Below are 72,089 nucleotides of genomic sequence, written 5' to 3'. Positions count from 1 at the left end.
CATATTTTTTAGATCTGCTAAAGTGAGTCAAATATTTCCACCGTTCATGAAACAGACCTCTACCAAATATCTCAACTCAAATCCCATCCAATAATCAGTACTTTTTAGAAATGCTGTCTATATGAGCCAAACTCAGACATCGTTTGGAGAATATTGGTTATTTCAGTCCATTTAATGTAATGTACCAAGAAATATTATTAAATAACAACATATCTGGTATTCGGATGTTTTAGGAACAAATAGTGTTGTTTCAATTTGTCTCGTTGATAGGCATCTGAATGTTTCAGACAGAATTGCTGCTGTCCTGACTGAAGGTCAATCTCGTTGCCCAAGTTTCTTCCATGATCAGAGTCTTGGCTGCTGGAGGATGAAGTTATGAGCCGATATATCTGGAAGCAGTGGTGCAGACCTCAGAATGGACCAGTGGAACAGTTAAAGGTGAAATGAAAGTGTATTTTTACAGTTCTTTTATGGTTCTCTTGAGTGCATCGTTTGACTGCTGTCTTTTCCATTTTAGAAATCCTCATATACCTACAGTACTGATTTTTGTGTCTCTGAAACTTTGCTGCATTGTTTTTGAGAACATTTCAAACATTTCTAATGACCCAAAAAGCACTCTCTATAAAACCAGGCTATAAAACAACAAATTAATGAAAAGGGGGCAAAAGCATGCAGTTTTTTGCCCCTGGCTTTTCATCCAATTGTGCAAAGGATTTGTTTTACAAATCATAAAATGTTATTCTGTGGTTGGAGAAAGACGCAGACATTTATGAGGGTTCTTTATAGTGTTGCATCAATTGTTGCTCATGCTAGCAAGGCCATGTTGGCATAGATGTTTTGACATGGCCTCAACATTTCTGTGTTTGGCTTTGACTCTAACTGCATTCGTGGTTTGGGGAAGCAAATCCTCTGGGGTTGATTGGGTCAACAGCTCTTTTTTTTGTAGGTAAAGCCCTTGAATGCTTCAGCAGGATGCTGACCATCAAGCTTGATTCCTAGTGAGTGCTAAGACTGTTATCCACCTAATTCAATAGCTATCATTTTCAGAGACCATTTTACTGGGATTTCCTAGCATGGAGATGATTGATAATTGATTGATTTAGTATTTAGGGATTTATGTGTATGTGTTTTCTCTCTGGTAATGTAAGAAGGGTGGTTTGCATATGTACTATATTAATGGTCTATCTTACAGAAAAATAAATAAATAAATAAAAGGCTCACTGGCTGGACATTAATAGTGCAAATATGCCTCAAAGTTTTTGAGTGATGGAGTATAAATGGAAACATCAGAATACTGTCCACAAAATACTCTTTACAGTCAGGATCAGACCCCAAGTATGACAAGACTGTATATCAATATTTCAGGATAATTTTAATTAAAATGCAGATTTTTGGGAATTATTTGTTTTTAATTATTAATGAGTGTCCTGTATGTCTATGCCTAGCATTCTTGCACAATGAGCCCATGTTAAATGTTAACTGAAAATGTGAAAATGAAAGTACATAAATGATACGTTTCCCAAAGCAATGCAAAAAAATGTATAAAAACTGATAGATGCAATTGCATTTTTAACTATATATATATATATACAGTCGTGGCCAAAAGTTTTGAGAATTACATAAATATTGGAAATTGGAAAAGTTGCTCCTTAAGTTTTTATAATAGCAATTTGCATATACTCCAGAATGTTATAAAGAGTGATCAGATGAATTGCATAGTCCTTCTTTGCCATGAAAATTAACTTAATCCCAAAAAAACCTTTCCACTGCATTTCATTGCTGTCATTAAAGGACCTGCTGAAATCATTTCAGTAATCGTCTTGTTAACTCAGGTGAGAATGTTGACGAGCACAAGGCTGGAGATCATTATGTCAGGCTGATTGGGTTAGAATGGCAGACTTGACATGTTAAAAGGAGGGTGATGCTTGAAATCATTGTTCTTCCATTGTTAACCATGGTGACCTGCAAAGAAACGCGTGCAGCCATCATTGCATTGCATAAAAATGGCTTCACAGGCAAGGATATTGTGGCTACTAAGATTGCACCTAAATCAACAATTTATAGGATCATCAAGAACTTCAAGGAAAGAGGTTCAATTCTTGTAAAGAAGGCTTCAGGGCGTCCAAGATAGTCCAGCAAGCGCCAGGATGGTCTCCTAAAGAGGATTCAGCTGCGGGATCGGAGTGCCACCAGTGCAGAGCTTGCTCAGGAATGGCAGCAGGCAGGTGTGAGCGCATCTGCACGCACAGTGAGGCCAAGACTTCTGGAAGATGGCCTGGTGTCAAGAAGGGCAGCAAGGAAGCCACTTCTCTCCAAAAAAAACATCAGGGACAGATTGATCTTCTGCAGAAAGTATAGTGAATGGACTGCTGAGGACTGGGGCAAAGTCATATTCTCCGATGAAGCCCCTTTCCGATTGTTTGGGGCATCTGGAAAAAGGCTTGTCCGGAGAAGAAAAGGTGATCGCTACCATCAGTCCTGTGTCATGCCAACAGTAAAGCATCCTGACACCATTCATGTGTGGGGTTGCTTCTCATCCAAGGGAGTGGGCTCACTCACAATTCTGCCCAAAAACACAGCCATGAATAAAGAATGGTACCAAAACACCCTCCAACAGCAACTTCTTCCAACAATCCAACAACAGTTTGGTGAAGAACAATGCATTTTCCAGCACGATGGAGCACAGTGCCATAAGGCAAAAGTGATAACTAAGTGGCTCGGGGACCAGAATGTTGAAATTTTGGGTCCATGGCCTGGAAACTCCCCAGATCTTAATCCCATTGAGAACTTGTGGTCAATCCTCAAGAGGCGGGTGGACAAACAAAAACCCACTAATTCTGACAAACTCCAAGAAGTGATTATGAAAGAATGGGTTGCTATCAGTCAGGATTTGGCCCAGAAGTTGATTGAGAGCATGCCCAGTCGAATTGCAGAGGTCCTGAAAAAGAAGGGCCAACACTGCAAATACTGACTCTTTGCATAAATGTCATGTAATTGTAAATAAAAGCCTTTGAAACGTATGAGGTGCTTGTAATTATATTTCAGTACATCACAGAAACAACTGAAACAAAGATCCAAAAGCAGTTTAGCAGCAACTTTTTGAAAACTAATATTTATGTAATTCTCAAAACTTTTGGCCACGACTGTATATAGATATATATATAATATATATATATATATATATATATATATATATATATATATATATAGATAGATAGATAGATAGATAGATAGATAGATAGATAGATAGATAGATAGATATATCTTCAGCTTAATCTCATATTCACAATAAAATATTAGTCTGAATGTCCGATTCATCTGTTAATGGTCATATCTGATGACAACCATGCTCAGTGCATTTGTTGGCTGCATAGCGGGTAAAGTAGGTGGTACTGCACATTCAGTTCAATTCAATTCAGTTTGATTCATCTATTGTCATCTGGAGTCACCTGCAAGGACCTCAGATGATGCCAACTTGAATCGATATGCACAACTGTCAAATTTTCTCTGTATTGTTATCATTATGATCACACTTGTAATAATCACTTTAATGAGCTTCTGCCCAAAATTAATTCATGCTAGTTAAGTGTATGATTCTATTATCTTGAACTGTTCATTTGTGAAACGAACATTACTTGGACACATTAATTTCTGATAACAGAGCACTCTAAATTGAAATTTTCGGCAAAGCTGCTTTGAATTGATGTGTATTGTGAAAACCACTATACAAATAAATTTGGCTTTAATTGAATATACATATATACATATACATATATATATATATATATATATATATATATATATATATATATATATATATATATATATATATATATATACATATACATGTATATATACTGTATTTATAGTGACAAACAAAATATACAAGTGACAAACAAAAATATCTGTATTCCGTTTGTTTTCAGGACACTACAAAGTTAAGAGCGAAAGCAACAGTTAGCTCAGCACCTGTTCAGTTCTGTTTCTCCCTTTACTGCTCAATGAGTTTAACACCTTCAGCAATCTTTGATTACTTCTGTCTTTGCTGTCAGCAGTCTCATTATGTGACGTATATATGGCATGCTCTCCATCCTCCACAACAATAGAGCTCTTTCTGTGAGGGATTTTGTGTTTGTGCCTTCTCTTCCACCAAACATTTCACCCCCTGTTTAAATCATCACTGGCCCTGCTCTGAGGATAAGACCAGTATTAGGTTGAATGAGCCAAATAATTACTCTAGTAAGGTGGCAAAGCGTCTCAGTGCTGTCCTTACATGCTTGATCTATGTGCTCGGGCCTCACAGTTCTACAAGCCCTAGATGGAGTCAACAGCCCTCTGAAGCCACATTAAAGCAATAGGATTTAGACCTTGTTGTCGCAGCAGGCAGGCTAAGTATGATTTAGATTTTTTCCAACGAGCCCCAAGTCAATTATAAAGCACAGAACTTCAGTGTTAATGGCCTTGATAAGCCTGGACTTTGCACTCTCACCCTTTTAAAAGAGTCAATTTGGTCATGCCTACTTGACCCAGGCAATAAGGTTCCCTTTAGGCCTTGAGCGAATTATAATGTTGACCTCAGATCTCTCCTTATTGTTTGACAATCCCACACCAGACGTTTATGGAGACTATCTAAGAGCATTATACCAGCTAACACCTTTTAATGGCCAGAATTTTTTTTTTTTTGTTACAAAATGATTCTAAAAAATAACCATAAGAGAATGCTCTATAGGTTCTCTTTAGATTGTCAGCAAAAAAACAAAAAAAAACCTCCCACCATTGATCTTGCATGGTTAGTTTTTGGTTACAAAACCTACAAAGAATGTTTCTAAAATGTTATTAATTGGCTCCAAAAAATAACCAAAAGGGAACCGTATAGCATTAGGTGAACGTTTTGTGTGTGTTGGGATTGCTGATATGAAATATAATATATGTTCAGAGTGTTCTTAAATCAATAACCCTAAAATAAAGCCAGCAATAAAAACAATAAGAGTCACATGGACATGGTCCACAGTACCCATAATTCTCTCTTTCTGAACCATGAGTTTAAAGTCAGCATAGAATTATTCGACAAGATAAACAGCTCAAACGACATGCAAATACAAGAACGTCCAATGACAAATTCACTCTTAACATCCATCTTTCTCTTGATGGTTGCGAGTTGTTCTTTTGGAGCTCATTTTTAAGCACTTGTTTCACTGAGAAATTTTTCCTTGTGTTGCATGTCTTTCTAATGACCCAGCAGTAAATCTTGCTCTGGTTTCTGTGTTTGAATTGGCTCTTTGGGGGTCAAATGTAAGCTAATGATTTATGGCTTTCAATAAAGTGGATGAAAAGAAAAATGTCTGCGTTTCCTCGCCCCTCTTTGGGGGCTTTAAAGTCACAAGTGTTTTAAATGTTTCCCTATATTATTATAGCAGCGAAATCCAAGCCATAGCTCTCAGAACATTCAGTTTACAAATGATAAATTCCGAGGTCTGCAAGCACGCAAGCACGCAAACACTTTGGCGTTGATAGTGTTGCCATAGAAACACATAAATCTGAGTCTGAGTAGATGACATGAACGCAATTTGTAATCCAGCCTAGTCTTCGTCACGTGATGGGAGATTCCACAGTCCACCTGCTTCTTTTTTGTCATCTTATCATAGGCTATTCATTGCTATTTTGATCTTTGAAATGAATGAACAGCCATGAGCACATAAGGTGAAAACACCTGTGATTAAACACACTGCCTGTTCTGGCTAACTTCACTCACACTAGACCGCACATGTGTGTGTCTCCAGGGCTGACTGCAGCCTGCCATCTGTGCACAACCAGAAGCTTGAGCTCTCCAGAGATCAGAGCCAGACGGAGAAACTCGCAGCAGCAGGACGTGTCCAGTGAGTCTGAATACACTGATTCTTGTCATTGAAACTATGATCTGGTCTGCTATGCTGAAGACGCACTAGGAATAAAGCAGAGTCTCCACTCATTGTCCAAATGTAAAATTTATAAATTATAAGAAAACTAATACTTAATGGCCCCAGATATTACTGTATTTGGAGACTTTAATCACACTTTAATAAAATTGAATTTCACTGTTATTAGATGCAAAACATTAAACTAGTTGCCAAGGGAATATTTCTAATTTTTGTTTAGTTTAAGTTAAAGTACAATAGTAACTAAATAAACTAAAAGTAAAACATAATAATAACTATGTATGTACATAAATGGAATATGATAGTATAAAATAGTACAAAATTAAATTCATAATATTAACCAAAATATATAATTTAATGATCAGTTATACTATAATCAGACTGGTTTGAACTATATTTCTATTATAATTAGCAAAAAATATTAGATATTAATTTAAAAAAAAATTGATGAAAAAGGGAATTGATTACACTTGTACAATGCATAATGCAGCAATGCAAATAATGCAATTTATCTGTTGTGGCTTAAATGTTCATAGAGTGTCACTGTAAAATGATAAATATAAAACAATAAGTTATAACAGGACCAGAATTTTATTTGGTGGCTCCTCGGTGCCAACAATATGACTGATTTGTCAATGCTTGATTATTCACACATTATAAATGTGTGGCTCCGTCCATATAAGTTGTGAATGCTCTGCATACCCAAGCCATTTCAGAGACTTGCTAATTAACATAAATAAAAATCAAGCTGTCATTTCATGTACTCTTTGGGGCTCCCTGGTGACCACGGAGGCCCTAAGCAGCCACTTATACCTTGGACTGGCTAAAAAACAAAACAGGTATATATGACAACACTGGTCAGCCACAGTGATTCAGATCAGCAGACCTTTTAGCACTTAGGCTATGTTCACACTGCAGGCTGAAACGACCCAATTCCAATTTTTTTGCCCCTCTGCGACCTGTATCTGATCTTTTCATGACAGTCTGAACGACACAGATCCGATATTTTCAAATGTGACCCAGGCCACTTGGGTATGTGGTCCTGAATCCGATACGTATCCGATCTTTTGAAATGCGACCTCCGTCTGAACGGCCAGGCCACATGACCCGTACGTCATTGATACGCTACAAACATCATAATTCTGCGTTGAAGTAGGCGGGAACAAGAAGATAAACGGATGAATTCTGTATTAGTGAAGCCACTCACATCAGTATCCCACCACTCCTGGGGCCCGTTCTTCGTATGTCGCTTATTACATCCGAGATCAAATGACACATCCAAGATGATATCATCGTGCTAATCATGATCCGGCTAATTGGGTTCTTCGAACACACCTGTTGTGTATGATTAGTATCGCTGGATTGAGTTATCTGAGATAATTGCACGTTCATGTGTTGGCTTAAAAGGGGATATGTATCGATACCATAGGATCGATACTCGAAACCATGATCAGCAGTGCAGCAATTGGCTGGTGGCAAGACGGCAATGTAATGACATCATATAATTTAAAACGACTTTTATAAGGAAACAGCCAAGCAAACAAAACTACATAAATGTTATAATAGATACATGAAACAGATAATAGATGCATGTTTTTATTTTTTTAGAATTTTTTTCATGATTCCCAATTATTTAGATTCGCAATTTATAATAGTTGTGCAGTCTTTACATTTTTATTTCAGTGTAGAAATTATCTATTCATTTCATTTTATATTTGGACAGATTTGTTACGTGACAGCATTAACGAAAGTTTCTTAAGGGTCAATATCATGTTATCTGCATCTCCAGCGCTCCATCAAGCCACTCTTATAATAGTAGTCATCACTCAAAATAATGCACGACTCTATTATCTCTATAGCATGTGTGTAAGACTCTAATACAATTATGAAGTAATACTTTTATGACAAATAAATATTTCAGTGAGTAAAACTGTCTGTCTATAGTAGGCTGTTATGGACTACACAGCAGTTTTATATTATTTTTAAATAATTTTTTTAATGATTATTATTTAAAATTATTGTCCCTGGATCAGTACGATACACTTGTAATAAAGTAGCGGTGGTAGCAGACATATTTTGAGTATCAGTTCTGGTTGAAAAGAAGCGATCTAATCCTGTTTACATGAAATAAGCCTGCTCCCGAGCAGGTTTAAGCTTACGGACCTGTTGCTATGACAGCAGCTCCGGGATGAGCTTCCAAGAACCAAACGATCCAAGATCACGCCAAATCGTCAACAATCAAATCCAGCTAACTGAGTTAGCGACGTATGAAGAATGGGCCCCTGGCTGCGACTCCGCACCCACACGTTTCTCTGTACCGACGTTGCTAACACTGCTCCACAAAACGCCATGGCCAAAAACCTTGCTCTCCTACTTCTTTTTAATTTTCTTCTTAAAACGAGAAGATTGTAATTGTGCTGGCTCCGTTGGGAAAATAACTTTAATATTGCAAAAAGAGCTCCGCTGTTGACTATACTGTTGTTGACATCCATGTTTAACATTAGCTACTTCCGCAAACAACGAGTGACGTCGTTGAGCGTTGAGTACTCTTCTGCGCATGCGGGTCACTTCTGCGTCATTTCACGTTCACACAGGAGATCACAAGGTCGCATTTAATTGGAAATGTGAACGGCCTTGCAAAAAAATCAAATTTTTTAAAAAAATCGGAATTGAGCATTAAGCCTTGCAGTGTGAACGTAGCCCTACATATGGGGTGTCACTGTGCTCCTTTCTGAAGTGCTGAGGATGCTGGTCAATACAGCAGGCAGGTAATGACTTTTCCAGCTGGACCCAGAGATGTGAGGGGAGAGGAGGGCTGGACAGCTGAAGGCACTGAAACCACCACATAGTGAGAAACAATTTATGTTCCTCTGAATTAATATTGGGTGAATATTGTTAATTTCAGTTACCCAGCAGAATGTAAACCATTAAAACCCCAAAATATAATGCTCTCTGCAAACTATCCTGATGCGTTGCACCAGTGCACACATTTCCATTTGAAACTCTTAACAACTGAAACAATTGAAACATTTAACACTTCATTAATGGTATAACATTTCCTAAATATTATGCAATTAGTGACTTGAAATGAAGCAAAAGAATATGGATGAATACGGATTGCAAAAATAAGTATAAAATGCAGAAAAAAAGCGTATTACATTTTAGTTCAAGTTAAGTGCAATGCATTATGGGATCAAGTATTCTGTGCAGTGTGCTCTGTTGTAGACTACAAAATGTGGCTATGTTCAGCTCATTTCATCCTGTGGTGTAATACTAGACTCTCAGATAAAAGTTGCTCAGCCCTCACTTGAGAGAACATTCATCAAGCCAAAACCTCACAGGATAATAAAATCACAGTGATACTAAAAAAAATCACTGATGCAAGAAGTTCAAAAGCTTTGTTTTCTTTTTTTTGTTAAAAACCTTTAATACATTAAACTGACACATCTATAATATTTTTATGATGCATCTATAATTTATATGATTGTTTTTTTCAAATTAATGCTGTTCTTTAGATTTTTTTTTCTTTTCATCAAAATTCAAAACATGTCTTTCAGTTTCCACAAAAATAATAGGCAGCACTACAGTTTTCAGCAATAATGATAATAATAAATGTTTCTTGAGCACTAAATCAGAATATTCAATGCTATCTCACGACCAATTCGTACGTATTTTACAAGGTGGCTAATTCGCATAAATTTGTACGACCTCACTCGTACGATTTTATACGATTTTATTTGCATATTTGAATGATTTCTGAAAGATCATGTGACCCTAAAGACTAGATTAGTGGCTGCTTAAAATTCAGCATTGCATCATAGGAATATTGCATTTAATGTTTTGAATTGAAATCATTTTAAATTGTAATAATATTACACAATATTAATGTTTTTTATATAATATTAAACAACATTACATTATGTATGTAATGTAATATTCAGTGTTCTCATTTGATTTATGTAATCTGTTAAATTGAAACTTTTCTATGTGTAATTATTATCTGAGATTAATTTGATTCATCAGCATAAGGAATTAATATGATTAAAATCAACACCTAGTAAAACAGGTGTGAATAAACGACAAGGTTTTGTGCTGAAATAATTCATACAACCATTCAGGGCCAGGTTTCCTGATAACGATTGATCTTAGAGCTTAAGAGCGTTTTCTACGAATAATTTTGTGATCGTTCGTTATTGTTTCACGTGCGTTTCCCAGCAATGCACTTAACAAAGTTGCACGTAGCTGTGCTTTAAGTGCTACTTGGGAGTCGCTATCCGTATATCAAGTGCTGAAATATCACATTATAAAATGGCTCTTAATTGTTTATTGACGTTAACCTAATGATGCGTTCCAGACAGACAACTTGGATATAATAACAATAACACAATACAATATTATATTATATTATATTATACTTTACATAATAATATATAATATACTTTATATATTTATATATTATATTAGGTAAAAAATGTTAGCCTGAATGCACTGTAAGTCGCTTTGGATAAAAACGTCTGCTAAATGCATAAAATTACTTAAATTTATTTGTTTATACACAGAGAGAGAGAGAGAGAGAGAGAGAGAGTGACGTTATTTCGGATCAAATACATAGCTGGTTTTCGTGCACTTCAGCAAGTCATTGACATGGTTTTTTCCCCCCAGTCTTTGAAACATTTCCTACATTACTTATTTTATTCTTTTTTTTTAATTATTTTATTTTGTTGTTGTTCAGTCATTTAATTTAAATGTGTATTTCTATATGTCTGCCCTTTTTAATTATTTAATTTATAAATTAATAAAACAAAAATAAGAAAACGAGTCATAAAGTGTACAATAAAGCACAATCAAATCCTTATATTATAATCACACTGCGCTTGAATCAAGTTAAAGGTGTAATCTGCTGATTGTCCCGCAGGTGACAGAATAAATCTGTTTTCTTACGATGCACTTAGGTCTTAAGGATTACTCCAGAGCACTCGTAGATCATGATGATTTTCAAGTGCTGCTTAAGTTACAATGCTTTTGGGAAACAGACCGTAATATTAAGATCAGTCGTACGATCATTTTTAGGCTTACGAAGCTTTTGGGAAACCCGGCCCAGAAAATTTGCTGTCCGTCTCCTGAAGTCTACCCTTTTGGTTTAGAATCATATGACACTTCCTCAGATTACCTCCAGCCCTCTGATTCCCCTGTCACTCTTATGCATTGCAAGAAGGATTTACACCATCAGAACTGAAAGCGGTCAATCAACACATTGTCTGAAAGCCTCTCAAGACCCCGAGGTGTGCTGTTACCCACCTCCTTCATGTCAGTATACTGTAATCGGGTGAGGGCTGATATAGCTAGAGGTGACCAGCCTTATGAATGCCATCATGGGCTGTTCTGTTTTTGATGGACTGCAATATGTAGTCATGTAACAATGTTCTGACTTTAAAAACATATAATTGTGTGTATGGGTTTGTTTGCATTTACTGTGCTCAGCTGCTCTCACCAGTTGCAGTGGGAGATTTCAGGGCCATGGAAAAAAAAACGTGCTTGCCTTCAGCTCCCAACCACATTCCAGGAAACACTGAGGTTAAGAACACAGTCCTCTGTGGCCTTTGAACAATCATCGGCACTGCATATCCGCTAAGTGTCTGGGACTTTAGCTTTGGATCTCAACAGCTCAGTGGCAGCACAGGTGTCCATCCAATAACCTTGTGTGAGTGGGAAATACAGACTCTTTCAGAATGCTGGCATGGACTCATCAAAACGGACTTTGTTCTTTGACTTCACAAGTTAGAGTACATTATTTTGCCAATGCTTTTTTGAACACTTACAGGAATAGAGGCTATTTAATTTCAATTGATTTGACACTCGATTTATCCGTGCATTGACAGTGAACATTTCCAGATATTCATTGAAGTAACTTATTGGATTTTCTTAACAAGATGAAAATAAATGCTAAGAGGTATTTGCTTCTACTAGATCCACGAAACCTGTCATTTTTTCCCCTTCAGCTTAAAGTATGACTTTCATCCACAGCTACCTCAAAAAAAAAAAAATTCTCTTCCTCTGTGGACCCTTTCAGACCGATTATTTCTCATTGCGCCTAATATTGAAAAGATTAATCATAGCTGTGAGAAGCACAAAGAGGATTAAAATTCCTATTTCTCTTGCAATAGGCCTCACAGAGTCCTTGTTAAAAGGCTAAAATGGTCTAAAAATGCATCGTGATATAAAGTGTTCACATCATGAGAAATCAAATTTCCCTTAGTCTTTTGCGCTATAAGAGATCAAATATATTGTGTAACTAAAAACTTCCTCCCCAGTCCAAAAAGACTTTTATAAGCTGCAAAAAAATGCTTCGTATGATTCGTATACTATGATATAGTGAGAAAGTGGAGCTCATATTCAAGGAGGAAAAACACCTCAGTTTTATTCGGATTACCAAACTGAGCAGAAATATGCAATTTAAAATAGTTGCTGTTATTTGTATGTCCAAAAAGTAAGATGAAATTCTGAGAGCTGGTAATGGAAATCATGAATATCTTCATAACAGTTTAACAGACTACTTACATAAAGTGGATTTAAATATCAGTTGTCACTCTGAATAGTAAGTATTAAATAATTAACATGCTTAGTTTTATTATCTAAGCTCTGTAATATTTTATTGTGCAGGGCGAATCATATAATGCTATAAAATACAATGATGATTGAGAGATGTACAAATAAATGTTCCTCAAAAGCTGATATATCATATTTAATACAATATTAATGCATGCTCCATTTTTAACATATAACCTATTGTATCATTATTTTCTTGAAAAGCCCTTCTGATCAAGAGGTTAACATGTCAAAGTAAGCCATTCGTTGTGTCTCTTGTGCCCCAAACACTTTCTGATCAATTCCTGCTGTTGATTAACCTCAGGACTGTTCAGAAAAGCTCTGAATCTCTCATAACACACAAAAACATAGTGATGTGTACACTAGTCATGTAGAGATGGTGCTTTCACAGATATCTTATCTGCTGGTTACTTCAGAAAGAGATAAATCCAGCTCAAAGGCTCTGGCCCTTGACAGGAAACCAATAAAGCCATTTATTTAAGTGAATAAGTCGATGATTACTGCAGACCTGGCTCTTCTTGAAGCTCCTTCACAGTGGGAGCTGTTAGGAGCTTTGTTGGCTTTCACAGCAACTGGGTGTTACTCAACAGTCTCTTGATAAAGGAGTCAATGACTGCCCCTCCCTTAACGTGAGCAGTAAAACAATTAGGAACCTGTCGGAAGTGTTTGAAATTGATAAATCAACTAAATCCCCTCGACCGGTTTATGGATACAGGTGGTGTTCTCATTGTTACTCTCTGAGCAAGTTCATCTTCTCTATTAATAATACCACGTACAGACTTAAAACTCTCACATGACTTTAGAGATGGAAAGTTAAGCAGGAAAGACAGGAGAATTTTTTTTTTTGGCATGTAGTAAATTAAAATAAATAAATGAAAAAACAAAACAGCCCACCAAAGTTTATATCCGAGTAATATTGCACAGCTTAAACAAATTGATTAGTCTATTATGTGCTGTATATTTCATAAAGCATTCAGACATCTAGTTGAAATGGCAAACGTTGCAACAACTAATTTTTTTCCCCCTTGAGGTCCACTTATAATGCTAGCGAGTTTGTTTTTGCACCAGAATGTCATAATTTAGACCTTTTTCCACTCTCTCTGACCTTTAGTTATGAAACAGGCAGTTTTTCTGCTGCTGTAGACTTTTATGTAAACACACTCTTTGCATGCAAAATTAGATACAGTGCTTTGCTGGACTAATTCAAGAGGTGCAGGTTTGTCAGTATAATTTTAAAACTGGACAGGATCAAAGATGCATTACATTGTGAATAAAAGTCTTAGTTGAATGTGAGTGGTTATTTGTTGAAATGCATTCATCTGCATGATGTCAGCATATTTCCAAAGTATGAATTTTAGCTTCAATAAATTATCTTTTTGAACTGGATAGGATGTTTTAAGTTCTGAAAGTAAATTTAAATTAAGATTGTACTATTATTTTATTTCAAAATCGATGAAAATGCAATTCCTCATGATATGATCCATTTAATATTTCTTTTCTTGCAGCATGGTGATAAAGCCTGGATTATGAGATGCAGATTTCATAATTTCTAGCTTTTAGCCATCCAGTTGAAATGGTTGATACAGCAAATAAGGTTGTGTAACTTAGTAGGTTTAATCCACTGAAATAAATGTGAAGGAATGGTAAATGCTTTGAAATGTCAGATCCAAATAACTGGTTCCAACGTTGGGGCATTATTTCATAAGAGCAGTTCATAAAGATTAGCCATGCATTAAGTGTTACAAACGACTACAGCAAAACTAATTCTAATTCCTAATTCCTGTTTTAGAGGGGACATTTTCTGGTGACAGACGACAGCATTAAAGGAGAGAGACCAAAGACAGACAGTCACTATTCAGCCGGCAGAAACAAACCCCTTGAGGCAGAACAAAAGTCATCACTGGAATAATTATCTTGATTGAACTGTGCTATGAAAACAAGCCTGGGACATTCTTTGAACACTTAATGTCTGGGCCACAGGCAAGATGTTAAAGACAATCTAATGATGTTAAAAAATGTCATCTGTCCCAATTCTAATTATAACATCTAATTATAAATTTTCTTTACACACACACACACACACACACACACACACACATGAACGTGTGTGTGTGCAAAGAAAACACTTCAAATGAAAATAATTCAAATACATTACTGTAACAGATAAGGGCATTTAATTAACAAAATGTGGCTTAAGTGGATTTAAAAGTCAATGTATTGTCTATTTCCATATCATTAAATATAAGCCTATTATACTTAAAAAGCTTTGGACACTTAAATGTTTTTTTTTTCATGTACTATTAAATTATTTTGTTAGTTTGATAGCCCTAATATTAAGGTAATCCATTCAACACCATAAACTTTTTTTTAGATGAGTTCAGCACTAGCAGAAGTTCAGCATCAGCAGAAAGTCTGTTTGTGTGCCTTTAACAATTCTTGTTTTCATGTTTAAGTTTTCATATTAGCCTTGGCTGACGAGTGTCTGAACACATATTTTTAGCCTCTCCAAAGTCAAACTGGAAGACGCTGCATTAAAATTGGAATGAACCGAAAATGATCTTTGTGTGTGTGTTTGTACTGTGTGTTTGTGTGTGAGAGACTGAGTGTGTGAGGATGAAAGTGTGCAGGCTTGTACGCATATTTTTGGCGGTGTAGTCAGCGTTCACAGGAAGCAGCGGATTTATTTCCATATGCCTCTCCATCAACAGATCTGTTGAGCTTTCACTCTGAGATGATGAACTAGACGATTAAATCGCGGTCAGCTATACGTCCAGGCCAGCCAGCAGTCAGCAGGCACAAGAGAGCCATACACTGATGGAGGTCCAGCTCAAGACTAATGAATTCAAAAGCATCAGTGTGATACATATGACAAAGTTACAAAAAAGAAAGAAATTTTATCACATGGACACATAAGTCTTTGTATAAATAAATACACAGCCCTGCATCTGGTAAAATATTTCTGTTGATTTGCAAAAAAAAGCCCTAATATTACCAAATTTGATTATGGTTAGTTGAAAATAGCAATAAAAACTTTCCATCATATACAGTCTTTTCACAAAATATTAATGAAGATTTAGTTATGTATGTAATATATTATACTTGTATCAGCATAAAAAAAAAATGTTCACCCAAAAATGAAAATTTGCTCATCTTCAGGCCATCCAAGAGTTAGCATTACATCACTTCTGCAGTGAATGGGTGTCGAAAAACATCACAATAATCCACAAGTAATATACATTTTTCCAGTCAATCAATTAACATACTGTAAAGTGAAAAGCTGCATGTTTGTAATAAATCCATCAAGACATTTTTAACTTCAAATCATTGCTTTCAGCTAAAATACGATCCTCTATCTAATATTGCTTTCTACAGTCTTTTCTGAAATAGGAGAGAAATATGCAACGATGAAGTTTTCAAGCAAAAACAGTTGGATTTTGATGTGATGGACAGGACAACAGAGGAAATGGACATTTCTCTGGAGGAGACGTTATTATGATTTTGTATTCTTCCCAAAAGTAAAAATGTGTCGGTGTCGGCATCTCCCAAAATTAGTAAGAAGCAAGTATTTCATTTCAATTAGCAGATATGATTCAGGGCAGTAATATACATTTGACATGTATACAGTAAAGAATTGTTAAAATTGTTTATTATTATTAATACAGTCTAACATTCCAGACATCATATATTCTCTCTCTCTCTCTCTCTCTCTCTCTCTCTCTATATATATATATATATATATATATATATTTAACTGCAATATATAATAAACTAAAACTTTATTAATATAACAATTAATTCATGTAAAATCTACAATTTCTTTCTACCATCATTGTTATTTTGCAGATGTCTCTCTAGTCCCTGCACATTTTACATTTTAGTTTTACAGTTAATAAGGACTGAAAACTTGTATCTGTGCATGTATCAAACAGGAAGTTTAATTCTTAATTTAGTCCTGATGGTGTTCCTGTTTGATTTAGTTCATCCCAGTTCCTGATGGTGTCATCATCTGCTGTCTAACCCAACAGGCACAGAATGCTCCTCTTTCATGATGAATGTTCATGTATTAGTCTGTCAGCCTGATAGCTACACATGGACAGCAGAAGTCTTTAATCTCTCTCTCTCTCTCTCTCTCTCTCTCCCAGCCCAGCTCCCCTCCTGCCACTGGAGTCAATCTCTCTCTCTCTCTCTCTCTCTCTCTCTCTCTCTCTCTCTCTCTCAGCCCAGCTCCCCTCCGTGGAGCCCGACAGTCAGGTCATCAGAGAAACAGTCAGCTCAGACACGGAGCAGAAGATTTATAGCAGTGTGGTGAGAGCAGGTGAGACAAAAGGGAGCATTTTTCAGTTCCCACTGTGCCAGTCATCAGCGGGTCAGATCTCATTAGCAGTCTGATTTATGGAGATTGAGGAAGGGTCACCGAACTGAGGGATTTGTGATTTACAGTTTTTCCCAATTGCTAAAACATTAAACCCTATTGTCTGAACCAAATGCTCAGTTGCCTGAACCCACTGATTGAATCAATCACTCTTTTGGCAAAACCATAAGCACTTTTCACCTGTTTAGACACAACTTGCCAACACATTTTCATTGTGATGCACCCGTGCTGTATAATGGTGAGCACAGGTGACAAAAGTCAAACACAAATAAAGCACAGATGTCACCATTTGAACACAACAACTCAAAATTGATCACACTTGTGGCTAATGATGTGAGGGAACATATACTGTGAACCAGTTCAGAGAGCACTGGTTTGTGAGGCCCTACAATGGATAGAAATCTGAGAGGAAGAGTTCGTGTGAGAGGAGGTCGAGGTGGTCGAGGTGGTCAGCGAAGACAAAGAACAGTAATATCTGATGAATTCAGAGCTACTGTGATTGACCATGTTCTTGTCCATGGTATGAGCATATGGGAGGCTGGACAAAGGGCACAACCAAACATCAGTAGATTCACGGTGTTCACCATAATCCAAAGATTTAGAGAACAGGTAATTACCTTTTTTTGACATTATAGAACAGTATGTAAATGTTGACAGCAATTACTATATGACATACTATATATTGTACCACAGTATACTGTAAGTAAATATGTTTCAGTACATCACTGTACCAATATACTGTAATATTGTAATGGAGGGTTGGTCTAACTGTTTGTATGCCTAGTATTCCATGTACATTTTTTGTAACTCCATGTTCTCTTTTTGTAGAATTGAAAGACTGTCACAGGTGTGTTCTCCCCACACCAAAAGACCCTAATTGTTGATATGGTCCGTGAGAACAATGCCATTAAACTGAGTGAAATTCAGCAGAAGATCATTGAGCACCATGTACATTTTGAGGGTATCAACAGTGTCAGCCTCTCTGCTGTTGATCGTGTCCTCAATCGCAGCAGACTGCGCATGAAACAGCTATACAGAGTACCCTTTGCCAGGGGTTTTTTCCCCCGTTGCCTGGCCAGACAAAATGTGGCCTGTGATGTGGATGAAGTGCTGTGGCCTGACCCAGTAAGGAGACATGATGCTGTGGCTGAGTAATGCACTTGTTTGTATATTTGTGTACTTTATTTTTACATGGGGTTACTGTACACAAGTGGCAAACGCATAAGATTTCTGTTTTGTCTTTTTGTACAAGTGCTAAATGCACAGGTTTTTTTTGTTTTGCAACATGCGTTTAGCCTACAGTAGGCCTACAGCCTACATTCATTTCTCCAGCTTCATGTCCTGAGCATTGTGTTTTCTATTTTTCTAAGTAGTGTTTAGTGACTGTTCAGTAGTGTCTTTCATTTTGATTGACTCGGGGCACGATTTGACAACATAGTTCAGTTTTGAGCACAGATTGAACTGTTTTGAGGTGAAAGTTTGGGTTTACAAGAAGAGTCTGAGGTTTTGTGAATGTAGCTTGAAAATTGGGTTTTGTGTTCACAGTTTAGAGAAAAGAAGAGCAGCTTTCAAGAAATGTGTCTTAACAATCGAGAAAAACTGTAATGGAGATGGTGGAAGCGTCATGAAATGTGTTGGAATGTTGGAGGAACCCATAGCTGTTTTTTTAAAGAAATAGTATTTTATTAAATCAATCCTAAAAATGTAATTTGGTTTTATATATATATATATATATATATATATATATATATATATATATTGCTTATTAAGTTCACAATTATCATACTGTAGGTCTTGAAATTGTATTAAACCAGTAATGCATTGATTTTTCATGACTATGACCTGGAAGTGCCTCCTCGCATCCCTTCAGATCATTCTAAATTAACCCTAAAATATACCCTTGAGGTGAGGACATTCCCAAACATTCCAAGACAGAGAGCCAGGCCTGGCCGTAGATAACACAGTGAAGCTGTCACGCCCTGGCTAAATATACTGTCTCCAGATCTGGACATGTCTCCACTCACTCCTGACCTTTGAATCAAGTCTCATATCTCACAGACTTAGCCCAGGATGTGGAAATGTGGTTATTGTGATGGAATTCATCATGTTCCATGTTTCCAGGAAATGACGGCTACTCTGCTACCCACCTATTCCCCCAGGTGTTATCCAGAAACAAACTGCCAAAAGACACACTGCTGTCACATTCAGCAATCAGCTGATTTCTCCAAGGATTTACATCACCTGGTGGAATCACTTGTCTGTGAACTCCTGGGATGAGCTCAGTTTAAAGCACAATACAAATGCAGGTTGGACGTGTCCTTGGCTGTGATACTGTACCTCACTGTGGACTCATAAATGACTGAGAGTCGAATTTACTTGTTCGTGACATCCATGTGAAGACTGACTGATGAACTGCTTTGAACAAATAAAGAGACCATCAGCTCACCGGCTTCTAGCTGCCAGCAGAATATCACTCTCACTTTATACGGAGGTGTTGAGTGCTGGAGACAAAGCGAAGACCCGGTGATTTAAGATCCAGGGAACAGAGGCAGGGCTATCTATGCAACAGACCTACAAACAGGGTTTTGTCATAAGAAAAAAAAGTAGTTCATGACAGATGCTTTGGTGTAAATGAATCACCTCTGGCTCCAGCATATAGTGGTAAATTTCAGATAACCTTTTTAAAAGGAGTTGGGTGTTCCTGGATCACAGAGAAAATTCCAAGCAGTTCAGATCCACATAGTTTTAAACCACATTTTTTTCAGTGGTAAAATTCTGCCTTCTACTATTTGAGATGCAATTTTGGGGCAGGACTATCTGAGTTGGCTAAACAGTGAAACTTCACTTCATGCTTCGTATTGAGGACATCTGTCTTGCTGATCAAGTAAAATTTTGCATGTTTACAGCTAGCTACCTTGATAATAAAACATTCAGTTTAATGGCAAAAATGTGAAGGTTTGTTACCATCCATCAACACAAAAGTGCATGTTAAAGGTGCTGTATGTAGGATTGACACCAAGTAGTTGAACTAGGTATTGCATTACAAATTAAAAATATTGAGTTTTTTTTTTCTTTTTCACCCAGCCCCTCCTGCTAAGACTTGACGCACATGCAGGTTGCCAGATTGACGACACTAACAGGAACGAACACACTTGACGATGAATGAAATTAAATACGCTGTCTTTTCCGCTAACTGGCAACCCGGGGTGGCGAAATACAATTGGGTAAACTGGCAGTGGTTTGGTTTCGCAAACATCGCAAACACACATTTTCAAAGGGGAATAACTGGCTGTAACATTGTTTTCAGATAGACAAGTACGTTTACTTAGCATGTTTCTTAAATATCTGCAAACATATTATGGTATTTGTTTGCTTCAGTAGAATCAAAAAATTACACACAGCACCTTTATGGTTAACAAATTGCTCAGAAGCTCAATGAAGGTTTTCCCCTCTTTGACTTCATAAAGCCTTTGAAAACTCATCTTTTGTATTCAGATAACATTAGATTAATGATTCCTCTCCCATCTAATTTGATTTACAGAAATTTTCAGATTCTTCAGTTTTTAATTTTCCTCTTTTTCTTGCCAGACTGCATTTATCTGCATCACATTTCCTTCTGACTCATGTTGTTCCCTTTCTGTATCCAATTTCTTTCTTTTGTTTTTTTTTGTTTTCTGTAAATAATAGCTTGTCATGCTATTTTACGAATTTTATTATTACTATTTTCTTGCTACGGACTGCAGGCCACTAATATACACATAAATGAAACAAAACAATATAGAAATGAATGTGTAAAAATATTTAGACCTTTCGTCAAAACTGAATTTGTCACACTAATAAAGTGTCTTAAATGTTTTGAATTTGACGACTTTTATTTGAGAATAATTTAGATAAATTTGATTAATTAGCATATCACGTCATTTATTGGATTACAAAAATAATCAATTGGTAGGGCGTAAGGTGTGTTCTAAACATTTGTTTTTTTCTTATGCTAAATTTTTGTTTTATGATATCATGATGGAATGAGTCACCTGATGTAACACTGCTACATAGAGAGGTTTTCAGACCAAACAATACAGTACATGTGACTTGTTACAGATATGAGTCCTATATCTGTGTTATTTGCTGTTTTCAATTGGATGTCATTTACAGCACATTATGTATGTACAGTAGAGAATGAATGTATGAGGATCCTGTTTGGACCTGCTCCTGAATGCAGCCCTGAATGGTTTTTTTTTTTTTTCTTTTTTTTTTCTTTTTTTCTCAGAGCTGTTTGTTACTCAAAGTGCATGGATCGAACATGCTGTGTCTTTGCTGAGACAGCAGACTTATTAAACATTTTCAATGAACATTGGACTCCCGAATTAATTAAACATGAGAGTACATTAGTCTTATACTGACTTCAGAAAACTTTGAAATCAATAACAAAAACAGTTTTATGTTTCACAAGACATTAATTGATGGACGGGAGTCATGTGGAATACAGTAGGGTACTTGTAGATCATTTTGATGATTTTATCGGCAGTTTAGATTTTTATTTTGACGGCAACCATTCACTGCAAAGGATCCATTGGCAAATAACAAATAACGTAATGTTACATTTCTCCAAATCTGTTTAGATGAAGAAACAAATTCATCTTCATCTTCAACAACAGAACTAACAAATATTGCTACAAGTGTGACTGCATCATATAATAATTATTAATTATTAATAATATTAATAATATTCATCATCTGGCTGACAATGACTTGTATAAATTTTTCTACAAATCCTGTCATACGTGCACAAACTGACAGTCACACTATTACTAAATGTTGTAGAAACATAATTTTCTGTAAAGTTGCTTTGTAACAATTTGTATTGTAAAAAGCGCTACACAAATAAACTTGAATTGAATTGAATTCATCTTTGATGGCCTGAGGGTGAGCAATTTTTCAGCAGTTTAGGTGAACTATTCCTTTAAATGTATAAAATATGTATAATACTGTTTACATGTGCTTTACCAGCTGTATTATGGGGTCCTCTTAAAGAAATGTCCTGAGTTCAAAACAAGTTTAACTCTGTCAGCAGCATTTGTGACAAGTTGTTGATTACCACAGAAGCTAATTCTCTAAATGCACTGCAAAGAAGCAATGAATGAGAGTTTCATTTAGGGCAGTGCATTTAGAGAATTGATATGTCTTTCATGCTGGCAGACTTTTTATTGATTTCCAGATCATGAGGTACTGGAAAAAATGAGCAGAAAGAAAACCAGTAAAGCATTAATTAAAAGTATTGAGAAGCACTCAAAGATATTTAATGAAACAGAAGCATGTGTTTTGATTCCATTTTTTATTTTTATTTGCACTGAAAATCTTTGTACAAAAAAAAAAAAAAGCAATTTCATACTTTGGGACATATGCCAAAGAACATGATCTAGAACTGATTTTATATCTATTTGTGATGTAGGGTGGGCTAGTTTTATGTTGACTACAGGATTCACTCATCAGCATTTGGAAACCATGACTTTTCTGTGACTTGTGTGGTGAGCAAGATATTGCGTGTGTGTGGATTCTTTTTGTGTCACATTGCATGAAAGCATAAATGAACAATAAATGAATTATTTTTTATTTCAGAGCTACACATGCCCGAATGTCCATACACACCACCGCATTTTCTACATTCTCATACGTGAAAGTCAAACATCTTTCCTGTATTGAGAAAGAAAGGCTGTTTGGCTAAATTTGTGCCAACTGCTCATTTGATCGAGAACCAGAAACGTGAGATGTGAGATGTATAACGGTGCTCATTTGCCAAGGATATCAGTTAAACCTCAGATGTCTTAGATCTAGCTTTGGTTGTTGCTGGGAACGGCTCTCCTGGGACTTTAAATTTGTCACATGATTTCTTGCCTGCCTCATAAACAGAGGGGCACACTACTGTGATAAGCCCTTCTGATTCATTTTGAAGTGCATTACTGCTTGTTTAGGAAAGAGATAATGGCATGTATGAACAGAGATCTCAAATTCACAATTGAGAGTTGATTAGGGTATTAGGCTTCCAAACCCTCTGAAAGCTGAGCAGAAAACCACATAGTCGCTCATAAATCGTTTAAATCTGTGACTTGGCTCTGCTGTACAAACACATAAGCTTCAGAGTTTCAAATCCATCTTTTCTCTCCTATGTTTCACAAAAAGTCATTACAATGAATTTAAATAAGGGCATAAACATTCATTTATATAGTTCATCATTTAATCAGGGCTATAGTTTTGTTTTTAAATTAATTAACAATTTTAATCATTCAACTTCACTACGATACAAAAAACAAAAAAAAAACAAAAAAAAAACAACAATAGAATGCATTGAAAAAATGGTTACAAGATTAAAGCTAGTCAATAATATCACACAGAGACATTTTCAATTTGTATAGTTAAAACAACTGTCTGTATGAATTCATTTACTGGAAAGAATCAAACTTTCCAATGCCACATATGAGAGAGAACCACAGACCAATTCATTAGAATGATTCAAACCTTCCAATATTACATTTGGAGAGCCATTTGGATGAACCAATTCACTAATGATTCAAACTGTCACAAATATGATAGTCTAGCATTAACCAGCATAGTTAACTGATGTAAAAATTCAGCAGCACACTATTGCTTTCAAAAGTATTTCATGGATAGTCAGTCATATTTAGGTGATGTTAATGATATTGACACAAAACTTTATATGCCTTAATTTAAATAATAGTAATGATAGATTGCAGTTCTCTGAGAAAATCAGATGTTGATTCAGTAACCATTCTGATCTATTCAGTTCAGTGAATGAGTCATAAGTTCGGGAATCTGACCACATTGATTGTTCTGTATGTTTGAATCACTGAAAAGAACCATCTCATAAGATTAATTTGTTTATGTAGCGGGCTGCACTGCTTTTAATTCACTAAAAAGAATCGACTCATAAGAGTCATTAGTTCTTGAATTAGACACTGATTTTGCTGTGTTTTTGATTCACTTAAAAGAACCATCGACATCTGTCGTGATTTGTATTACACTAGTCACAATAGATAGAACAGATAAGACGTTTTATCTGGCAGTACACAATCTTTTTCCTGCATCACATTTTAAAATTACTCTACAGACTCACATTCACAAGTAAAATGTGACATCTTGTGTCTTGCCTATAAAGTTTTAAAAGCAAGAAACACCAATAATTGCAACATTCCTCCCAGATTGGTCAGTCCAAGAATCTAAAACATTCTCCTTGGAAGTTCCCACCTTTGATTGTGCAAGGGAAGTAATCATGACTTGCTATAGCTTGGCAGCTGATAACCTTGAAGTGACACCACAGAATGGATGGATGTGTTTGGGTAAGGCAGTTGTGTAAATTAAAAAGTGAGAGGGAGATATTGTGACAGTGATTGAGTGTGTAATGAAAGGTGCATATAAACCTGCCCATCCCATCATACTAGATTGTTTGCCAGGAAATTTGGGCAGCAAGATTCCTCCAGGTGGAGCCTCTGATTCAGCACAAAGATATTGCCTCCATATTTGTAATATATCTGGTCTGCATGTCTTGTTTTAGCTTGGGTAATTAATAATGTGGATTGAGTCTGGACTTTGAAAGTCAAGCACGTTTTGTTCTTGTTGGATCATCATTGTATTGATGCATTCTCATTCACTAATATTTGTGTGGATTATTTTGTCATTTTGTAAACTTAATTCGTTAATTTGTGAACTTTAAAAAAAAAACATCTTTTTATATTTTTAAGATAAAATATAGATTTTGCTTAACCTAGTCTGATGTATTTTTGAGGGAAATGGGATATTCAACTAGAAAAAAAGTTGGACTTTGATGCATTGGGAATTGATTGGACTTTGAAATGTGAGCATTATATGCCTGAATGTAAGTAGGCGGTTTGAGGGAATGGGCTGAAAAGGGCATTCATGCAATTATGTCTATAATAAATAAGAAAATATATCCATTTGTGAATGGATGACCAAGATGGGTTTTTCAATTTTTTACATCATTTACAATTGCCAGAACTATACCATAAAAAATACGGTAACACCGTTTTAGGTTTAACGATTTTATACTGTAAAAAATACAGTAACGACGTTTTAGGTTTAACGGGTTTACCTTAAATTTACATTTTAATACCGTAATTTAACTGATATAATATTAATATACCAACTTATTGAAGTACTGAAATCTGTTTTGTACCTTTGTATTAAACTGGTAACAACCAAAAGCAGGTGGTGATGAAAAAATCACGCGATGAAACAAAGCCCAACACAAGTAGTTTTTAAATAATAAGATACATAGAAGGTAAAGAGTGTCATTCATACAAGCACTAAACACCATCATGGTGAGACTCAATAAACTAAAATATGCAATAAACATTAATTTAACAACATTATATGTTACATACAACCCTAAGAAACATAACAGATAAGAAACAAATAATAAGAAACATAGTTATTTCAAAGAAAAAACATCAAATTCAAACTAAATTTGAAATACAATGCAAAGAATTCTGGGAACGTCAGTTTACGTTTTTTTTCCTGTAAATTTTAACCATTTAACAGGTTTGTACTGTAGCATTTTCACAGTTTTTTACCGTTAAACAGTCACAGTCATTTTATTGCAGTGTAGTGTCATTTCAATCCATCTAAAAAAGAACACAATGGTTAAAATGTTGTAATGGTACCACTTCACTATTAAGAAACACAGCTCATCTAATAGCTTTGGTATTTGTAGACACTTCTGCCTAACACTGGCTTCCAGCATAGTGATTTAGTCCAATAGCCCATCGTATACTGTTTGACAGTTGTGAGTGACAGATTGATTGGCAGGTCATCAGTGGCTGAGCTCCCCAGCAGCTTTTCTCAGGCCACTTATGCATATGAATGAGGGACTTCTGGAGGAAGGAGGGTGGGCTTGACTACAGCAATGAGGGAGGTAAAGGTTAGTGTGGGGGTGGCACAACCCTAATGACCCCAATTCTACTACAATGATAAAAAGCTGTATTTCTCCTGCTAAAGGGTCTTTGTGCTTTCCCTCCACTTGCCTCATGGGAAATTACTTTCAGTGTGTGCTGTAAGGAGTGGGTCGCAAGAGTCAGACATGGCAGCCGGCCATTCCCAATGAACAATGCCAGAAAATAGCTTTATTTGTCAAGGATTCCTCAAGCCATATTGAGGAGCTTTTGGAAAGGATGAATGGATTCAGGCCACTGGCCCACTCTCATCCTTCACCGTCTCCGCTCTATTGATTAACCCACCCGTTCGGCTGAGAAACAGGGGCAGATACTGGAGTTTACAGATTATGTCATTTACCATGAGACGGTGGTCCCCGTTTAACTCTTGCCTGTACGGCCCTCCCAGGCTTGGGCTCTCAGGGCCTAGAGGTCAAAGTTTATAACCCTGCTTTCAAAACATGGAGGCTTGTCGCTCTCTGTGACCTTTCGAACAACCTTGACACTTCAGGGGTCCCTGTTTCGGTTCCTCTCACAAAACAGTGACAGATAAGCCTCACTGCCGATGATTCGCAAGGGAAATGGATGTATTTATCAGATTCTGTTGTTTTGCCATAGAGGCATAAATCTCCTCAGTGGACATGTTTGTTCTGCGAGGTGGTCGACGGGACTGCAGCAGCATGATGGACTTTACAGATGCTGCGCTCTTAAATTCTCAGCTCCTGTGCTCACGATAAATTCTGTGCTGCTGATGAGAGTCAACCATTGCGTCTGCCTCAAATAAATTTTCAAGTCAGAAGCCATGAGCTCTTCCACTGCGGAGGGTCTCGCTGTATCCTGAGGAAACAGAGTTCCCATTAACACCCATCTCTCAAAGCAGAGCTGTCTCACCACACATCCCATTTGTCCAAGAATGCTGACACGTTCATGTCTCTATAGTGTAGTTAACGTCAGGAATGAGTGCAAGGTCTTGCCTTTCTTAAGTGTATGTATCAAATATTCATAAATGATATATAAAATTTTGCAACAGTGTTTCATGTAATTCTTCTTTAAATTGTGTCGTTATACTAAATTAGATTTGGTTAGTTTAATTCATTTTCTTGAATCATTTCAAACTGTCCATTTAATTGAATCAGTTCAGGAGTGAATGTTATGTTTGCATATCACTTAAAAACTGCTTTCTATGCGGCAGTTTCGATTTATAGATTTTTTCAGTAATAAATAGCAATATATCAGCCATAATGTATGCTGCTTTTTTTATTAAGAAAATAATGAATTCAGTGTAACAATAGTTAATATATAGTGAATATAAAAATCTTGTCAGGCATAATTAGAGGAATAATAAAAATAATTTGTGACACTTTAAATAGGTTGTGTCAAGTGATTGCATTGTGCGATACAATATTGTGTAAAGTGAGAAATCAGGTACACTACATTCATGCTATAGAAGTTAGCTACGTTATTGTTGCACTTCTTTTTGTCTTTTTTTTTCTCCCCAACACTGACAACATTTTTTGAGAGATGCTTAGCTCCTACAATATATAAAACAGTTTGGAAGCTCCTATAAAACATTTTAGTTTGGCCAGATGGTAAATGATGATTTTTTTTTTTTTAGAGCCATCCAATCATGCATTGTTAAAACGTTTGATGGAAAAGATAGGTCTGATCTCAGCGTTTCCTGAGCTTTCCTTCAGCTAAAATCTGTTGCCAAAGCTCAAAAGCATCCTGTCCATAATTCCTTGTCTTACATGTACTGTACTCATCAGACCACATTCATGAAACATGAGCAGAGCAAAATTTGGTGTAAATCATCCGTAAAAACATTCTTACATAAATTGTCCCATTCAGTTCAATCCAACAATTTATGTAAGAATAAGTTTTTGAACAAATTGCATGAATGAGGCCCAATGTGTGTGTGGTATGTATGTGTACATATTTAAATAATTTTAATAAAAGCTTCCAGTGCTTTAGAACCTGATGCTGTCTGGCTTTTGTTTGTATGGTTGTTGTATTTTTCAAGAATCGCGTCTGTATTTTGTCATGTTCATCTTTTTGTTGTTGTTCATCATATTTTAATAGGGAGCAACGAAGACTTTGGAAAAAAGTGCCTGCATTTCAACAAAAATCTGAAATATACCTATACATGCCATTCTTTGTCAATTTTCATCTAAAATGACTGCTAATGGCAGTAAAACGCAGTCAGAAAACACTAACACATTTTGATGATTGCATCACATTACTAGCTCTAGATGTATGATTTTTCTCGTAAACACATCGTACATCATAAACTTGCTTGCTAGCGCACCTGGTACAGCAAGTGCTTGGGTATGAATCCTGTGAAATAAGTGCTCAAAGACTTGTAAATGCAAGCTCAAATGTGATGGTTGCTACAGAAAATTAGTTTTTAATCTCATGTATGCTTTCGTTTATACAATTGGTTTTGTTTATGGTAGACTTTAGTGCAGGTAGTATGATGCTTTAAAATGCGGTAGAGTATTAACCTTTTAGTGCCACTTACTGAACGTCTCATTTCTAAACAGAGTATAATAAGTATGTATAATAGCCAACTTAATAAAACATTGCCAGATTCATGTTCATCTGTTCCAGACAAAACTTTTCACACTTTGAAATTATGTGAAATGATTCAAGAAGCAAGATAATATTATGCGCTTGCAGAAATGTTGCCACAGACAATGAGCCTTGGTTGCATTTTGGTTGGTTTCAGAAAGACTGCAGATGGTTATGATTAAGAATAAGATTCGTTTTTGCTCTGAAGTACCCAAAAAGTGTCACAAGAGGTTTGAATTCGTCCCTCCATGTCTGCAAAGTTACTGGAGGGTCTGCTGATCTCTCAGCCAGTTTTTAATCAACAATGCGCAAGCACAGTAGCAGCAATTGAACAACACAAAGGCGCCATTCTCCATCTCTGCTGATGGATCCGAGATTACTGGGGTGAGATAAAACCAGAGAGAGTGAGGGTTTGGGGGCCACTCTTGGCTGGGCCCTGCATTCCCGGTGATATTAACCTTTCAAGGAAATCAGTATGACACAGAAGCTGACAGATGGGCTAAATTATCTTTTGATTGCTAGTGTGGTGGGCTGTTTATATCATCGGTCAGCTGGCACAAAGCGGAGCCCTGTTCCCCCTGTCTGCTGCCATCAGGCCTTTTTTAATTACAGTAAGTGACCTTTGCAGTGATGCTGACAGAAGGATGAGAGTGAGGAGCCAGGTCTGTCCATCTGATAAGCTTCTTTGAGAAGACTCTTTCTCTTCTGGTGTCCTGTCTCTCTCTCCTGCACTGTTATCTCATGTTCACGTCTTACTGGATCTTTCCTCTCTTTCTTTTCAGTCTAATTGAGTACGTCTCCTTTACTTTCAAATTTGTACAGGTTGTAGAATCTGATTCAGTGTTGTACGCCACTGGTTTTCTGAATTTGTTTGGCAAAAAAAAAAAAAAACTTTTTAGTGTGCCCCAAAAAATTTATTTGAATTGAACATGTCCATTTTTTCAATAGAATTGAAGTGGATGGGACTAGGGCTAGATCAAGCTTCAAAATGGCAAGAAAAGTGGTCAAAACGACTCGTGTATTATATTCCAAGTCAAGGAATAAGTCCTATAACTTTATGTGCAAAAAGCTGAAATTTAGGTTTTTCACTGAAATATCGCTGGGGTGTTGGGGGGACTTCATTTCCTTTAAAGTTGTGATGAGTCAGAAGAATGACATATCTTTTCTTGACTATTGTAATATACATCCAGGTGTAAAGTTATCAAAAAATAAAAAAATAAAAAATAAAATGCCAGGCAGGTACTTGGTTCTATGCATCATCTGCTGACTGGATTTTAAGATGTGGGCGCTGCATTCAAAAATGGAGGGAGATGAGGATGATTCAAATGATTGAAGAAGTCTATTGTTTCAATGGAAGGACCAGTTATGACATTTTGATTAAACATTACATGATCACAGATTTTTTTTTTTTTTTAATAATGAAGCATATACACGGATTAATTGCATGCATTTAGAAAATAGATAGGGTGAATTTTTCATTTCAAAGGTATACTGAAATCTGGTGTATATGTACATATTTCTTTATACAGTAACACATGTACATATACTACAGGATATGTATAAAAACTAGATGCCAGTTGGCTACGATTGAAATTTGAGCTAAATCCATTGGTCAAAAAGAGGTGGGAACCCTAACTAAAGTTGGTAAGAGTGGTGCAAATAGCAATTTGTGAGTTTCATGGTGGTGCACATCCTGTAATTGTATGGCCTTAGTGTGTGTGTATTAACTCTGGTGATCACCCAATGTTTGAGACAGCACTGTGACACTGTAGGTCATTTGCAGGAGCCCAGATCAGACTGTGGTGTTGTGTTTGGTGTGATGTAAGCTCTGTTGGCGAATGTTTGAATGTGAAAAGTGGGGATGGCATGAGCTGGCAGGTCCCCACAGACAATAGGCCAGTAATGAAGGGTTGCTCATCCATGATTCTCAATGCCAGTACCCGCTGGAGGAGGCATTTGCTTCCTGATCGCAGATAAATTCCACTGCTTTTTCATGGCTTTTTGTTCCTATTCACTCTTACAGAAATTGCCACTGAATTGGGCCTTTGCTCTGTCTTGTTTAAACAGGTTGGCACTTAGATTTGTTGGCACTTAGGTTTCTTCTAAAGAACAGCTGCTGGCAAGAGGAAATGCATTTATTATAGCGTTGTCAGTCATGATCTGATTTTGGTGATTCAGCTGTCTGATAAATATTCCCTGTTTTAGACTGTGTGCATCGCATCTAAATTTGTTTTTTTTTTTGAGCAATGTCATTATTTTAAATTAATGTTTTACCTTAGGGTTAGTTAGATGGAAATGGAATGTTGACGTATACATAAAGCGATTGAAAGAATGGAAAAAAGGAATCTCCAATGACAACTGGCAGTGCTACATTTGCTATAAATGCCTGCACTTCAGCATCCACCCATTTATCATGGTTCATCATACTTGCGAAATAAGTTGACACAAAGTTTATAGTATGTTTACACAGCGTTTTAAATCATGGCGGGTGAGGGCATTTTCGAACACGTCTGGCCAATCAATACTTACATCACAGACAGTACCAGTTGTGCTGCTAAGACCCTGCTCCGGATTAGGAGCTAAAAAGGTTCTCGAAAAAGGCAGTGCGGTACTAAAATTGCACTCAGTTCTGGTGGTGCAAAAACACCCAAAAGTGGGTAGTTCCACAATTAGTTCTGGTACTATGAAAAGATTAATTTGGTGCGAAAGGCCCTATTATTAAAAAAGTTCCTGATCTCTGATTAAACAGAACTAGCAGAGTTAGATTTGAACTTTTATTACAGTGAACTCAGATGTAAAGTTGGAAGGATTTTTCCAAACCATGTATGTATATTTGTAGCAATATATAATAGTTTTAGTAAAAAATTATGTTGCATACTGTATAGAAAACATGAGAAGGACGAAACACCTCACCAACCAAATTGCTTGAATGAGTCCAGAGTCTGTCATAAGCTTGGCTGATATGTTGAGCAGAGAAATGGTCCGAACTTGCTCACACGGTCGTGGTTGAAGTATTTGTTCTGCCGTCCTGACCAACAATTTACAATCCTTCATCTTTCTGACCTCCAACGATTCAAGCCACAGCTGGAGTTGTGTCCCATCTTGGTGGTAATGATCACGATTGTATATCTGTAGTATATAATAAAACCTTTTTATTCCTTATCTACAAAATAAAAGATACAATTAAAAATTACAAATTAAAAAAACAGTTGGTGATATTTTGTTCTTTTTTGTTTTAGTGGAATCTGGCCATTTAAATCAAATATGTGCTCATTAAGCTTGTGCACTCTTTAAAGCTCTTGTTCACAATTTTCTTTTTCTCACATTGATTGAAAGCGTTCTCTGAAAAGTCTCTTGTGCTCTGAATGAGGAAACCAGTAAAATTTCACTAAAATATGCTTGAGCATCATAAATGTGCTGATTGCTTCATAAACAATAAATCTGATGTAGATACAGTTGCCAACAAATTGGAGCTGTACTTGATGATGAATTAAGTCCTAAACAGTTTACAAAAGCCATTTCTTGATTAATGAAATACATCTGTTCTAACTGTAGGAATTAGGCATGGATGTGGTCTCTGAGAGAGTTATTGGAAGACGCAGGGCCTGCTATAGACAAAAGAGTCATTGGTCACTGGAAGACCGTGTGATAAGTGGGACATTGATGAGACTTCATGTATTTAATGGCAAACTTGAGTTCCTTGCTCTTTTTGTCCCACTTGTGGATGGACATGAGCAGTAACTGCTGGTCCACCTTGCGGCCCATGATGAGGAGGCTGCTCCCAAGATTGTCCAGTTGCGAGCAGGGACAGTTTGCTCCATTCTTGATATATAGAGTGAGCTTCTTCAAGTCTTTCTTCCTCAGTATTCCCATCTTCAGAACCTTCTTCTTCTTTTGTGCTGCGATGAGCTTGCGGTCGCCCTTTTCCTTTTTAACCTCTTTAATCTTCATCTTGAGTGCTGTAGATAAAATATAGAAAGAAAGAGACTTAGAGCAGGTATTCCCATTGTTTTTTTTTGTCAGCTGAACAGTAATTTTCTGTCATTTACAACTGGGGTGGCCATAAGCGCCATTCATACCGGAGATGTCCCAGCCAGGAATTTAATAATGCCTAAAATATGCAGGTTTTGCCTATTTGCACTGTGCAGGATGATCGTTGTGTAACTTTCATGAGAGCTATAAAGAGCAGAGCAGATGGCTCCTTATGCTTTCGAACCGCTTTCACGTGTTTGTTTGTTCGTTTGGCTTGAAGCATTGTGGCACACTTTTTTTGGATTTGTGCACAGCAACGCTTCAAGTCAATCAAACGAACAAACACGTGCGCATATTTGCATCGCTTTGATCGTTCCCTCTAGATCTCACATTCTCACACGGAGCCCCACGATTGGTCGATTATGTACAAAACCTGCATGTTATTGGTCAAACTGATCTGGATGTTTTAGGCAATAATAAAATCCTGGCCGGGACATGTCCCGTATGAACGGTGCATATGGCCACCCTATTTACAACAGATTTGCATGTTCACAGTTCTCTGCTGTGGATAATGGTCACATGACATGCAGGTAAACAAGTTAAATATTTAACCTTTTTGGTGGTTTATTTTCATTGTTTTAATTTTAAAAGAGTTAATTTTTATTTTACATTTTTATGATTTAATAAATGATCAGCTTTTTCATCATTTGTGAACCCCCTGCAGTTCTCTTGTGAACCCCAGTTTGGGAAATCAAATGTTTGTCATTATTCTCTTGTGTCAGATTCTTCAAAAACCTCTGTTTTTGTGTTTGACAGAAATACTAACAGTATATGGTTTGGAACAACATGAGGATGAGTAAATGATGACAGAATTTTCATTTATTAGTGAAATATCCCTTTAAAATCACCAAGGAAAGACCAGAGAGACCTTCTGGGAAAAAGTTTGGGTTCTATTTGTCGCCATTTAACTTTATCCATTGGAAAGAATGGGAAATTTTCTTATGGGACCTGTGGTCACACTCCGGTTCTCCCGTATATTTCTGCTGTCTCAAGCAACAAGACCTTTCACAACAAGCACACAGGAAGAACCAAGGCTTTCCAGAAAGCTGGAATAGTTTTCATCTCCCCAGAGGAGCATCATTTAAACATGGATGGCACTAACTGCACTCACCCAGGAGAGGATGGAGAGTAGAATGGAAAGTTTCAAAGACAGATGTGAACAGCATAAACCACCAAAATTTCTAAAGCAAAAAAATAAATTAATTAAAACATTAAAAAAAATTGAAATATTGTAGGCCTATATTCATTTTCTTTTGGTCTTGTTTATGTTGGGACCTCATTTCAAATGATTACAATATTTTTTAGCACTATTTTATGGCTGTGGGTTTCCCAATCCTTTTTTTCACTTCAATTTTAAATGTTTTCGAATTATTAAATTGTTTTAAAATTTCATATGTAACTTTTCCTTATCAGGACTGAACTTATCTTCCTGTTATTTATCAATAGTATATATAATTAATTAATTAATAAACATGATTTTAAACAATTTAATGGATTTAAACGACTAGAAACCAAACCTCTGCTTCACCCCCCCCCCCAAAAGAAGGAAAGAAAAGAAAAGTTATCCACATTCTCAGGTTATTTTGTTTCTATGTTGCATTTGATATTAAAGATGAAAATTGGAAGTAAAACCTGTAATTTGATTAATTCAGAACTCATGCTGCAAGATTGTTGAGAGCACATTCATCAATTACATTTTTTTTTTTCCTGAAGCATCTGGAGATTTTAAAAGCATTATCAGTGTAAACTTTGCTCTTTTATCATCAACATTCACGCTTCTCTGGAAGTGTTGGAATGTATATTTAAATGGTTTCACCGATTTTAGTTCATCTGCATGTGGATGTTTGGTATTGGCGTAAATATTATGTCAAAGATTTATTACATTTTAAATAATTTTTTATGTCTAAATATGGTGTAAGTTCTTGCTTCAGTAGTAGGCCTACTGTTGCTGTGTCAGGACTCTCAAACAAACAAAAAATGTTGAAGTCTCCTAGAGCCACACTTTTTGAAGAAGTCAGGATTTAAATCACAAGTCTCTTTATATAGAATATGTTTAATGTATTTTAAAATATTTCACTATAGAAATGCACACATTAACTTTAAGTCACAGCTAAGTAGAACTACAAAATAACTGTACATGGCTAACTGTAGTTCAGTGACATATGGGTTTTTTTCTCTCTGATTCAGGTGATCACTCATGACCCATAATGCTTGTGGGGACTGCGCAATATCGTAGTGACAAGCCGAAACCACAAGAGCTGCTTTAAATTGCTGGCAGTAGATCTGACAGCAGATGAAGGAAGGCAAGAAGGAAAAGTGTCACCCTGAGCATTTGCAGCCTTCTTTCAATAATTCTGAAATCAAACCTTGCCTATGTGTGCAAAGCCAGAGCCAAGCAATAGACTTAAATAGAGCTTTCGGGGTGAGTGGTTATCAATAGAGATCGTTAGAATTGGTAACATTTAGTCTTGAAAATATTCTGAACTGGCAGGTAACATCAAAATAATCAATGCACATTACTGTTTGGCATTATTATACAAAATTACTTCTTTATTTTCTAACTGAAATGGATGACATTTTAGCCTAGCCTGTGAAAACCATTAAAACGGTAGACCATTATAAACACTTAAGTCATTCTGGACAAATTTAATAGCATTTATTAAGTTAGAAATTATATATACAATTAGATGATTTGTGGTAATGCTCTAATTATTGCTGGCTTTTGTTCAACTCAAAGACCTGTCAGTGCAGGGCTGTGATGAATCTTTAAAGAGTCTCTTTTTCTGCACTTTACCCTAATTAGGTATTCTTTATATAACGTGATTAAAAAACATTTGTCTCTGAGGTTGCCCAAAATCACCATTAGAGAAAGAAATGAAGTGAGTTAAGACCACTGAAGTCACACAGATTTTTTATTTTAATTTTTTTAATAATACGACCGATATTCTGTTCTGTCCTAAAAGAAGTAGATCACCAGCATCATTTAAAAATCAATCAATAGTTAGTCATTGTATTTTACTGTATTCACTGCAAATATTAAATAACAATCATTTGTAGGAATTGCATTACATAAAATATTTATGTATTATTTTTTCATTTATTATGTGAGCACCTGAGAACTTTTCTGGCGTAAATGGCTCTCACTAAAAAAGGAGAATGACAAATCAAAGATAAAAAAAAACTGAATCACACATATACAACTGGGCCATTTTAAATCTCAAAAACAAATTATAAACCATGAATTCCATTAGCTCTATTAGATCAAATTAAAATCAGCTGTGTTCAGGGCCAGTAATACACTCTAATGGAGAGTCTTCTCTAGAGTGGTCTGCACATGCATAAACCTTAATCATTTGACAAGTGTGTTACTGTCCAGACTGTGTTGATACACTGATTACTGCTACATTTTTAAAGGTGGCCATAACATCTGAGTAAGACTAATAGAGTGAACTATTAAACTTACAGTCATAATAAACTATACAGCACTAGTCAACAAACAACAATTCATGTGAGCAGGTACCAGTGCAATGACATTAGATAAAATCAGGGAAGAAATGAATCAAGTGGTAATATCCTGCCATGCATTATACTTTCAATATGCAAAGTGTTAGATCTCAAGAGCCATAAATAGTGGAATATTTGTAACATTATAACTCATTTTGTGATGTCTGAACTTCACTTTCTGACTATAATGTGTAAAATCTACAACATAGAACACTCAGACTACTACTAACAATATTTTCTAGTGTCATCTGGAAAATACATGCAAATCCAAGAGCAACAGGCCTCGCAGCCAAAGATAAGTCAGGCGTATGTGTGGCTTTACTGTGCTGTAATCCTCTGTTCTCTATAGGGAAGGCTTTCAATGACTTTTAACCTTGAAACTCTTTTATTCAATGCCAAAGACTCATTCTAGAGATTCACCTTTGACAGATCAATGGAGCTCTAGTCAGAATACATCACTTTAAATGAACAATAAAGAATACAAAACTATTACAACAGGAATCTTCCAAAACCATTTAAAACTGGATGTCCTTTCATGCAAATTCATGTGTGTCTGTCCCATGCTTTGAAATCTATTAATACAATGTTTTGTGGAATTGTATATCTTTCTAACTGAATTCAAATTCTCTACTTTGAAAATATGTGTATGTGTTGTTATTATGTTATGATACAGTCATGGCCAACAATATTGGCACCCTTGGTAAATATGATCAAAGAAGGCTGTGAAAATTAATCTGCATTGTTAATCCTTTTGATCTTTAATAAAAAAAAAAAATCAAAACAATTTATCCTTTCATTGGATAATAAGAATTTAAAATGGGGGAAAATATCATTATGAAATAAATACTTTTCTCTAATACACATTGGCCCAATTAGCAATACCCTTTTATTCAATACTTTTTGAATCCTCCATTTGCCAGTTCAACAGGTCTACATTTTCTCCTATAATGCCTGATGAGGTTAAAGAACACCTGACAAGAGATCAGAGACAATTCCTTCGTCCAGAATCACTCCAGACCCTTTAGATTCCCAGCTCCATGTTGGTGCTTCTTCTCTTTATTTCACTTTTATCATTTTCTATAGGGTTCAGGTCAGAGGACTGGAATGGCTATTGCAGAAGCTTGGTTTTGTGCTCAGTGACCCAGTTCTGTGTTGTTTTTTAGGTTTGTGTTTGGATTATTGTACAGTTGGAAGATCCAAACATGGCCCATTATAAGAGTCACTTACTGATTTTTTATCTGTTGGTATTTGATATAAACCATTATGCCATGTATCTAAACAAGATGTCCAGGACCTCAAGCAAAAATATAGGCCCACAACATAAAAAATACAGCAGTATATTTCATTGTACACATGGGGTACTTTTTATCTCTGTGTTCACTAAACCCATCTTGAGTGTTTGCTGCTAAAAAGCTAATTTTTAGTTTCATCTGACCATAGAAGGCAGTCCCATTTGAAGTTCCAGTCATGTCGATAACTCAATATGCTTTAGTTTGTTTTTGGATGAGCTATGATAATTTTTCTTGTAACACTCCCAAACAACATGTGGTGATGTAGGTTCTGTTTGATAATTTTTTAAAAGGTTTTCTGAACCCTAGACTCAACTATTTTCTGCAATTCTCCAGCTGTGATCCTTGGAGAGTCTTTAGCCACTCAAACTCTCCTCCTCACACTGCATTAGGACGATATAGACACATGTCCGCTTCCAGGCAGTTTCGTAACATTTTATGTTGATTGGAAATTCTTAATTATTGCCCTGATGGTGGAAATGGGAATTTGCACTGCTTTAGCTCTTTTCTTAAAGCCACTTCACTAATTTGTGAAGCTCAGTTACCTTTTGCTGCACATCAGAAATATATTCTTTGGTTTTTCTCCTTTTTAATGGACGATTAAGGGAATTTGGGCTTTGTTTTCCCTCTTCTTTATACTTCTGTGAAACAGGATGCCATGGCTGGATAATTTCATGTTTATTATCATGCTGGATTGCTCAAAATTGTGAATATGAATGGGAATATACTTATTTATATACATATATATGTTACTCATAAGAATTTCTAGAGGTGCCAATAATTGTGTCCAACGGGTATTTGAGAAAAACATTTATTTCATAATGATATTCCCCCCATATTAAATTCTTATTATCCAATGAAAGGATATATTTTTGTGAATTTTTTTAAATAAAAGATCAAAAGGATTAACAATGTAGATGAATTTTCACAGCCTTCTTTGATCATATTTACCAATTGTGCCGATATTTTTGGCCATGACTGTAATTTGTAATCTGTAATTTAATCAGAGGTGGAAAGTAACGAATTACATTTACTCGCGTTACTGTAATTGAGTAGCTTTTTTATGTACTAATACTTTTTAAAGTAATTTTTTTAATCTGTAATTTTACTTTTACTTAAGTATATTTTGTTTAAAGTATTGTACTTCACTACATTTTAAAACACATTAATTACTGAGTAAAAAAAAAAAAAAAAAAAAAAAAATCGCTCCCTGGAGACTACGTCAGTAAATAATGGGCAGGAGGGCAAACTGGCGCTAAAATCACAAGAAAGACGCTGAAAACGAAACCCCGTCATATTCTGAAGTTGAACTCGAAGGAAATGAATTGAACCCCTGGCCATATGTATGCTCTATTATGCAGTGTAAGCTGTACTTGCCTAGGAAGACCAAACTAGCAGCTTATAAAATCTCGACAAGACATCAACCCTTCGCAAGAATGTAGAGGTAAGCTAAATAATTGCATCGTTGCATCGTTGGTGGTTAAAATGAAGCTTTGACATTTTAGCAAGAGGTTTTGCACAAATTAGCCAAAAAGACAGTGGTGAGGAGTGTGCTATATATATCGTCTGCGATAATATCATGTTTTTTGTTTTAATGATGTGCGCGCGCATTTATAGTGCGTTCTTTCACTGTGTGATTCAGTCTCCTAAAATGCATTTAGAATGATCACAAAATTGAAGATATGGGGCAGATTTCATAAATTAAATCAAAATCACACAAAGAATGCCGTCTTTTCCTCCAAAAATGAATATATACATACATACATACATACATATAACAGTTCAGTAAACAAGTTAATTAAGAGACTTGCGTTTTAGACACCATATTGCCTTTTTAGCTCTATTTCTACAACAGAAAATAATTCCAAACACAGCCACCAAAGCACAGTTTTGCGTCTCTGAGCAACGTGACAGTGTTTCGTTCCTGAATGAATCAACCGTTTAAATGATTCGATTCAATCGCAATGACTCACTTATTAACAGTGACTTGCTGACACATACTGGCCATTTTAATTTCACATTTAAAGTATCTTTTGATTTTTTTAAATAATTAATTTCTTATCATTACAAATGAGTATTCAACATTTTATGTCTTGTATATCAAAACATTATTCATCCATTTGTAACTGCAGGTTAAATGCATTCTTGTCCTACACTAAACAGTGTAATACATCTAAATGCCACTTCCAATGAATCTTCTGCATTTCCTCTGCATTAAAAGATGAGTTTGTTGATACTGATTTGCCTGGTAACAGCCCAAATGTTTTATTATTCTAAATAACTGATTCCTTTAATTAAAAACAACTAGTTTGAGATTAATAGACCTGTCCCATTTTTGACTCCCTCCCACTGTTAGAATGTAACTAAGTAATTTTTACTCTGAGTAAATTTTAAATGAGCTACTTTTTACTTTTACTTGAGTTGATTTTTAGACTGGTACTTTTACTTGTACTTAAGTAAAACTTCATTAATGTAATGGTACTTTTACTTGAGTAGAATATTTTTGTACTCTTTCCACCTCTGAATTTAATGATAACTTTCTACTAGCATGAGATATTGTATTCATGTGTTTTGATGCAGTTTAAAAATATGAAATATACTATTGTGAATAGCTAATTTTATTATTATTATTAAAATATATCACTTTTCGTTATTGCACAGTAATGTTACTGCAATTAACAGAACAACCTCCTCATACTGTACTGTCTGTTTTTTCTCATGAGGTAACCTTGTTATGTTCACCCTAAATATTAAAGTGGCCACTTTCCCATTCTAGCAAACTGCAGACTTTCTCATATTTTTTTTTTCATCACATATTTTTATGTCATTATGAAGAGATCTTACCTCTAGAGACAAGTTATTAAAGTTGTCAAATTTAATGTCTCAATAAAAGTTAATATCTTACCAAAATCACTGGCGCAGTAGTGCTCCATTATGGTGTCGGCTTTCAACTCATTGTCACAGGGTGGACACACTTTTGAAACTGCAGAGTAAAGAGAAAAGTTAGTGTCTTGAACATTTAGCCTAAACATTTTGGTATTTAAAGAATACTGCAAGACTTGTTTTTGCGGAAACCTTTTGGGAAATCTAAAAATATTGCATACTTCAGGGAGTAACATCATAAATAACTCAGAAAAATTATCAATTATCAATTACCAATGAATATTTGGTATTACAATGAATTGATTCAGTGTTGCCGTTTCAGTCTGGTTGACATAGACCATGTTTTTTGCTGTTTACACTTTTGTGAAATCGCTTACAAATTGCTTACTTGGAGCTGTTAATTTTAGGTCAGCAGTAATGATACATGTAGTTCAGCCTATCTTCAGTTAACCACAGGAGACACACACAAACAAACAAAACATATTTACTAAAATTATATGATTATGTTGATTGTAAAACTCCAATGGGGGGTTGGTTTCGTGCAGTTTCATTGGACTGCTGGACTCATGTGAGGGCAACAGGCCAGTGCTAATGGAGCTTAATCTGCAGCGTTTGAAGCCATGAGAGGGAGAGGTTTGGCAGCTGCTAGTTTTATTTTTTTCACAGAGGAAGATTAGACAAGATTAAGACGTTCAGTGATCCACCACTGTGAAATCATATCCCTACAGATCTGTAGTTTCACTAGTGTATGTCCAGTTCGACTGCATATCACTGGAACTGAGAAAATATTTTTGCCCTCTCCAAAACAGGATGTCTCAGGATATTATAGAAACCAGAATATTTCACACTCTTTGCAGACGTACGAAGACAAATGCAGAGGTAAACTTTTAATAGGTCACTGTGAAAACATACTTCTCAGCAGTTTGATGGTGGAAATGTTCACTGGAACAAGCAAACAGCTGTACGTGACCTTCTTGAAGCTGATAGTTATTTGCTGATCTTATTTTTAACTGTGAAGCTGTCACACACAGCAGGTGAAGCTACAGATGTTTATTGTGCCACCTACTGCAGTATCAACTTTCTGTTCAGTGGACTTTAATATTACTGTATAACACACATACTGTACACATATTTAGATATTTAGAATTTCACATTTATCAGTACAAAACAAAAATCATTATTATATTGAGTATTTTGCATTGTTTTCCAGTGATAAAATAAATAAGACACTATTAATTTATGTAAGAGGCAAATTTGGGAATTTTCTTATACCCCATTGGCAAATATTATATATATATATATATATATATATATATATATATATATATATATATATATATATATATATATATATATATATATATATACATACACAGGTCCTTCTAAAAAAATTAGCATATTGTGATAAAGTTCATTATTTTCCATAATGTAATGATAAAAATTAAACTTTCATATATTTTAGATTCATTGCACACCAACTGAAATATTTCAGGTCTTATATTGTTTTAATACTGATGATTTTGGCATACAGCTCAAGAAAACCCAAAATTCCTATCTCAAAAAATTTGCATATTTCATCCGACCAATAAAAGAAAAGTGTTTTTAATACAAAAAAAAGTCAACCTTCAAATAATTATGTTCAGTTATGCACTGCTTCAATGCGGCGTGGCATTGAAAATGACTGCTTCAATGCGGCGTGGCATGGAGGCAATCAGCCTGTGGCACTGCTGAGGTGTTATGGAGGCCCAGGATGCTTCGATAGCGGCCTTAAGCTCATCCAGAGTGTTGGGTCTTGCGTCTCTCAACTTTCTCTTCACAATATCCCACAGATTCTCTATGGGGTTCAGGTCAGGAGAGTTGGCAGGCCAATTGAGCACAGTAATACCATGGTCAGTAAACCATTTACCACTGGTTTTGGCACTGTGAGCAGGTGCCAGGTCGTGCTGAAAAATGAAATCTTCATCTCCATAAAGCTTTTCAGCAGATGGAAGCATGAAGTGCTCCAAAATCTCCTGATAACTAGCTGCATAGACCTTGCCCTTGATAAAACACAGTGGACCAACACCAGCAGCTGACATGGCACCCCAGACCATCACTGACAGTGGGTACTTGACACTGGACTTCAGGCATTTTGGCATTTCCTTCTCCCTAGTCTTCCTCCAGACTCTGGCACCTTGATTTCCGAATGACATGCAAAATTTGCTTTAATCCGAAAAAAGTACTTTGGACCACTGAGCAACAGTCCAGTGCTGCTTCTCTGTAGCCCATTTCCTGCACACGCCTGTGCACGGTGGCTCTTGATGTTTCTACTCCAGACTCAGTCCACTGCTTCCGCAGGTCCCCCAAGGTCTGGAATCGGTCCTTCTCCACAATCTTCCTCAGGGTCCGGTCACCTCTTCTCGTTGTGCAGCATTTTTTGTCACACTTTTTCCTTCCCACAGACTTCCCACTGAGGTGCCTTGATACAGCACTCTGGGAACAGCCTATTCGTTCAGAAATTTCTTTCTGTGTCTTACCCTCTCGCTTGAGGGTGTCAATGATGGCCTTCTGGACAGCAGTCAGGTCGGCAGTCTTACCCATGATTGCGGTTTTGAGTAATGAACCAGGCTGGGAGTTTTTAAAAGCCTCAGGAATCTTTTGCAGGTGTTTAGAGTTAATTAGTTGATTCAGATGATTAGGTTAATAGCTCGTTTAGAGAACCTTTTCATGATATGCTAATTTTTTGAGATAGGAATTTTGGGTTTTCTTGCGCTGTATGCCAAAATCATCAGTATTAAAACAATAAAAGACCTGAAATATTTCAGTTGGTGTGCAATGAATCTAAACTATATGAAAGTTTAATTTTTATCATTACATTATGGAAAATAATGAACTTTATAACAATATGCTAATTTTTTGAGAAGGACCTTTAATAACTTTTAACCTAATAACTTTTATCTTCATCATTTTGCTTTGCATGGATGTGGATCTGATATCTGAGGTGGGGAATATGATTTTATAATTAACTCAGAACTGGTCCTCCCTTGAGCTCAAAAAACAAAAGCATCTGGTAACAAGAACTTGCATGGCTCATCTCCAGACTCCCCCTTCCAGGTTAAAAACCAAGGGTCAGAGTTTATCACCTCAGCCTCAAGCACAACCATAGCAGTAGATAATGAGGAGAGGGGTCAAAGTTCACTAGGCTTCAGTACACGGGTCATAGGGAGTTGAACCTGTCTGAAATTTTCAACCATCACTTGGACTCTGAGCAGAAATTCCCATACATTCAATATTCGGAAAGTCGGAGACGTGATGTGTTTGGTGAGTTGCACACACTGAGTGTTGTGGAGGAAACTTTGTTTCATTCTTGTAGGCTGCAAACTGCATACTTGAAACTGAAATGTCTTATTTGCACTCCAGAGCGATTTATTCTGTTTTGCAGGGTGGCTCACTGGCAGGATGCCTGGTGGAAACAGAGCCAAAGAATGTGTCAGGAGACTGAGAAAGGGTAATTCTGCAAACCGAGTTTCTGCAATAAGTGCCAATTCTGAGACTGAGTGATATCATTTTTTTTTATCTATTCCCTAAATTTTCTGTTGAATTCCTTCTCATTTTCATTGAAACGTGTAAGGAATCAACAGAGCTGCTTCTGAAAGAAAACTTTTTAATCAGCAAAAGTGCTTTAGTGACATGCTGCTCAGTCCTAAACTGTTTTATGCAATGTAAAACCTGTTGTCAGGTAACCTAAAAAAATGTAGTTCACGTAGTACCATGTACCTCAAGTGTTTTTTTTTTTTTTTTTTGTAGCCATGACTTTAAAGCATGTTGCTTTAATATACCTACATTGAGATATTTTTACAGGAGTAAATATTGAAAACTGGCCCTGGTCTTCTTTATTACTGAAAAGAGCTTGACTAAAACTCATCACAAAACACTTTTCACAGTTTGTCATAGTGGATATACGAGTGTATTGCAAGTCCTCACAGTGTTCTTAGAGAGACTTCCTACATGTGTTTCCGTATCTGAACGATTTCTGCATCGCTGACTTTCTGTATCACAGTTTATGAGGGAAATGTTCAGTTTAAACTATGCACAGGTCATAATTTTATGGCTCATTTGGACCCTTGAAGTTATGAGCATCAACACTTTGGACATTAATCATTACATTACATAATCCAAACATTAATCAGGATAAAAAACTGCTGTGATTTATGTCTATTTAAATGAGCTGTGATCGGAGTCAGAGACAGATTTACATGTTTCTTTGAATCACCCCTTAGCAGCAGCGCCTCTGCATTCACCAGAATCCTGCAAACAATGGAAAACACATTCACTCTAATCTGAATCGCTAAATTTGTTTTATCCTGTACTTATTATGTCTGGCTGTGACTTGAATCAAATGTTTCAGTCCTGTTCTTATAATAAAATGTAATCCTCTCTGTAAAATGTATAATTTATAACCCACCAGTGTCACCAAGAAAAGCTGCAAAAATTATGATTTTCAGACAGGTTTCTACAGAAACTCCCCTCAGTTAACAAATAGCCTTTGCCAAACTTACACCATTGGTTGAACCAATGTCACTACTAGAAGTTGTCTCTGCATATTAAACTGTAGAATTTTTTTTTCTTTCTTTTTTACATTTTCTATAAAAAAACTGATATGCTTCAGGTTTAAACTCAATCAAATGTTATAATCACAGAGTTTAAGTTTGAAATATGCCACTTTTTATGGTTAATGTTAAGATATGTCCATATTTTCAGAGGAGCCAGTGGGATTGTTTTTGTTTTGCTATTTGTCTGTTAAGAGAAAGTCTTCTATTTGTTAAATGGACAATAATATTTAAAGAGTTTTTTTGCTGCAATGTCCAGTGGGATTTACTGGAATGCATCATTTACATCAGTCTCCAGAAACAGCCCGTGATGCATGTCTTTGGCTTTGGTTGTGGACGGGCTACGTCCCAGGATTTCACCTCATACCACAGGGGAAAAAACAGCTCTCCGTGTCCCCGGTCTGCTGGAGCTGACGGATGCAGGCCGGAGCGACTGGCCATGTCAAGCGAGGGTTTTGTACTGTCATGTTATCTCTAGAGTCCTGTTTCACATCGATGTGCACACTCACCAAAACACACATGACTGGAAACGCTTGGCCGCGAGCTACTTTCCCATCCAGCTGTGATGTGGATAGCACATTTCACTTAGTTCTGCTAGTTTTCTAGCTTTCAGTATCATGTCATTTCAGAATGGCTATGGTTTGTAATTGATATTGTCTCAAAGGTCCCACTCTTTCTGTACTTGCTCTTGAGTTTGCTGCAATTTTAAGGAGCTTATTTTTCCAACAGAAGCCAAGCTTAGAAGTATGAAAAGTGTCGTGGAGTCACATTTTTTTCAAAAGCCTCTTTTTTCTTATTTAAGAACATTGTAATCCATCAAATCTTAGTAGTGAAAAGAGAAGCTGTGTGCATGTTTACACACACATTTACTTGGAGACATATCACATATAGTTTTCTATTCTGTTTAACATATGAATGAAATTTCATTAGATACTATTTGGCAATAGTCCAACTGTTATGTTAGTTTTTTTTCTATATTTATATATGTCTAAGAAAAGCTGTTACGTGATTCATGTGAATATATATATATTTTTAATTCATTTTGTATACAGCATATGATACATTCATATTTTTCTCATTGTTTTGTAGAGGGAAGTGTCATTTTTGCATCACTTGTTGAACTTTTTTTTTATAATTATACTTTACAAATGATTCAGAAAATAAACACTTATTTAAAGTTTTATTTTAAGCTTTTTTATGTTTTATTATTATTATTATTTAGTTGTTGATGTATTTCTTAAAAGTCTATTGTCCTGTTTGTGTGGTTCAACACCATCCTCAAACGTCCCTGAACACTAGAGACACTCCCATTTCTCCTCTCTTTTCCTTCCTCTGTCTATTACAATAGTCCTTCTCATCTCAGTGAGACAAAGTAATGTACAACTTTGCAGACTAAGTAGTGATCCAAAGGATATGGCTGCCTGGCTAATTGGAAACTTAAATGCATGATTAAACAAAGAGAGAGAGGCATGGCGCAGCAGGAATGCTCGTCTCCACATTCCACATGAGATGTTTGCTTTAGATAGTGATCGTTTTTGTGTCCTTCCAAGAGCTTTCCTTAATTTTACTTTCACAAGAGCCTCAGGCTAAATACAGCAAGAGGAAATCCACCAATGGGCCTTATTGTATAGATCTATGGAGACTTAATGATTATAATTTTTAAACAAAAAGAGGAGTTTTTGGAATCAGCAAGAAAGAAGCACTGATGCTTGTTATAGCTCATACAAATATTTCATTAAGAAACAATGCTTCAGTAAGATTGATATGAAGAAATATAACTATATATAATGCTGTTAAAATAAGATTTTTTTTCCTAATTTATTTATGCGAAATCTAATGAAATGTAACCTGTTTAAATGCATTTCTGCCTTTCAATGAATGAATCAATACCAACTGAATCACTAACACAATGTTCTTGTAGGTCCTACCTGGAGTCTGAGTGGCATGACCCGCAGAGAACTGCATAGGAATGCACAGATCGTTGTCGATGGGAAACTTCTCGCATTGTAGCATCTCTGGCCAGGGAAAGCCATAGGTCTCCATGACTGGAGCGCAGCTGTCCCGCACCGCCTCGCAGAGAGAGCGGCAGGGATAGATGGGCCGGTCCAGACACACTGGAGCAAAAAGGGAGCAGAGGAACACCTGCGTGTCAGCATGGCATCGCTTTGCCAGGAGGGGCACCCAGCTGCCTGCCTGCTGCTTGACCTCAGGCATGGTCTCGTGGTCAAGCAGGTTTGGCAGCCGCATCTTTTTGTAGCCCACGTTGTAGCAGAGCCGCAGGTCGGCTGGAATATCCACACATTGTGGCTGCTTGGCATAGAAGCGGCCATTAGGGAAATTGTCCGACTGCCAGCTGTAGTAGTCGTACTCCTCTGCCGAAGTTGCTGAGGTGAGCAGAACCAGCGTTAAGGTCACAGCCTGGGTCAGAGACACCTGCCTCTTCTGCTCTGCCATGCTTTTAAAGTCCTGGTGTAATTCAGAAGAGGAATTGGGGGAAGTGGTTCAAAAGATGAATTTTAATCCTTTTTTTGTGTGTGTTTAAAAACAAAAAGGACAAAAAGTGTTGAGTTTTCCCTCGTTCTCGAGTCTGGTTGTCCTGCAGTTTAAAGCAAACTCCTGGTAGCAGGTAGTAGTGGCAGATCTCAGAGCACAGCTCTTCTCTAGTTTGACTCAAGTGCAACTAGTGTATAAAAGCCAGTGGACTCAGGGCCCTATGAGCTGACAACCCCTGAGTAAATCTTGCCTGCACACCTCCCACTGGTTTCCCATGTCCACTGTAAGCCCTGCCCCCATCCCGGCCACAGCCAACTGCTGTGCAGTGGGCGGCACCCTGCAGCCCACCCCCCTTGCAGACACTTCTACAGGCAGACCACGCGCTGTTCTGCAGCACAATGTGTGCGTGGAGTGCGCTGGGCTCATTCAGTTTCTTTTTAGCTCTGGGAACACACACACATTTTCTACACATATCTTCTGCCCAGGCCTTTCACATTCCACTTTATTGGGAAATAATCAGAAAGCAGAAAAAAGGTTCATCTACAGGTGGTCAGGGCATTTGGGCCGTGCTGTTTGAGATATGCTAATATTGCCGCTGGATGTGAATAGAAACCGAGTTTCTCTCTGTCTCCTTCTATCATTCACTGTCACACTCTGGGGCCCAAAATTCAACCCACAGCCACCCAGCAGCAGGGGGCCTTACTGCCATATTACAGCCGCCCAAATTGAGAAACCTTACTGACAGCTCTTTATCTATCAGCTCAGGATTTATACTTGATATTTTACAGAATACGCATATTGGTTTGCTTTTATATTGTCATTGTTAGAAAAAGCAAATATATAGCTAGATAAATAGATAGTTTTGCTTTTTCTTGCTTCATATATATATATATATATATATATATATATATATATATATATATATATATATATATATATAAAGCCTAGTTTTGATAAGTTATCTTTAGACATTAGTGCAGTGGAGAGAAGAAGGAAACAGGCCAAGAATAGTGCATCAGATGGGCTGCATACAAACAACACAGCAAACAGTGGTTACAGTAAATCTAGAAAGCTAACAGAATGTGGTTAGAAGGCTCTCTGATTGTTTACTTGGAGTTTTACAAGCTGGCAGAAGATGTCAGTGTTTTATTTAAGACAGCAAATGCTGCAAAAAGTACAGAAGTACTTATTTTTGTAGAAAGTCTGTTGAAATTTTGTCTGATAGGCCTCCATAGCTGGTTCTTTACAAAGTTCATAAAATTTTTCAGCCAGGACAGATCTCTTTGGGACTGAACTATAATTCTCTCTCGTTCAGTCCTGTTTAGTGTTGCCCAGATTGTGTCAAAGACTGAAAGAGGCACAATTTTACGCTCTTTAGAAATCAATAATCATAGTGATGATGAGGAATGTTATTGGAGAAAATATTCTGATGATATTTTGTGTCCAAGAGAATCAGTACATAAAATTGATACCAAGAGATCACAAAAAAAGCTGACTTTGTGCGGTTTATGCTTTGATAGGAATAATATTTTGTGGCATTTGATACACAGAGACACAATAACACATCAAAAATGATCTATGTCTGTCTTTGTTTTATTTCATATAGAAGTTTTTTATTTTTGGGGGGGGGGGAGTCAAAAGGGTATTTATAAAAAGTCAATAAAAGTTTTGTGGCTTCGATTTATTTTCAATATAATAATAAATAACCTTTGACTATAGCTCCTTACTCTCAGATGTAGGTAGTGGAAACTGCTGATATGAGCAGGTTCTCATTATATGGAATTGTAGTTCGATAAAAGACAAACTCCTTCTGCAGGCTTCATCAGCATGCAATGCTGTGTTAATTGCCTATTCAACTCTACACTTCAACTTTCTCCAGCTTTGTGATTGGCTCGGCATTAAGTTCAAGCACCACTGGAAGTGCACTTCCAGCCAAAAGCTTAAAGAAAAGAAAGGTGGCCCGCTGCCCAGATATGCTCAGTAAATTTTTGATAAGCCGGGCAAGGAAACCCTGAAGAATGGAGAAAACACTCTGGGTTGCGTTTCCCAAAACCATAGTTGCTAACTAAGTTAGCAACTTTGTTGGTTGCAATACAATTTCCAGGTTAGCAATTAACAGGTTAGCAACTATGCTTTTGGGAAATGCACCCCTGGTCAGTGATGTTTATTTCTTTATAGTAAATGTTATTTTCAAAGAAAATATAAATATTTTGTTGTGATAGGCACACAATCCTGGCAGAATGACTATGAGGTAAGAAGTATAGTTCATAACTGCTATGTCAATAAAAGCATCAGCTCATAGAGAACTTCAAATGCCACATGCATTGCAATTCCTTACAAACTGATGTAATGTATGTTTTTTTTTGTTGTTGTTGTTTTTTTTTCTGAGCCTGTTGGGAGATTTTTTTCTTGTTTTAATCATAAACTTAATTTATATTAATCAGTTTAATGGGAAATAATACTTTTTTAAGCATTTTCTTATTATTATTATAATGAAATAAAATATTTTTTATTAAAAATCAATTATTGAAATTATTCAATATTTGAATAAAAAAATGAAACTCATTGTGTGCTCTCTAGACATTTACATTTAGATAACTTATTGACATATTCTGTTGTCTTCTGTTTCTTTACTAGGACATAAATAGGTCTTATATTGTTTATAAAAAGTGAAAACCAAGATGTTAAAAATGTTGTCTTGTCTAATGAGGTCTTTGACTGTTTTTTAACAATTTTACAATTTATGCTTAAACGGATTGAATCACAAAATGCATTTCTACCGACAGTGTATCAAAAGGGAAGTTTGTTATAAAATCATGTAGTCGCTGAAATGTGATGAAATACAGAGGTGCATTTCTTACCACAGATTTGAGAAAGACCCAAAATAAGTACTTTCGCTGGCAAATGAGTTCCACAAAACCACTTGGACTCACCGGACTGTGAACCAATTTATTTATTATCCCTGGAAATGCAAGATCACATTTTCACTGTATGAGGCTCACTGCCTGGCATGGCTGAAGGGACGCCACACTTTCGAGGCAGCCATGGAGTTGGGCATGCTTTCGGGAAACGCACTTCAGTTTGGATTGCGCTTTCCCCAATCACAGGCGGGTCTTTAAGAGACCCTTGAAAAGATTGCGGTCATGGAGCAGAATTCAAAGGGACAGATCAGAGAATAAAGGGCCCTCAAAGCCAGGTTCTGCAGAGGGTGGAGGGTCCGTGAGTCCTGGGGGTCTGCACATGCAGGCGATGATGTGAAACTTCCACTGACATGCCCGAGCTGACACACCAGCAACAAAACATTAAAAGAGATGAAAATGAAGTAGTCTGTTCAAGATTTATATGTCAAAGAAATTAATAATAACAGTAATAAAACATTTATGAAAAGGCTTAGAGGACTCACACAAGGATTTTATGGAGAACCTCCAGAATAAAATAATATGTGGAACAATTCAGATGGAAGCTCATTTTGCCATGGAATAAAAAAAAGAAAGAAAAAAAGAAAGGTAATTGGGACTTTTAATATCAGAATTCAAATGTTTCCTGCACTTTTTCCCTCAGAATTATGAGTTTATATCTTGCAATTTTTCCCCCTCAGTATTACATTTGGAGTTTTCTCAAAATTCTTTTTACATCTTGCAATTTAAACTTTTTTACTCTGAATTTTTAGTTTATATTTTGCAATTCTCAAAATTCATTTTAAATTTTGCAATTCAAACCTTTTTACTCTGAATTTTGAGTTTACATTTTGCAATTCTCAAAATTCTTTTTACATCTTGCAATTCAAACTTTTTTACTCTGAAGTTTGAGTTTAAATTTTGCAATTCTCAAAATTCTTTTTACATCTTGCAATTCAAACTTTTTTACTCTGAATTTTGAGTTTAAATTTTGCAATTCTCAAATTTCTTTTTACATCTTGCAATTCAAACTTTTTTTACCCTTAATTTGAATCTCCAATTTTTATTTCTTTTCAATAGTTCACGCTTACATATAATTAGCTGAGGTATGGAATGCGTATTTGGCGTGCTGTCCGGGGAAGGGCTCCGAGCTCGGGAATGGCCCGAACCTAGAGTACCCCCCCTTCCCCGTCTATTTATAAAGTGAACTTGAAGTGAGGAGATGGGGTGGAGGAGGGATGCTGATAAACCGTCAATGGATAGAGGTAAGTCAGCGATATTTATACTATGGGATTGATTACTTGATTATGGTCCACCTGTGTTGATTAGGCTAAGTATCTGACGCGCTCCTCCCGAATCTTATTAATAAAATTACATTTCAATAGTTCAGGCTTACATATAATTAGCTGAGGTATGGAATGCGTATTTGGCGTGCTGTCCGGGGAAGGGCTCTGAGCTCGGGAATGGCCCGAACCTAGAGTACCCCCCAAAAAGCAAATATACAGGAGGACAGCCGCCAGTTTAGAGAATGCCCCCCCAAAAGCATAGAGTACTGGTGGGGGCTGATTTGGTTTCTGAGAAGTCGTCTCGTTGGCAGGTTGGAAGGGCCTACGTACTCCGGAGGGAGCGACTTGGGCGTTGGGAGAGTAGGCCCTACCGGCTGCAGCTAGTGAACTACGTGGTTGTTGGCGCCCGGTCTGTAGGGCTCGAGCCGATGCTCAACTGGAGCTTTTTGGCGTTGGAACAGTGAGCCCTACCGGCCGATGAGGAGGAGCAGCGTGGTTGTGGTGCCCGACCGGGAGGACCCGAGTTGCCTCGACCGGAATAGGTCACGGTGTCGGCGTACGGGCCCTACTGGCTGATAGCCCCTGCTATTCAGTGGGTGAAGGGCCTAGTGCTGACCGAGAGGGCCCATGAAGCCTCCGACAGGAGATTGAGACTCAGAATGATGGACGTCTGGGTCCTCTCGGTGTGGCAGATAAAAAGCTTTGGGCTGGCCGACAAGGGGGACTCTGGCGACATCTGATGGGAGATCCCGACTCACGGCATTAGATGGATGAGACTCACTTGCGGCCGGCAAGCATAGGCCCGCCCGGGAGAACTCTCGCCAGACCTCTGAAGGGAGCGCACGCATCAGATGGGTAAGCCTCGCCGGACGGGGAGAGTGGAAAGGAAAACCCGACTGGGAGGTCTCTCGCAGCATCCGATGGGGCATTAGACTCAGAACATCGAACGGGTAAGCCTCGCCAGGCCGGGTTAAAAGATGTGAGGGTAGCTGAGGGTAGCTGAGTTATTATTATTATTTATTTATTTTTTATTTTTTATTTTTTTTTTGCGGGATTTGGCGAGAGGACGAGACTCGTAGCGTCGGACGGTTAAGCCTCGCCTACCGTCAAATGGAAAGGGAAGTTGCGTGGCCGAGAGACTGTTACCGACGTCCGAAGGGAGCACACACATCGAACGGGTAAGCCTCACCGACCGTAGAGTGGAAACGTAAAGCAGGTCTGTCCAGGAGGCTCTCGCCAGCGTCCGAAGGGAGCACGCACATCGAACGGCTAAGCCTCGCTGACCATAGAAAAGGAAAAGGTAAGGTTGTCTAACCGGGAGGCTGTCGTCAGCGTCTTATGGGAGTTTGCTACTCACGGCAAGAGACGGGTAAGCCTTGGCGACCGTAGGAAGGAGGGAGGGTTTATTTGTGTGTTTGGTGCCTGCGGCATTGAACGGCTTGCTTGTAGGTTTTGTAACCTAGACCACGCGGAATGGTCTTGATTGGCTGGCCAGGAGGCTCTCGCCAGCGTCCGATGGGAGCACTCTCATCGAACGGGTGAGCCTCACTGGCCAAGGATGGAAAAGGTCAGGTTGTCTAGCCAGGAGGCTCTGACCGACGTCCGATAGGAGCTTAGCTCCAGGAATCGAACGGGTAAACCTCTCTGGCTGAAGGACGGAAAAGGTTGTCCGGCCGGGAGGCTCTTACCTTCGGCCGACAGGAGCTTAGCTCCCAGAATCGAACGGTTAAGCCTCGCTGGCCAAAGGACGAAAAGGTAAGGTTGTCTAGCCGGGAAGCTCTCACCTACATTCAATGGGAGCCCTGACTCCGTGCATTGGATGGGTAAAACTCTCCGTACGTAAGACAGAATGGCAAAACAGGTAGCCAGGGGCTTTTACCTACGTCCGAAGGAAGTGTGAGCTCCAGGCAATGAACGGGTAAGCCTTGTTTGCCGCAGAATGGAAAAGGTGAGGTTGTCTGGCCGGGAGGCTCTCGTCGGCATCCGATGGGAGCTCGAGCTCCTGTCATCAAAGAGAGAAGCCTCGCTGGTCATAGGATCGAAAAGGTAAGGTTATCTGGCCGGGAGGCTATGGCCGGCATCCGGTGTTTTTTTTTTGTTTTTTTGGGGGGGGTTAATCTAGCTTTTTAATCGGGTAAGTTTCGCTGGTGGTCGGATGGAAAGTCCAAGATTGCTTAAGCGGGAAAGCGTCTGACAGGAGTTTAATACTCACGATGTCATACGAGTAAGCTTTGCTGATAGTTGAACGGAGAAGGCAAAGGTTGGCTCAACTGGGAGCACTCTTGCAGCGCCTGACAGGGAGTTCGATACTGAGGAGGATTTGGTTGTCTACGAGGGTAGACGCTGTGAGGCTTACTTGAATAATTGTTTAGCAAATCCAATAAGCTGCTTCTGATAATGAGTCCGAAAAATCTTGTTGCAGTCATTGTATTCGAAATTAAGCGTGCAAAAATAAATAGGATTTCCTGTGCCAGTGTACCCCAAATAGGTGCCGTGTTTCAGCGATGTGGTCGTTGTCGTATTGTCATATTGTCAGCACATGAGATCGATGGTACATATCGACGATGTAATCGTGCATGGGTGGAGTAAGAGAAAGATTCTTTATACTTGTCTGAGCTTACTATTTGCCATTTTAACCATGCAGGTGCACGAAAAAGCCTATGGAATCACCAATAATCGAAAAAATATATATATTTTTTGGACGTACTGATAAACTGGCATTAAATATAAAATACTATATTTAAAACTGCTAGTTCATGTAGTCGGCACTATTGTCATCTCGCTTGTCCAGTGAAATTATTTTTCATAAGTATTTATTTATTTATTTATTTTTTTTAACTATAGTAGATTCCATTTAAAGTCCAACGATTTAACCCTAATATGGACGTAAACAAATGCCTTAAATATAAGGTATTCAAAAACCGGTAAGTTCATATATTTGGAGTGAGTTCAGTTGAAATGATGCCTTGGTCATACGCGCTCCGGACCACATGCCTCATGATGGGACCGACGCGCCGCCCCTGAGACCAGAATGAGATGCATTCTAATGTAACTGTGGCATTAAACTCCGTTAGTGAGAGCTCCTTTAAAATGTGGCATGTATCGGATTTACCTGTTAAAGTACGATGGAATACCTTATATCTGCAAACGATGCATGTCTATTTGTGGATGGAGACTTCTTTGCCACCTGCAGGCTCACGTCATCCTTTGAGAGCACGGGCGAGCGTGAAGTGCAGTGCTGAGATGGGATAACGGAGCGGTTTGATAGCCGAATTATGGTAGGCCGCCTGATAATTATAATAAAAAAAAAAATTGGAGATGATTGGAGAATGGGCCTAATATCGTCTTGGCTATTGGCAATACATGATGCTGTCACCGCAACCTAGGATGCCTGGCATACCTATAAGCAGAAATTATTATTATTTTTATTTTTATTTTTATTTTTATTTATTTATTTGTATTTTTTAATTTTTTTTGCGTGTGAACAGACGCTGCTGTGGCAGTGGGGAGATACGGGAAAGGCTCCTGCAGGAGCAGATACTGCTGCGGCAGTGAGGAGGTATAGGAAAGGCTCCTGCGGGAGCAGACACTGCTGCGGCAGTGGGGAGGTATAGGAGAGGCTCCTGCGGGAGCAGACACTGCTGCGGCAGTGAGGAGGTATAGGAAAGGCTCCTGCGGGAGCAGACACTGCTGCGGCAGTGAGGAGGTACAGGAAAGGCTCCTGCGGGAGCAGACACTACTGCGGCAGTGAGGAGGTACAGGAAAGGCTCCTGCGGGAGCAGACACTGCTGCGGCAGTGAGGAGGTATAGGAAAGGCTCCTGCGGGAGCAGATACTGCTGCGGCAGTGGGGAGATACGGGAAAGGCTCCTGCGGGAGCAGACGCTGCTGCGGCAGTGGGGAGGTATAGGGAAGGCTTCTGCGGGAGCATTTGATGGGGCAAGCTAAAAATGAATGGGTAGCCTACTGTGTCACCAGCTCAGCAATTGTTTGCCTGATTTGACAATTGCTCAAGCCTTGTCCACATTATTAGGTTCCTGTTGGAAAAGCATCTTTCCTCTCGTTTGGCCTCCGGGCTCTTTAGACGGTTTCCCGAGCGGATACGTTTGGAACGCTGTTTTCACGTTGTAGTATGGACTGTGGCTTGAAACAGAGGCTTTTGGAAACGATGAAGCATGTTTAGTCTTGTAAGACGTTGTACCGAAAGACATGATTACAGCAGTAACATTAACCCCTTACCAGTCACCCCCCATTTTTGACATGGAGACAGAAATTACATACCCAAAATAAAGATGTTTCTGCTCATGATTCTTTCTGACTAGATCCATGATCAACATTTGTCCACGAGCTAACACTTCGACGTTTACCGTTCAGGAATAGGAATCGTTTTCCTGACATAATTACTACACATATAATTATTCACAATGGTAATTGTGATATTTTTATCTTGCAATTCAGATTTTTTTTCTTACAGTAAATCAATCTCTCAGATACATCTTTTTTCAGAATTCATGAAAAAAATCTTAATTGTGGTGAGATATATACTCATAATTGTGAGAAAAAAATAATAAGTGTGAGTTAAGTCACAATTACTTTAACACTCAAAATTAATTACACAACTAAATTGTATTTTTTTAAATCCTGTGGTGGAAACAAGCTTCCATTAGCTTGGCATTTGTGTCATTTTGTCAGCACAAGGTGGAAGAATTGGAGTACTGTACTAAATTACACTACTGCCATTTTCTGTGCCAATTTAATATTTACATTATGTAATGTTGTCATAATAAAATGATGACATGCCATTGGAAGATGAAGATATTTAGGAAACACGCACAGTCCCTAGATCAATCCATCACTCCTTAATGCTAGTTTGCATGTTGTTTCTGCTTAGAATAGCAAATTAACTTAGCAAACAAATGCCAGTTTGTGTTGGGCAAAATCTCTGATATCTAATAGTCTAGCATGTGTCAATTGATTAATGCCAAGCCTAGAGTAATTGCAAAGTTCTCCGTCTTCTTTTCACATGGCAAGTGTCAGCAGTGTTGAAACAAAATGGGTATTCAGACAATTTCAGACTTTCCTTAACTGTCTCCCTGGCAAAATGTTTCTACAGAATGTGGTTTTTGAACAACCAGACTCAAGTTCCCTCCAGAGGATTTTCTTAATCATCTTATATGCCCTGCAAGGATGCCCGTGGCTTTGACCAAAAGAGAATGTAAATGTCATAGACTGACCTCTAGGCTCAATAGATTGCCACAGTAAAGAGTCCTAAAACCCAAATTTTCAAATTTTTGAACTTCCGGTTCTCTTACGAGAGTTCTCTCGTACTGCGTCTTAGCTAAGACGCTACGGGAAAAGTCTCTTTTCACGATAAACTGAAGCAAAAAATTATCCTTAATTTTGAATTATTGTAAAGCGCATTTGCAGCAGCACACAGCCATAGGCGAGACGGCTCGCTCGCTCATTGGCTGCTCTGGGGCAACTGCATAAGCCTATCGAGCGCAGGCTGATGCAACATCAGACCAATGAGGGTGCTTCGCGCCCTCCATGCCACTTCCCGCCGAAACGGGTGTGGCCTAGCTCTATAAAGGGAGCTCGAAAAGGCTGACTCACCTGATTTTTCATCTCTTCAGCGAAGCTCACGCCTTGTGATCACGAGAAGAAGCAACGCGTCGTCTGATAAGCATCTCAGCGGGACGAGCCATTCCTGAAGCTGCTGGCCAATGCCGCCTTCCACTGCCGTTCCTGCTGCGCTCTCCGGCGCCCATATCCTTTTCAATTCCTTTTATCCTGTGTGTGTTCACCCTGCGACACACACTCTCAAAAGAGCTGCGTCTTTTTAAAGATGCCTTCTTGCGGCTCGTGCAGAGCCCCACTCAGCGAGGGAGACCGTCACGTCATCTGTGTCTCCTGCCTGGGTGAAGATCATGCAGCGCTCATGCTCGCTGACGGCGGATGCCCTCACTGCGAGCTACTGCCGATGGTGACTCTGAGGACTCGCTTGGCGCTGTGGCGCCGTACAAAGCGCCGCTTCCAGCGGATTCCGGAACCGTCTCCAGCTCAACCGAGCTCGCCCGTTAGCCCTGCTTCACAGGCCTCCCCTGCATCGCTTCCTGATGGTCAGCGCCCGCTGTCTGCCGCAGCATCTTCCGAGGAAGTCGATCTCAGGGCCGCGTCAGGGGAAGAGGACACGTGCTCTCTGCTAGCTTCGGGCAGTGAGGGCTGGGCGAGCTCCGGGGATCTCGCACCTTCTGCTCAGAAGCCCAGCAGACGAGCTGACATCGAGAAGGAGCTGATGCGAGTGCTCACGCTGGCCGCGATGAGCCTCGGCCTCGAGTGGTCTTCACCAGCGCCCCCATCTCGTTCCCGGCTGGATGGTAGTTTCCTTTCGGATGAGCGTACTTCTCCGAACTCAAAGCCCACCTCATTTCTTCCTGAGCTTCACGAAGAGGTGGCAAAGGCTTGGAACGCTCCATATTCAGCGCGAACTCATTCGTCTGTCTCACTAGCATTCTCCACACTGGATGATGCTAAAAACAGGAACTACCAGTCACTTCCGCCGGTGGAACAGGCGATAGCGACGCACCTTTGCCCGCCTTCTGCTGGACGGCGGACGAAAGCGGTGTTGCCATCTAAAGCCTGCCGCATGACGTCATCTCTGCTTGCGCGGATTTTTTCTGCTGCTGGGCAGGCTGCGTCTGCACTACACACCATGGCCACGCTGCAGATATTCCAGGGTGATCTCCTCCGTAAGCTGGACGAGAAGGGACCTGAGGCTATCTGTCTCGCGGATTTGAAGAGTGCTTCGGATCTCTCTCTTCGCGCTACTAAATCCGCTGCACAGGCCATGGGACGAGTTATGGCTTCCGCTATGGTGGCTGAGAGGCATCTATGGCTGACTCTCTCAGACATGGCAGAGTCTGAACGCACTGCATTCCTCGACGCCCCGCTGACTCCCGCTGGCCTCTTCGGATCTTCTGTCAACGAGTTCGTTGAGAGATTCGTCGAGGAACGAGTGGTACCAATCAGGTGTTAGCCTGGGGACTTCCTCGAAAGTGAAAATGGTGTCGACGGACGCCTCCACTTCGGGATGGGGAGCGCTGCTCGAGGGCAGACCGTTCTTTGGCCTGTGGTCAGAACGGGAAAAGCTCCAACATATCAACTGTCTGGAAATGATGGCAGTAGAGAACGCGCTGACGCGCTTTTGTCCCCGAATCAAGGGCCACCACGTCTTAGTCCGTTCGGACAACATGTCTGTGGTGTCCTACATAAATCGCCAAGGCGGTCTCAGGTCCCGAAACCTGTACAGGTTGGCGGAACGCCTCCTGGTTTGGGCTCAGCGCAACTTGCGCTCGCTGAGAGTAGTTCATGTGCCTGGGCTACAGAATCTGGGTCCAGACAGACTGTCCAGAAACAACATTCCCACAGGCGAATGGTCTCTACACCCACAGACAGTCCAGCTGCTGTGGGAGAGATTTGGCGGGGCGGAAGTGGACCTCTTCGCGTCCCACGAAAACGCTCACTGCCCCGCGTTCTTTTCCAAGAACGAAAGCGCGCTGTCACAAAGGTGGCCAGTGTCGTTGAGGAGGGACCTCCTCTCGCAGGCCAGGGGCTCGATTTGGCACCCTCAACCGGAGTTGTGGTCCCTCCATGTGTGGGCGCTCAACGGTTACCCGCTGATCTCTCAGTGGGAGTGCTAAATACTATCACTCAGGCTAGAGCTCCGTCAACTCGACGGCTATATGCCTAGAAGTGGTCAGTATTCTCCAGCTGGTGCACAGCTCGGGGACGTTCACCCCTTGTGAGGTGACGGAGGTTCTCTCCTTCCTACAGGAGCTGTTGGATAAGGGCAGAGCCCCCTCCACGCTCAAAGTTTACGTGGCGACTATCACAGCGTTTTCTGAGACAACGCTCGGTCAATCAATAGGAAGGAACGATTTGGTCATCCGCTTCCTTAGAGGAGCTAGGAGGCTGAATACTCCCAGACCTCCATCAGTCCCTGTATGGGACCTCTCAACAGTTTTGGAGGCCATGAAAGGTTCCCCTTTCGAGCCTATCCAAACGATTAGCCTCAAATATTTGTCATTCAAGACAGTGTTCTTGTTGGCTCTCGCTTCAGTGAAGCGTGTGGGTGACCTGCACGTGCTCTTGGTGAGCCCGACGTGCTTGGAGTTTGGGCCTAATGACTCAAGGGTCATACTCAAACCTAGGCACGGTTATGTGACGAAATCCCTCAACACACCGTTTCGGGCTCAGGTTATTTCCCTGTCTGCCCTGTCGGTGTCAGAAGAGGATGGAGACTCGAGTCTTCTTTGCCCCGTTAGGGTTTTAAGAACTTATGTGTCTCGCTCTGCTGTCTTTAGACAGACTGAGCAGCTGTTTGTCTCGTTCAGTGGACGTTCCAACGGAATGGCTGTTTCGAAACAGAGCCTATCCAGATGGATTGTTGATGCTATAGCGTTAGCTTACGCTTCCAGTGGCCTTCAGTGCCCACTGGGCATCAGAGCACACTCCACAAGAGGCGTCGCCTCGTCGTGGGCGTGGTCTAGTGGGATCTCCTTACAGGATATATGTATGGCGGCAGGATGGGCCTCGCCGTCTACATTTATCAGGTTCTATAACCTAGAGGTTCCCGCCCTGCAAGCAAAGCTGTTGTCGGTATAGTTGAATCAGGGTCCTGATTGGAACTCTGAGATCGCAAGCGCTATGCACTGCCGACTGACCCACATTAAGACCCACATTACCACATTGGTCAGGCCTTGCCTTGATTATGTGATGTCATATTGCCGCGTCTACGGACGCTGCTAGATATGGGATGGAGGGTCTCCCCCCTCCTGTTCTAGGACTCTCTGTGAGTCCCTCGGGTGATTGTGCACTGTAAATCCTGGGCGTCGCTTCCAGGTTTATTGGTGTGTGACCTCTGCACGCACGGCGCTTTACATTGGGTTCCCGTAGCGTCTTAGCTAAGACACAGTACGAGAGAACTCTCGTAAGAGAACGTACTCGGTTACTAACGTAACCTCGGTTCTCTCTAGAAGAGGGAACGAGTACTGCGTTCTCTGCCGTGCGTACGATTCACTCTGGTTCGCTTCGGCGATGAAATAAATCAGGTGAGTCAGCCTTTTCGAGCTCTCTTTATAGGGCTAGGCCACACCCGTTTCGGCGGGAAGTGGCATGGAGGGCGCGAAGCTTATGCAGTTGCCGCAGAGCAACCAATGAGCGAGCGAGCCGTCTCACCTATGGCTGTGTGCTGCTGCAAATGCGCTTTACAATAATTCAAAATTAAGGATAATTTTTTGCTTCAGTGTATCATGAAAAGAGACTTTTCCCGTAGCGTCTTAGCTAAGACGCAGTTCTCGTTCCCTCTTCTAGAGAGAACCGAGGTTACGTTAGTAACCGAGTATGTTCTATTGTTCTGAAGTCAAAAGGTTTTTTGAAGGCAGTGGCTATTTGCACTAAGTGAAAATAACATATTTTCTTAGTGATAGATGCTATTTACACTAAGTGCAAATAGCAGCATTTATTTACACTAAGAGCAAATATCTATAGATTCTATTTGCACTATGCTAAAATGTTATTATTTATTGCAAATATTGGCAATTATCTGCACTTCGGTATTGTAGTACATTGTAAAACAGTATACAATATTAACTTATTGAGTGTAAATTGTCATTTTAATTCAAATTATCAACCGAATGCCACCTTACTGGGGCAATAAAGCCCTCCGACTCTACTCACTGTGCTACTCTTGGAATCATCTGAATACCTGAACGTCTGATCATCCTGATTACCTACCACCATCTGTCATCCGTGTCCTGTCAGTTCCTCCTGTGTCCACCGTTCATCTGTACAGCAAGTATCCTCAAGTCTTCCTCTTAACATCCCACTCAGCTCAACTATTCCTCTGCAAGATTGTGTGATACCATCTTCTGTCTCCATTATTCCAATAAACATCTACTTACCTGCATACCCTGTTGTCTCTCTCTTCTGTCCATGACAGAAGACCCGACCGACTGTATGCAAAGAGCCGTTGGATTGGAAGAGGACCCTTCACGGGCCTCTCTCCCCGAGCAAGCACAAGCTGGCAATCCACCACTTCCACCTCATCTTCACTCTCCTTCAATGCCAGCCTCTCACAGTCCCATGGCCCGACCTGCAACGTACACCGGTGAGGCGGAGGGTTGCAGCGGGTTTCTACTACTGTTAACCGTGTGCTCTCAATGTGCATTGTTTTTGTTTTCGTTTTTTTAGTTTTTTTCTTTCTCTTTATTGATTGATATTTATGTCTGATTTAATTAAGCTGAATGAAATGTCACATGATGAGTAATGAGAGTGTGTGTATTTGTGATTGGTTGTTTGATTAATAAAAATCACCTTGAGTGAGCACAGCTGTGGCTGTGTGTGTTGCAAGTCAGATACGTTGTTGCGTTTACTCTGTGAACAGGTTATGGGCCCAGAAAGTCAAGAAGTCAAGCGTTTGTTTAAGTAGAGCCATGAGTAGGCCTAACGCCAGAAAAACGGAACATAGCGGTCGCTGGTCGCGGCTACTGTTCGACGGGGATGAAAAGAATTATGAACTTTGGGAGGTTAAGTTTTTGGGCCACCTCCGGCTGCAAGGCCTGAAAGAGATAATTACTACAGAATCAGCAGGTGTGGAGACACCGGAAGAAGCGGCTTCAAATGCCGAGGCATATGCAGAATTAATCCAGTTCTTGGACGATAAAAGTTTGTCGCTTGTAATGCGAGAAGCAGCCGACAATGGGGGAGCAGCGCTAAAGATTTTAAGAGACTACTACGCAGGTAAAGGAAAGCTACGAGTAATAAGCTTGTATACTGAGCTAACCTCGCTTCAAAAATCAAGCAGCGAGAGTGTGACTGAATATGTTATTCGTGCTGAAACTGCTATCACGGCTTTACGAAATGCTGGAGAGACTTTGAGTGACGGACTGCTGGTGGCTATGGTTCTAAAGGGCCTTCCTGAGACTTTTAAACAGTTCGCCATCCATATAACGCAATCGGATGACAGGATAACGTTTGCTGAATTTAAAACAAAGCTTCGGAGCTACGAGGACATCGAAAAGATGCGTTCTCCAGCTGCAGAGGATAATGTAATGGCGGTGCGGACAAAACAGTGGCCTGCGAGACCAACCAGTGCTGACTCAACTGAACGGGCTGCAGCGGATGTGGTGTGCCATAGATGCGGTCTGAAGGGACACATTGCCCGCGCTTGCCGGCGCAAACTGTGGTGCAGCCACTGCAAGAGTAATACTCATCGCGACGTAACCTGCAGGAGGAGACGGCGCCAGGACGTAACATGGAGGGTCACCGAGGAAGCGACCGACGAGTATGTTTTCAGGGTGACCGATGGAGCGGCAGGATCCCAGCCAAACATCCAGGGTGTCGACGTGAGGGGCCTGATGGTCGACTGCGGGGCAACCTCGCATATCGTCACCGACATCTCCAAGTTTAAGAGGTTCGATGACCAGAGGTTCCAGGCAGGGACTCATTACATGGAGCTTGCTGACGGCACAAGGTGTAAAAGAGTAGCAGAGCGCAGAGGTGATGCTGAGGTATGCTTGGTGGACATTCGCGGACGCCACCTAAAAACAGTGCTGAGACGGGCGCTGTACATTCCCTCATACCCACAGGACATATTTTCGGTGCAAGCAGCGGCTTCCAGTGGAGCAAGCGTGACATTCAGGAAAGATGGCCCCATATGGTAAAATTCAGCGTCTTCGATCAGACAATGGCACTGAGTTTACTGCAAAGCAATACAAAACTCTGTTGGTTAAGAATGGTATGAGACACGAAACTTCTGCGCCATATTCTCCCCACCAAAATGGTACGGCAGAGCGAAATTGGTGTACACTTTTTGTCATGGCATGGTGCATGCTGATAGAGAGTGAGCTACCTAAAGATTTATGGCCTTATGCAGTGCAGACCGCAGCCATAATCAGGAACAGGTGCTTTAACACACGCACCAAACTTACACCAGTTCAGATGCTGACAGGGAGACAGCCCAATCTTGCCAGGATGCAAAAGTTTGGTTCAGAGTGTTTTGTTTATAAACAAGATAAAAGAAAGCTGGATCCAAGAAGTGAGAAGGGTGTTTTTATTGGTTATGATAAAAGCAGTCCAGCATACATTGTCTATTTCCCTGACAGCAGGATAGTACAAAAGCACAGGTTGGTTAAGTTTCTTTCTAAGACCTGTGTTGAGCAACAGACTCAGACTACCATAGTTGATGATGATGATGATGATGATGTTCTGAAGCAGAAAGCCAAGAGAACTAGGCAGGATGTAAATTCAAGTCTAGCAAGTGACCAGGCTTCAGTCAAAGAGGAGGAACTGAGTAGTAGTCCTCAGACCCAATCAGTTGAAGCTATGCCTGATCCTCCAAGATACCCTTCTAGTGTGAGGAAGAGGCCAGACTATCTCCATGACTATGTTTCTCAACAGGCATCTGATGAGGAAACTGATCAGGTGCAGATCAACATAGATTACTGTTATAGAGTGACATGTAATATACCTGTAACTTTCACAGAAGCTGTAAACTCGGACAGATCAAAAGAGTGGGTCACTGCAATGGATGAGGAAATGCAGTCACTTAGAGAAAACCACACATTTACCCCAAGTAGTTTGCCTGAAGGTAAGAAAGCAGTGGGGGGTAGATGGGTTTATGCGATTAAGAATAACATAGATGGATCTGAAAAGTGCAAAGCACGTTATGTAGCAAAGGGATACAGCCAGAAGAGAGGTGTCGATTATGAAGAAACTTTTTCCCCTACAGTTAACTTGACAAGTATCTGAGTGATAATACAAAAAGCAGTACAAGAAAATCTGATTTTGCACCACATGGATGTAAAAATTGCCTACCTGAACGCACCAATAGATCACGAAATTTACATGGAACAGCCAGAGGGTTATGAAATCAAATCTGGCACAAATGAAAAATTGGTTTGTAAATTAGAAAGGTCATTGTATGGGTTAAAACAATCGGGCAGAAACTGGAACAAGTTACTACATGAGTACTTGACCAAAAACCACTTTGTGCAGAATCAAGCTGACTATTGTGTGTATACATGGGAAACAGCCAATGAAAAAGTGATCATTGTAATATGGGTTGATGATTTGTTGATTGTGGCGAGTGATGAAAATGTTCTTAGACTTGTGAAGGACATGCTTACGGAAAGATTCCAAATGAAAGACTTGGGCAAATTAAGGCATTTTTTAGGTGTTGATTTTAACCAGAGTGACAACTGTGTGAGAATGTCACAAGCAAAATATGTGACAAAAATATTGCAAAGATTTAACATGCAGGATTGCAAACCTAGATCGACTCCTTGTGAACAAAAACTTGACTATACTAATGATGCCGAAAAGATGATTGATGTGAAAAAATATAGAGAGGCAGTGGGAAGCCTCATCTATTTGTCCATCTGTACTAGAGCTGATATAAGTTTTGTTGTAAGCAAACTGTCACAATATTTCACAGAGCCAACTGTTGAGCAATGGTCCACAGTTAAACATGTACTGAGGTATCTTAAAGGTACACTTGACAAAGAACTGTGTTATAGAAAATGTAATGAGACACTGGGAATAAGAGCATACAGTGATGCAGACTGGGCGGCTAGCAATGACAGACGTAGTACAACAGGCTATTGTGTAAGTCTAACTGAATGCGGTGCTTGGATTTCATGGAAAACAAAGAAAAAGCCAACTGTCGCACTGTCCACCTGTGAGGCAGAGTATATAGCCCTAGCCACAACAATACAGGAGTGTCTCTATCTTAAACAACTGTTGGAAAATCTTGATACATGTCAGTACTCGCAACCTAAGGTATATGAAGATAATCAAGGTACAATTGCCTTAGCGAAAAATCCTGTGAGCAGGCAAAGATGCAAACATGTAGACATCAAGTACCATTTTATTAGGTCTTCTGTAAATAATGGTGACATTACATTAGTGTATTGTCCCACTAATGAGATGGTAGCAGATGTGTTGACAAAGCCTGTAACCAAGTGTAAATTGATGAAGTTCGATGCATTGATTTTTGGAAAATGATGTGTTATACTTTGTTAACAATGTGAGAGCAAGTGGGGGTGTTAACCGTGTGCTCTCAATGTGCATTGTTTTTGTTTTCGTTTTGTTAGTTTTTTTCTTTCTCTTTATTGATTGATATTTATGTCTGATTTAATTAAGCTGAATGAAATGTCACATGATGAGTAATGAGAGTGTGTGTATTTGTGATTGGTTGTTTGATTAATAAAAATCACCTTGAGTGAGCACAGCTGTGGCTGTGTGTGTTGCAAGTCAGATACGTTGTTGCGTTTACTCTGTGAACAACTACAATGTTCACTCTACTTTGAGATACAAGCACATGCCTTCCCTACTGATCGTACTAAGATCACCTATTTGATCTCCCTCCTCTCTGGTCTCGCCCTCCAATGGGCTCAGTCAATCTGGGAAGCGAATGGCCCCCTCACTCGCTCATGGGAGGCTTTCGCCACCCACTTCAAAGAAGTTTTCGGCCTCAACACCTCCACTCTCTCCATCCATGATCAGTTGTACCGCCTTCGTCAAGGAAATTTGACCGTGAGTGAATATGCTTTACATTTCCACACTCTAGCCGCCAACTGTGGATGGAATGAAACTGCGCTTATCACCTGCTTTCGTCAAGGATTGAATCCTACCAACCGCCATCAAGTAGCAGTTTATGATGATGTCATCGGCTTGGAGAACTTCATTCAGCGTACCATTCGCATCTCTCTGCGTCTCACCGCCTGTGCTCTGGACCAACCCGCTGCGCACCCTCTGCCTCCCACACCATCTATAAACCTTCCAGCACCTGAGCCTATGCAAATCGACTCATACCACCTCACTGCAGTAGAACGTCAACAACGCATTCACAATGGCCTCTGCCTCTACTGCGGTTCCGAAGGACATCTCATTTTGCTGTGCCCAGTGCGACCACCACACCCAGCAGTGAGTACAATCCAGATTCCTCCTATGATATCACCATTGTCACGTACTCCATTCATGATAGTGACCCGTTCCCACTCTGTTTTAGCGTATGCTCTCATTGACACCGGCTCCTCAGGGAACTTCATCTCCCACAAACTCCTCAAGAAGCTCAGTCTCCCGAGGAGAAGGATCACAAAGAAGTTAGAGATCCACACCATCTTGGGTAAACCGCTGGGCTGTGGTCAAGTCTGTCATCAATCCCCCATAGTCTCACTACGCATTGGATGTCTTCATCGAGAGAAGATTTCATTTCTGGTGCTGGAAGGGTCCACCGCGGATATCATCCTGGGACGCCCGTGGATGTCAGAACACTCCCCGCAAGTCAACTGGACCACTGGGGAAATTACACAATGGGGTGAATCCTGCTCTGTATCTTGTCTACTACCTGTCATCAAGATCTGTCGTCAGAAACCCTCTCCTGATGATTTCCACTCTTCCTCTCATCTTCACCTCAACTCCACGTCGATCGAAAGTCCAGAATCCAGCCATCCAACATAGATTCCCGTTGAGTACCGGGCGTTCCAGGAAGTGTTCAGCAAACAACAAGCGACACAATTACCACCTCATCGGCCATGGGACTGCACCATTGACCTGCTGCCTGGAGCCATACCACCCAAGGGCCGGATCTATCCACTGTCCATCCCGGAGCAGAAGGCCATGGATGAGTATATCAAAGAAGCCTTACAAAAAGAAGGACGGAGGCTTAAGGCCGTGCATCGACTACCGTGCACTCAACGAACAAACTGTCAAATTCCGCTATCCCCTTCCTCTGGTCCCAGCCGCGCTGGAACAACTATGTGGAGCTAAAATCTTCACCAAACTGGATCTCAGAAGTGCATACAATCTCATACGCATCCGAAGAGGCGACGAGTGGAAAACTGCTTTCATTACTCCATCAGGGCACTATGAATATCTTGTTATGCCCAATGGGCTGTCCAACTCTCCATCTGTATTTCAAGCCTTCATGAACGAAGTGTTCCGTGAGTTTCTGTCACGGACAGAAGAGAGAGACAACAGGGTATGCAGGTAAGTAAATGTTTATAGGAATAATGGAGACAGAAGATGTATCACACAATCTTGCAGAGGAATAGTTGAGCTGAGTGGGATGTTAAGAGGATGACTTGAGGATACTTGCTGTACAGATGAACGGTGGACACAGGAGGAACTGACAGGACACGGATGACAGATGGTGGTAGGTAATCAGGATGATCAGACGTTCAGGTATACAGATGATTCCAAGAGTAGCACAGTGAGTAGAGTCGGTGATTCTCTGACGAGACCAGACAGAGAGTGAAAGGAAGTGCGGGCTTAAGAAGTGGCAGTGATGAGCGGGTGCAGGTGTGGTGACTTCAGTAATCTGGTGATAATGAGCGGATGGGCGGAGTCAGGTGGTTGGACTCTGATGGTGTGGCAGGTGTTACTGGTGACTCTGTGACAAACCCTACCCAATACTTTATTTTCAACTTTTTGATTATATCATTTTCATTGAAAATAAATGCTTTTCTGATGTGATTTGAAATTTGAAAAGGGAGAAAAAAGTTTGCCAAAAGGCAGATTCGAACCCAGGTCTATCATGTCAAAATGAATACGACACATGTTTCACCATCTGCACCACTGGAGCTACAGACTTTTGTCTTTTTTTTTTCAATTGTCTTTTGTAGTGTTGACTAGCCGAATTACACGTTGGTGGGCATAGTCAGTGTAAATAGCTTCAGCCAACAAGGTGGGCTATTTGCACTTTTACAGTTTTTTTTGGAGGGGGGGCATGGGTTTTTGGTTTAAATAATTTTACTTGTAATTCTACAACATAAAATACATTAGTAATACCTCACTCATAATATCTTAAAGTTTTAAGATTTCTTGAAAATGGCGGTTGTTAACAAGTTGCTATGGGACTACAAAGGCTACCTGGGACATTAAACATCATCATGCCAAGCATGTAACATTTCACAGCATCATTGGGCTTATACTCACACTCTTGCAAACTATTCAAACTATTACTTTCTTTACTTCCTACTCAAAATTATCAGAAGCTTGGAGGTGACATTGAAGTCACGTGACTGTAGTTTAACAGTTATCTCAATTTTTTTTTTTTTTTTTTACTTTTTAGCAATTGCTAAATTAGGCTTCAAAATTCATAAACGCTGTCACATTTTGTAAAGATTTTCATGATGCATTTCAGGAAATCATAAACTTTTGTTGGTGACAGAGCTTACATTCTGCAATCCAAGTTTCAATGGGGAAAATACTGCAGATGCACAAAAAAAGCAGAGTAAACTATTAATAATATAATGTTTTAGTTTAAAAAAATAAGAAAATGTTCATTTTTTTATATGTCATTAATGTTTTAAATAGAGCTTTAATATTTATTTAAAAGGATTTTGTGATTGAGACAGCCCTTAAAATGGCCGACACCATGATTAGTGCCCTTACTACTAAACTACGGGGAGCTGATTGAGACGCACCCCTAACAGCCTTAGCCTACTGAGTGCAACATCACCTTTAGCTATAATTAGGCACGCCCAATACAATATAAAGCCCCACCCCAATACGTTCTTGCTCGCACGGAAACGTTTGGAAACCACGGAAATCACCTCAATGTCACAGGTGAGAAGACCAAATAAAAACGCAATTTTGATTTCAGCATCAGCAAACTTTAACACTGAACTCTGCTTTAAGCTGACACTGTACATACAAGTATCATAACGTAAATTAGCAAAAGTAGCCGAAGCGAAATAACATGTTCGCGGCCTGCGGCAAACTGATGCTCTCAGCTTCCGGTGTTGTCGTACGCAAAATGATTGACAGGCAGAACGCATCAGGTAAAGTCTTCTTAGTGGCTAATAGTGAGATCGCTGTTAAAAAGACCAGTGTGATATTTGAGCATGCTTAATGCTTACATAATTGTAATATAGCAAAGTGATCAAAATAGTAAGAAACATGTTTTGGATGGTTCTTGTATTGTTTTTGCTGCTTGGTTTTTCTTCTCTTTCCTTATGCAGTCTTCATCTGACCTTGAAAAAAAGCAATCTATTTATGATCGGCATTCGGCAGGTAGCTTGCTAGCTGCTCTGTTTGCATTTGCTCAGTATGTGGTGCCACCCAAGTGTAGAAATGACTCCACGAGGTGTTAAGGAACTTGGTGACTTGTCTTCATGAATCACCTAAAGATTCTTCTCATATGATTCATAGTTTTCTCAAGACTGTTCCAGCACACAAGATTGCAAACCATGTGAATTATTTACTCTGTGTGTAACCCTTGTGCCCTCTATCCATACTGATCCACACTGACCACCTTCACACTTTCCTCTATTCCAGTGGGCAGATGATAAAATTACATTGGGGAAACTATTTTAAAATATTTTTTATAAGCCTCGTTCTTTAAGTTTGTTCATAGTTAATAATAATAATAATAATAAATATTTTTCCTTAGGCAAACACAACTTTTGTTTGAATGTCTGTTCAGAACCAGTTGAAAGTATTGTTTCTTAAATATGAAGCTTGGGAATAACTAATATTTTCTTGAATGTGATATGCACTGTAACATTTATCCACCATTATGATCCATTTTTTGTTTATTGTTGAAGATACTTTTATTATATGAAAACAGCAGCAGAAGGTATTCTGCATAATAATTAAAGGCAGTGCTCGAATTGAGGGGGGGCTGGGGGGATCCGGGACCCCCAATAAGGTATTAGGGACCCCCCATAAGAAGTAAAAAATAGAATTAGGGGGGTCCCTCGGATATTTTTATTTTAGTAAAAATAATAATGACAAATCAAAATAAATGCATGCAAAGGATACAGTAAATATCGTGAATTGATTATTTACAATAATTTATTTTAAGTGTGTTTATAGGCTAGTTGTCATGTCTCTTTAAAATGTAAACGTCCCGCCTAAAGAGCGCTGTGCGCGCGCATGACATCGTCGACAGGACTGTTTGTTTGGCGCCGCTCCGGTGAAGCTAATTTTAGCTTTTAAAATATGGAGAAAAATAAACCTCCACTCGCAGTCGGGAAGAGAAAGCTTCTTACTGACTTTTTTGAGGGGTAACTGTCTCTCGCTATATATCTTTCTACTTTATATCTAACAGTTATCCACTCCATGTCGGGGCTTTTATATTCCTAGCATATTGGAAACATTTAGGCTTACATTACTATTTTTTTTCATAATTAACAGTCCTGGTTCTACAGGAGTGCTAGTGCTAGAGATCTCGATGAAGATGGATAACAGATTTTTAGTAATTATAAAGGGAGCGCTAGTTGTGCGCTTTCTATGCTTTCTAATATCCATTCAGAATTTGTATTTATTTGTATATGACTTGTTTTTCATGCTGCTAGGACCAAAGGCTGTATAAACACGGCAAAGTTTTGGGAATTACATACGCATTTATGCGGGATTCACTCTTGAAATAGCAATGATTTATTTTGATTGCCATAGTATTGTTTGTGTATGAATAAAGCAGCCTTTTTCACTGAAATGGTTGAATAGTCTGCTGACTCACTCACTTATGACAGTGCTTTATCGCCACCTACTGGACGTAACTATTTAAAAATCGTATGTGCTGAAATAGTTGAAAAATCCCAACTAACACACAGGCTGACAGCATGTTTTGCCACAATTTATAATAAACAAGTTTCATGCATTTAATCAAGCCTTTTGGAACAAACATTGTCACATCAATCATCCAGTTGTTTTTAGGGTAAATACTACATTGGTAAATAAAGCTAGAATCATTCTGTTGGATGTACACTATTCAAAAGTTCAAGAGTCTCTTCTGTTCACTAAGCCTGCATTGATTTGATCCAAAATACTGTAAAAACAGTAATATTATGAAATATTATTACAATGTAAAATAATAATACAATAAAATATAATTTATTTCTGTGATCAAAGCTGAATTTTCACCATCGTTACTCCAAGTGTTCATCACATGATCCTTCAGAAATCCTTCTAATATGATGATTTGATGCTCAACAAACATTTATGATTAATATCAATGTTGAAAACCGTTATTTACAGTATTTTAAAAAAAAATTTAGTTTGATGAATAGAAAGTTTATCTGAAATATAAACTTTTGTAGCATTATACACTACCATTCAAAAGCTTGTGGTTAGAATTTATAAAAAAATGTTGGGAAAGAAATTAATACTTTTATTCAGTACGGTTGCATTTAATTGATCAAAAGTGACAGTAAAGACATGTATAATGTAACAGAAGATTCTGTTTCAAATAAATGCTGTTCTTTTGAACTTTCTATTCATCAAAAAATCCTGAAAAATAAAATGACTGACTGCTCTCTTTTCACTGCTTTCGGAGACATTATGAAATAATTATCCCTGTGCCACTGTTGAATCTGACAGTGATACCATCCAGTGAGACTGGAAGCCATCTGATTATTTTCTACTGTTTTTGAGACATTTCAATGTATTTTGAAGTCACTTGCTTTTACGGGTGTTCAAGTGCCTTATATGTAGTGCCCTGGTATATTTGCCATAGCTGCCCTTTTGAGTCTGCTGCTTTGTCACCCTCTAAATCCATATTACTCAAGTAAGTAATTTAAAAGAAGATATATATATATATATATATATATATATGTATGTATGTAAATTCAAGCGTTTTTAATAAATAGTATATATTTATGCATATTATGATCAAATATATTGTATATT

At 38.8% G+C, this 72,089-nt stretch overlaps 1 protein-coding gene across 1 annotated transcript; it reads right to left on the bottom strand.

The window, feature by feature from the left end:
• Positions 1 to 31,556: 31,556 nt before the first annotated feature.
• On the bottom strand, positions 31,557 to 47,435 carry LOC132110473 (secreted frizzled-related protein 5-like). Its single transcript, XM_059517102.1, has 3 exons — positions 46,647 to 47,435; positions 40,152 to 40,229; positions 31,557 to 32,380 (listed from the first exon to the last, which is right to left on the bottom strand). The coding sequence occupies exons 1-3, from the start codon at positions 47,170 to 47,172 to the stop codon at positions 32,052 to 32,054; spliced, it is 933 nt and encodes a 310-aa protein (XP_059373085.1). The 5' UTR covers positions 47,173 to 47,435; the 3' UTR covers positions 31,557 to 32,051.
• Positions 47,436 to 72,089: the final 24,654 nt, after the last annotated feature.

This window comes from Carassius carassius, chromosome 30 (assembly GCF_963082965.1).
Source record: "Carassius carassius chromosome 30, fCarCar2.1, whole genome shotgun sequence".
In the NCBI taxonomy this organism is placed as follows: Eukaryota; Metazoa; Chordata; class Actinopteri; order Cypriniformes; family Cyprinidae; genus Carassius; species Carassius carassius.
Note: the sequence above shows the minus strand (reverse complement) of the source record. Positions and strands in the feature narration are given on the sequence as shown.

Bases quoted from the DNA above. Each gene is read 5' to 3' on its own strand.
- LOC132110473 (XM_059517102.1), bottom strand. From the start codon at position 47,172: ATGGCAGAGCAGAAGAGGCAGGTGTCTCTGACCCAGGCTGTGACCTTA. The intron at 40,230-46,646 runs GTAGGACCTACA...TTTACTCTGCAG, and splicing joins TCATGCCACTCAGACTCCAG to TTTCAAAAGTGTGTCCACCC. The intron at 32,381-40,151 runs GTAAGATATTAA...TTTTATCTACAG, and splicing joins CTACTGCGCCAGTGATTTTG to CACTCAAGATGAAGATTAAA.